This window comes from Gouania willdenowi, chromosome 15 (assembly GCF_900634775.1).
Source record: "Gouania willdenowi chromosome 15, fGouWil2.1, whole genome shotgun sequence".
NCBI lineage: Eukaryota > Metazoa > Chordata > Actinopteri > Blenniiformes > Gobiesocidae > Gouania > Gouania willdenowi.
The window spans coordinates 36,038,771-36,110,859 of NC_041058.1; the positions used below are offsets into that span (position 1 = coordinate 36,038,771).

Here is a 72,089-nt window from a genome sequence, read left to right on the forward strand (position 1 = left end):
GATCGATAGCACTGAGAGACCAACTAATTAATTCCATTATTCCGGTTTTGGATGAGTTACAGAGAGAGGCTCTTGTTAGGCTCACAAGACCAGACAAAGCAGCAGCTGGGAGAGAGATAAGAAAGGAAGGGAGGGAGAAACAGAGAGTGCGACTGACCTTGTAGTGTATTATTTCTTGCAGTTTTAGGTATTTGGCCTTTTCAAATAGTTCATTTGTGTGTGTGTTGTGTGGTGCTTTATATAAAATCCTAATTGCTTTTTTTTGTAGTTTAAATAAAGGTTCAAGATACGTTTGGTAGGTGTTTCCCCAGATTTCTGAGCAGTAATTTAAATGTGACCCAACAAGGGAAGAATAGATTGTCTTCAGTGATGTGGTTTGTAGTATTTGTTGTCATTTCCATAGGATGAAGCTGCTTTTAGCAACTTTGTTTTTAACTACTTGTATGTGTTTTTTCCAGGTCAGTTTCTCATCTATCCACACTCCTAGTGCTCTATATTCTTTTACTTGTTCTATTATATCCATGTCTAGTTTCAGTCTAATGTTTTCTATTTTTTTATTTCCAAAGATTCCTCTCCCAGTCTCTATTCCAATATTTATGAAGAAATTATTAAGTTGTTCTGCAATTTTTTTCTTATTGTATTCCTTTAAGTTGTTTATTATAAAGTGATCTGTGGCTTCTTCTTTGCTTTTACGCATAGTTATGGAATTTATAATTTCCCAAAGTTTTTGGTTTTTGTTTTTATTCTCTTTTAATTGTTTTTCATAATATTCTCTTTTCTTTTCTCTTAGGAGAGTGTTGACTTTGTTTCTGTATTTTTTGTATCGTAGTTCTGTTTTCAATGTTTTATCTTTAAGATATTTTTTATATAATGTATTTTTTTTTGCATGCGTTTGCTAATTTTTTATCAATCCTAGGTATTTTGTTTGTCTTACGTTTGATTATTATTTGTTTCAAAGGGCAGCATTTATCATATATTGTAGTTATTATGTCTGTGAATGTGTCATATGCAATGTTCACATCTTGTTTTGTGTAAACCTCCTTCTACGTTTCTTTTCTTATCTTATTGAATCATCTCTAAATGAATGATGGACATAAATAATAGGGTTAGGGTTATTATTTAAATAAAGTCCAACCAACACTGCAGTTTAAATTAACAGGATGTCAACTTTTCAATCATCAATACATTTTCAATATAAATCCATATTAGGTTTACCTGACTTTACTGCTTGTTTTTATTCTTCAAAATAAAATAAAATTAATATCAATAATGATGTGTTGACGTTAAATGAGTTATTAAGTCTGTGATTCTCAACATGTGGCTCTTAGTTATTATTCACCTAGAAAACCTTAAAAGGTGGAAACTTTTAAACCCTTTTTACCTTTTTTCTTTGTCCAATTTTTGCCCCTTTTCAAAAAATGTTGCCACTTTTTTTAGATTTTAGCTCCTTTTAGCAAAAAATACCCCTTTTTCCTTGTTTTTTGTCCATTTTTTGCAAATTTTTTTAGACACACTCTTTATTTTTTTTGGCCACTTTTAATCCCAATAAACTACCTTTTGCCCAATAAATACCACTCGTTTCCTTTTTCCCTTCATTGTGTCTCTTTTTGTTCCACATTTTGCTCTTTTTCACTATTGTTGCCACATTTCGCCCATTAAAACTACCCTTTGCCACTATATACCACCTTTTTGGCCACCTCTGACCATGTCCATGACTACCTCCACTCGCTCGTAAAAAACGTAGCGGACCGGACCACTTTAGGTCAACGACCCACAGAGCTAATGCTAACGGGCTACTGCGAACAAGATAACGCTACATGGTGGTGGATGGTGGACACAGTGAACCACAGCTTTAGAATATTGAAGTGTTTCACACACTGGACCCAAAGGTGGTTCCATCCATTTCTCCTCCATCACATGTTTAGTTGTCTACTGGGGGCGTGGCCATGATGTCACACACACTAACGTCTTTATTATTAAAAGAGCTTTAAAACAAATCCATCACGTTTGATATGATTTCAGAAGTTTATCAGCCTTATTCATTTTTTAAATGGAATAAGGAACAAGCACTCATTATCAATACATTTTGATATTCAAAAACACAATTAAGCTTTTTCTTTAGTTACAACAGTAATTCAGAGAAAAATGTTTAGAATTCTTCTAAATGCTCATGTGCCACTATCATAATATCATTTTAAAGCCATAACTGTTTTTTTTTGTTCTTTAATATAATGTGGTCAGTGATTCCATTTCTACATAACTGTACGTTAGCTTAGACTAGACTTACATAATGAATGAAACACTGAGTGTCTTGTTGAGTAACGATGTGTATTTCTACTTAAAGGCAACTTTTGGTAAAACACAAAAGGTGTTTGTGTCATAATAATACTTCTTATTGTACACAACCATCTCCTTTTCACCTAAAACCATTTTCTACACTTGTTCTGAAAACACATTTTAGAGACACTCGTCCAGCTTTGTTTTGCACTAATTGTAACTTTTTCACATTTTTTAATGAAGTGTTCGACCAAACGACTGAACAATAGTTTAAATGAGACAGAACAAGATTCTGAATGACATATGGAATTAACTGTTTAGGTCAATATTTGGAACATCTTTTAATAACCACAAGGCTGTGACCTATTTTAGAGACAACACTATTAGTTTGATGTTTCCAGAACAGTTCATGTCAATAAAAACTCCTCATAGCTTCACCTTCTCTGACTCTTTGATAGTAACATGTTTTATTTCTAGATCAAGCTGAGGTTTAGCTCCTAGTGAATTAGTTCCAATCACAATACTTGTAGTTTTTTAACATTTAAAATGAGTTTGTTTCTTTCAACCCAGCTAATAATTCTGAGGATGTTCAAGGTTAGTTTTTATCTCACTAATTGATTATTCGCTAAATATACTGTTGTGTCTGTGGTAGATCATTAGTGAACATTGTATACAAAAGTGTCCTGTGGCACACCATGTTTAACATTTTTAATATCCCAGTAACACACATTATAATAAACCATTTGTTTCATGTAAATAACTTCCAATAAACTGCACCGTAGTTACCGTAAATCCATAGCATTCAATTTTATGATCAATTAGCTCAAAAGTCTCATAGTACCACAACAATCTTCTGTTGTTTGGGTCAGTACAGTCACAGCTGAATGTTTCTATCTGTATGCGTGCTGATAGTTTAACAACTTATCTTTAAAGTAAACATTTATCTGTTCAAAAATACATTTCTCCATTAGTTTATTAAGAATTGGAAGTAAACTATTTTAGTCAGTAAGACGTCAACTTTTTTAAAAGCTTCCTCAGCATCTTTTTCTTCCAGGACTTTTGACCAATCAGCACTTTTCACTTCATGCACATATTCAGTTAGATTAAAATATTTGAAAGTCCTTTTTCTCATAAACTTGTGTCCAGTTCTAGGAACCTTTGTTTGTCTTTTTATAGCAATAAGATGGTGAACGCTGAAACCTCCTGGAATGAGTGAAGATCCAGAACAGAGATTAGACATGATAGTAAACACATGGTCAATGCAGGTAGACACTAATTCTGATTGGTTCATTTATCATTTGAGATAAACCATATACAGTCAGAAGTTTAGATTTCAGTGCACAGTTTGAGCTCGAGTCAATGTTCATGTCACCCAATAAATATACTTCAAAATGTGTAATTGTGACTAAATCCATCATTTTACATTTTCAAGGTAATCATTGGTGGCCAATAACAGCACCCAGTGAGTATCTGATTTATTCCTGTTCAATGCACTTAAATCCAGATAAATTCAATAGAATGTATCATCACATCCTGCTTTATTTTCTCCTCTGTCTTTGACCAAGTTTCCATTGGCAATTCCTTTATTCCATCAATGTGATTTCTTCTTGACTGTCCTAGATATTCCATCTTATTAGTGACAGCAGGCTGTCACACACTTTGTATGTGTGCTGAGCTATGTTAGCCTTGATATCGTCAACTTCCTTTTGCGTGTGTTCCAGGCTTATTTTAATGCTCAGCAAGTCCTTTGTAAGCTCATCCATTCTTGTGTTTGAAGAATCAACTAGCATCTTTACAAAGCCTTGGAAGATGCCTTGTTATTGCTGCAACAACGCCGTGAAAGTTTCCCGTTGCTGGCTCAGTTGCTCTTTTACCTCACTTAGCAGCACATACTCCTCCTCTGGCTTCTGATTGGTCCTCCTGTGTGGCATTTCCACTGTCTATTCACCAGTAGTGATAAGTTAGATGCCTCCTTCTCAATCGCTAGCTAATGTTGTCCGCCCTTCAGCAGTTGCCCGGCATCAGTTGTTAGCCACAAAACAGCTGATAGCAGAGTTAGCCACGGCGTACTCCATAGTTGTCCGCCTCAATTCTGATTAATCCTCAGTGGTCTTGGCCAAAAATGCCCCGATCAATGTTGGCCTCGTAATTTGTCCAAAAATAGCGTTAAAAACACGATACCAACGGCAGAGCGACACCATGAGCTACTTCCATGTTCAGCAATGACACATGGCATTTCTGACTTTTCAGAGGCTAAAACTCTGGAAAACAGGCAAGTTTGGGAAAAAAAACCTCAAATACTATGTTTTTGAGGTTCTTGGAACAAATGGTGAAAAATAGCACGACATGGAACCTTTAAAGCAGGGTGTCTAACTTAATGTTCCCTGGTTTACATGTCCATGTATAAATGATAAAGAAATGTGAGTATATTAGTCCCTGCAGGAATTTCACTTTAATTTCCCTGATTTTGGAAATTTTGTAGAATAATTTGAGGAAAATTCACCAGATTTTGGAAAAATTGACAGTTCTTTCAACAATTTGAGATTAAAAATGAGTGCCGTCATGTGATATAAGAAGTGGTCATTTACACAGTGTTTCATGTTTTTTTCTGTCTTTCTGGAGCGGACTGACTTTGATGCTCTAAAGCATTGGTTCTCAAACTTTTTTGGTTCTAGTCTTATGTCCGACTACAACATTTGCTCAGAATTCTGTAAAACAACAACTATAGATCATAATGATGTAATGAATGAGTGACAACACACATTTTAAAGAATCTCATTCAATAAATAAGTGAATAAAACAGTATTTAATGGTTCCTGAATAGTTCTATTTCAATCTTCCTGACCGCCAGAAGCAGTGCATAATTATGTATTTTATCCTCTGTGGATGCGTAGGTTGAGTATGTATACAAACAAAGTCACATGTGACCCAGGATAACCCTCCCTCTCCTATAAAGGAGCGGTGTCATCCTGTCATCATTGCTTTTTCCTCTTCTCGTAAGGTTAGTTTGTGTTTCGGGTCAAGAGACTATGTTATATTTGTGCACACATACTTACAGGAGCCTATGACACACCGGGTTTTGAGTCTCGTAACTGTGGTTGGAGCTGTGTTCCAAGGAAACGTCCTCCAGAGGCTGCGGCTGGTTGTCAGTTAGTGGTTGTCAGTTAGTGGTTGTCAGTTAGTTGGAGCAGCGTGTAGCTTCCAGCTGATCGGGTTGGCTGCCTTAAAGCAAAGGTTTGCCTCGGGACGAGAAACAATCGTGCACAAAGTGGACTTTGAATGGTGGTATAAACACAATTAGGTAATATACTGTAGTGTGGAGTGACCGTGCTCCTGTAGCGGTTTGTTTTTTGTTTTTTCTAGAGGCGGTACTGGGTTGTTTGACTCCTGGCCCTTTTTTCTGTTACTTGTATGGAGTGAACTCACTGTTTAGGTAAGGGTAAGTGACCATCATCCTTAAACGGCAGATCTACATAGTGAAGAGTGAACCCGCTCCGAACCTGTTCAGTGTGTTGGTTTGGTGTGAATCGTATTACAGCCTGCCTTTAAAGGAAGTAGGCATATTATTATTTACCTTTGTTGGATTTATCTCACAAAATCCTTGCCCCTGAGCCAAGAGATGTCCAGCCTCCTCACTAAAGAGGCAATCAAGGCTGTAAGTCCTACTACACAGCTAAAGGGTTTTTTTGAAGTTATTTTCTGATTCCAAAATGATATGGCTGACTATGTCCAATACTAGACTTAAAGAAGTTACCATTTCACATGCTACGCACTGTCAAGGTGCTACAGGCTGTCAGGGAGCGGGACTGGTTCACGTGTATCGACCTGAAAGATGCAAACTTTCATGTGCCGATTGCACCACAGCACAGACGATACCTGCACTTTGCATTCAGGGGTCAAGCCTACAAGTTCAAAGTGCTGCCTTTTGGTCTGTCATTGGCGCCACAAATATTCACAAGGTGTATCAGTGCAGCCCTGTCCCCCCTACAGGCCAGGGGATGCAGATCCTACCGTATATTGACGACTGGTTAAAAGGTGCCCGAACAAGGGACCAATCGACCAGGGATACAGCTGCTCTCATAACTCATGTGGCCAGTTTGGGGCTAACTGTGAACTACAAGAAAAGTTCCCTCACACCTACACAGTAGATGTCTTTCATTGGGATGATTGTGGACTCGCAACAGATGAGGACCTCACTCTCTCCGAGGTGAGTGGAGGACATTTTGTGTCTCCTCAATTAATTTCAGCAAGGCCGCTCTGTGCGGTATGGCCTCAGCAGTAGTTCCTTTGGGGCTTCGATCTTCGCATCCCCTCCAAAGGCTTTTCCAGTCCTACACGGGCTCCTAGACGGGGTCCCATGAAGATGCAGGGCCAAGGGCCTTCCTGTACCTCTAAAAGTCAAGGGTCATTCAACCAGGGGGGTTGCTGCATCCTGGGCTTTATTGAGAGGAGTGCCTCATAATGAGATATGTGCTGCAGCTACCTGGGCTTCACCATGCACCATCACCCGGTTCTACAGGGTCAATGTAGCAGCACCACAGGCCTTTGCTGCAGCAGTGCTAACACCTATTGGTCCACAGTGAGGTGAGTGCAGATACGTCATGACAAGGTTGGCATAAGTCATCCAAAATTATGCACTGCCTCTGGCGGTCAGGAAGAATAAAATAGAACAAAAGTTATGCATGTAACTACGGTTCTATGAATTCTAGATGACCGCCAGAGCTTCTCAGTCACTCAGAATCAGGAGGGGCGAGAATATTTTCACAGGAATGATGACAGCATGTCCTTTATAGGAGAGGTAGGGTTATCCTGGGTCACGTGACTTTGTTTGTATACACAATCAACCTACGCGTTCGCGGAGGATATAATCCATAATTATGCACTGCCTCTGGCGGTCAGGAAGAATTCATAGAACCATCGTTGCACAACTTTCAATTTATTTCTATAGTTTTTAATCATTTATGGTGATCTCTCTTGTATTTTCAATTTATGTTCTAATCAACATCATTTGTATCATCATTTGTGTGTTTTTGGTATTAAACTATTCTGTGTGTGTGTTTTTGGTGTCGTTTTGTATGTTTCTCTGTTATTGTTGTGTATTTTGTAGTAATCTTGTGTATTTTTCTCTCATTTTGTGTGTTTTTGGTTTTTGGTTTTAATAATAATAACGCATCAATTTTATATAGCGCTTTCTCATGAGTGACACTCAAAGTCTTTCACTCCACACTTAGTGGTGGTAAACTACGACTGTAGCCACAGCTGCCCTGGGGCAGACTGACGGAAGCGAGGCTGCCATAGTGAACCATCGGCCCCTACGACCACCACCAACACTCACTCACACACTACATTCATACTAGGCAATGTAGGTGAAGTGCCTTGCCCAAGGACACAATGACAGATACCACTGGGGTGACTGCCACCCCACTGTGGCCCCTGGAATTCTCAGTGGTCTCCCATCCAACTACTAACCAGGCCCAGACCTGCTTAGCTTCCGAGATCTAACGGGATCAGGCAATGACAGGCTGGTATTGTTGTCTGTTCTTTCTTCTCTCTCTCTAGTACCCCCTGTAGTGCCATTATGTAATCCTATGAGTACATGTACCCCTATTTGAGAAACACTGCTCTAAAGGGCTGGATTTGGCCCTCAAGTTTGACACACGCACTTTCAAGCAAACATAGAAGCAAGCATGCGCACACGCACACACACAGCTCTGACCCTTCACCTCCATGTAGGAAGAATGTATCAACACTTGGTTTTGGGGATGAAGGTTTAAACTGAGAAATCTGGGGGAATGTTTTGACATGATGTAAACATCAGATATGTGAAACACAACCTGAAATACAGTCTGAGGCTCTTGAGCAATAGGCATTAGAGGAATGTCAGGAATCTGTCCTGCACCTCTGGTGACGAATGACATAAAGAATGACGTTCATTAAGAGCTCATCCACCATCTTTGGTTTATTATCATAAACAGGAACAGGAAGTAGAGCCTGTGGGTGGAAACCATCACAACCTCATCAATAATTATCATCTGATTTAGATTCAATACGGAGACTAAACTAATCCAGCTGTAGGAACACCACAGAGGATGAAACACTGGAGTCCCCCCCCCCCGGAGAATCAAACACTTTCAGTACATCAAGATCTATAACCAATCAGTCACAAACTGAAAGAGAATAACTGCTTTTCTGGAGATGTTTCAGATTAGATGAAGTTAGTTTTAATAAGACAAAGTCATGAGTCCATAATGTTCCACCGCTAGAACCATTTTACACAAGTTTATTCAACTGATGATTACTAATAATAGTGATAAAATGCTTTTATAAGATAAGCAGTGATGTGTAGTCAAGGTAGGCAAGGTAGGCAGTGCCTACCCAAGGGTGAATTGATATTTAGATTAATTGTTTTAATTATAATATAATTATAAATTATTCATTTTTGAATTTCCTACAGCACCTATAAGTTTGAAAGTGTCAGCATTTTGTTTTCATAGCCCAATTGACTAAACATCGCTATTTCCTGGTATGGCAGGAAATAGTGTTTTTATGTGTTTGCGCATGCAGTCAGTTCCCCAAGATGAAAACCATTTACGTAAAAAGGCAGCTCTCTACGCTGCTTTTGGACGTAACCGCGCTATGCAAAATGCTATACATACCTTGAGAATACATGATCTATGCATGAACGGTGCTACGTTCTCGAGCTAGTGGGAGGGATAACACTACAGGCAGGATGACAGCGCTAGAGAAACTTTCTTTTGAGGAAAAACGACAGCTTTTAAAAGATGGAGACCAACACCTGAGCTACCAGACCTTCAGCAAAGGTAAGGTCAGAACATTGTTGGTACTTTCTACAGTGAATGGAACAAAAGGAAGGATTGACTTTGTGGATGCTCCTCACTGAGGATGTTCTGAGTTGTTGTTATTGTTATTTTCTCCATGTTTCTGTGTTTCCAACACAAACAACAGATGTGCTGTCGTGTCATTAGATATATGTTGTTGGAGAGTATGGAGGCTATATTAAATAATTGTTAATGTTTCTTTAATGGTGTTTATGATGTTGATTTTGTTAGATGGATAAACACTTGTTCATATGGATCTTGTTGGGTTTTTTCTTTCTTATTATGAATTTTATATTTTGATTAGCGCATTGAGATGACTTTGTTGTAAATTGTGCTATACAAATAAAGTTTAATTAACACTTGGGCGACCGTGGCTCAGGTGGTAGCGGGTCGTCTTCTGATCGAGAGGTTGGGGGTTCGATCCCAGTACCTGACTATGTGTCGAAGTGTCCTTGGGCAAGACACTGAACCCTAAGTTGCTCCCAGTGGTCGACTAGCACCTTGCATGGCAGTCCTGTCCCACTGGTGTGTGAATGTGAGAGTGATTGGGTGAATGAGCTGATATGTAAAGCGCTTTGAGACTGTTTCAGTGGTGATAAAGCTCTATATAAATCAAGTCCATTTACCATTTACCATTTACTTGCCAGCCGAAACATATGGAATTGTCATTGGAGGTCTCGATTTGCAACACCCTGCCTACCCAACCCTAGTGCTCACGGCACATCACTGAAGATAAGCTAAATCTTTATTGATCCCTTAATGGGGGAAATTTAAATGTTGCAGAAGCTCCAAAAAATAAACAAAACAGGTAAAATAACAAAAAATAATTAAATAAGAAGCCTTCACTGATCTATCTCCCTCTCCCACATCCCTCCGAATTGTGGAGCAGCTGGAGGATTAAACCGGAAATTGATCTTCTGCTTTGTAAGCTGTTCCTGAAGTTGTGGACTCATAGCTTGAAAGGCTTCTTGTAACTCACGACAACCACAGGTGAAATTTGTACCATTGTCGCAAAGTATCTCGAATGGTTTGCCTTGACGTACTATGAGTCGACAAAGACTGAGCAGGAAGGTGTCGGATTCCAGACTTTTGACAAGGTCAATGTGCAAGCATCTTGTCTTCATGTGTTTGAATAGAATGCCCCAACTGTTCTCTTGGCAACAACCTATCGTCACCAGGAATGGGCTGAAACAGTCCACTCCAGCAGAGTAAAATGGAGGTTTGTAGAGCCGTAATAGAGCAGGAGGGAAGTCTGCCATCCTTAGATTTTGAGGCTTAGCACGCCAAAACTGGCACTCACGGCAGCTGTACTGGTGTTTGCGAATCGCCTCGCGCCCCCTCCGGATCCAATACTGACGTTGTAATTCTGCAAGGATACGCTCTGTGCCTGGATGATGGAGCCTTTTGTCACATTCCCTAATAAGCAGTTTAGTGGTAGGATGTCTAGAATCAAGAACGATTAGGTGAATGGTTTTAACTTCCAGATCAACTGCTCGCCGAAGCCTACCCCCTACATGGATCAGGCCAGTTGCTGCCAGAAGGTTGGTGCCAGAAGACTGAGTGTCTTTAATGCTTTAAATTCTGCAGGAAAGGATGCATCCTGGGCTTGAACTAGCACAGCTCTTTCAGCAACGATGAAGTCTGAAGCATCAGGGGTAGCCACCGCGTGATGGGACTGCATAGTGGCTCGAACAAGTTCTGTCCATGTATGGAACTGACTGGCTTCAGGTAGTTGGGAGGCAGATGGTGTTTGAACAACTCCTATCAAGGCACTCTTTTTTAACTCACTTTTATCAGGTTCTGCAGCAGCACTGGGCATAGTCGGCCACCGGTCTGGAGTTTCAGATAGGAAGGAAGGACCAGATCTCCACTGTCGATGACTCTGCAACTCGTTAAGTGTAAGGCCCCTGGTAATATGGTCTGCAAGGTGAGTCAACGTATCTCCAGCTTGTGGAGTTGGTCAGTGTCTGAATTTCTGCTACCCGCGTACCAAGGCAAGGCAAATTTATTTGTATTTCATACACAAGGCAACTCAATGTGCTTTACATGAAAAAACACTAAATTGTTTAAAATCAATAAGAACATTTAAAATCATCAGTAAAATTAATTCAAATCATCAACAAACACATTACATCAACAACATGACCATAAATCTCTCTCTCAATCATACACAGTATAGAAAAAAAGTTCCTTTAACTTTGATTTAAAAATGTTCATATGTGATGCTGACTTCAGCTCTGCTGCAGTTTGTTCCACTTCTTTGCAGCATAACAACTAAACACAGCATCACCATGGTTACTGTGAGCTCTGGGCTCCACTATCTGACCTGTGTCCATAGATCTCAGAGACCTGCTGGGTTCATACCTGACTAACATCTCACTGATGTATTCTGGACCAAACCCATTCACACATTTATAACCAGCAGCAGAACTTAACAGTCTCCTCTGAGGCTGACTGGGAGCCAGTGTAATGTGTTCTGACCTCTTTGTTCTGGTTCAGACCTGAGCTGCAGCGTTCTGAACCAGCTGTAGATGTTTGATGAAGACCATTCCAATAGTCCAGTCTGCTGGAGATAAAAGCATGGACCAGTTTCTCCTGATCTTTCTGAGTCATTAAACCTTTCACTCTGGAGATGTTCTTTAGGTGGTAGAAGATGTTTTTGTGATAGATTTGATCTGATGCTGAATGTCAGATCTGAGTCAATCAGAACATCAAGGTTTTTGACTTGGTCTTTATCTTCTAAAGATCCAGACTCAGATACTTGCTGACAGCAGTCCTCTTTTCCTTGTCACCAAAGACAATCACCTCCATCTTGTCATGGTTTAGTTGAAGGAAGTTTTCACTCATCCATCAGTTTACTTTTTCTAAGCAGTCACACAACACCTCAATGGGACCATAGTCATCTGGGTTCAGTGATAGATATAGTTGTGTGTCATCTGCGTAGCTCTGATAATCAACCTTACAGTTGTGTAAAATGTGTCCTAAAGGAAGCATATGAAGGCTAAACAGAAGAGGTCCAAGAACAGAGCCCTGAGGAACCCCACAGGACATTGGTAATCTGTCAGATTCAAAGTTTACAATGCTTACAAAATAACTTTGATCCTCCAAGTAGAACTAATGCTGCGTTCACACCAAACGCGGTTTCTGCGGCACAAGCGAACAGATTACATGCAAAGTCAATGGTTTAGACGCGCTGGGAGGCGAATTATTCGCCGGTGGGGCGGCGCGGACTGTTTCGCGCGTGGAACGCGAAGGCTGCGGCAAGCGCGCTCCCGATTTTCGCGTTATTCGCCGTTCGCTTGAGTTGAAAATATTGAACTCCAGTGGCTGTTTCGCGTGACGCGCAGCGCGAAAGCCGATCAGAGTCCTTGTTGGCAATGACGTCAGGCAGGCAACACGGAAACCAGTATTTTCACCCGTTCAACCATTGAGGAAAAGCTAATCGTAGCGGTGTGTGACCACCGGGAGCTGTATGACACGGCCTGTTATTTTAACCGGGACCAGGACAAGGAAGGATTTGGTGTGGAGGAGAATCAGCGAGGAGGTGGAGCAGCAGGTAAATGTTCTCTCTGTAGTTTTCATCTTTGAAAGTCGGCAGTGAGTGAGGATAGCATTAGCTAATGATAGCATTAGCCGCTAACACCAGCTATTTTCACTTATGGGTTATGAGAGGAAAAAAAAGTCAGGAGAACCGTAGTGGGTCAGCTGCAGGAACATCTAAACTGTGGAAATACCCTGTGGTCATGTCCTTCATAGACCCCTTTGTTTCACCGTGAGAGACAAGCAGCAACATGGGGCAGAGGGTTGAGGAAGACAGGACCGCAGAGTATGGTCAACCATCAGAGACTGGAGGTTTGTTTATCAGTGCAGACATATAGAAATATATACCAGGTTAATATTCAGGCCTTTATGCATCACAGGGCTTCTTCTAGTGGGGGATCTAAATCTAGTATAGTGATTTAACATGTACAGTAATGTGTTTATATATTGTGTTTGCTGTCACTCAGAGGTAAACAATCAGATGAGTGATGGAGAAGGACAGGGAGGGGGAACAGATAGTGCTCAGGGAGCAGGAGAAGATGGTGATGATGGTGATGGTGCTACAGCAGCATCTCCTGCAGAAACAAGTGCAGCCAAACCATCTGATATGAACATGACAGAAGTTGTTTTGCATTCTGTTATAAATAAAATGTATCTATAAATGCTTGGTATATCAGTGATGACAATGTTGATCATTACCTCATTTAATGTTTAATTAAAATATATCTATGATCTTATTTAAGTAACAGTGACTTGATAAGCTATTTTATATATATATATATATATATATAATGTTTGTTTATTTTTAAGGAAAAAGAGCAAAGAAGAGGTCCAGCCAAGGCTCTCCAACAGAGGTGGAGCAGCTTATCCTACAGACCTTCAGGAGACCACCTCCTCACCACCGGCTCTGACTGAGGATGAGATGTTTTTCAGAGACCTGCTTCCTATCCTGCAAAAAGTGTCACCAGAATTTAGGGACCGTTAAATTTCAAAGTTTTAAACTTCTTGATTATCATCCGGTAACACTAAATTTGGAACATTTTAATGAGGTTTTTGATTGGTCTGGATGGGCTGGGGTGGGCGGGACTCTTTGCATGGCAGGAACCACATTGTGAATAGTTGTTTATACTAGTTTGTTTATTATGTAAGTATTATAATATTGAAGTAAATAGTTTGTTTAAAATTGAGGTATTATGTTAATGTACATGGTGTTCTTTCAGAATTGTTGATTAAAAACACATTTTAAAGTGTACTTTTGCTTTCTTTTTAATTTCTATCAATGCATCTTAACAGCAATGTGTACACCACATCAAGGTTATATATTTTGTTCATACAAGAATATATAGTTTCCTCATATTGATTCTCTGTGAGACCTTTAATGCCTTTAATTAATTTCAGAGGTGAGGTTTCTGTGATTATTTCTTTCTGGTTAAAAATGAAGCTGACAGACGTTTCTCTCCCCATTCTTCCATATTTATTATACACATGTTAATACAGTAGGAAGTTTGCTCTATAGAAGTATGTGGTTGGCTCTTTAAATAGTCGTTTTGGGTGTTCTGGTGGAATATGTCTAGCCATGGAACGGCTCCTGCAGAGAAGTACGATGTGAAGACCTCTCATCCATAGCTGTTAGCTGTGGTCCTGAAGGAGTCACCTGTGGTCAGATACCTGCACAGTGAACAACATAGAAAAGCTCAGATCATTGATAATCAGATATATATAATGTGGGTGTGTACGTGTGCATAAAAGGTGGAGAGATTAGAGAGAGAACAGGCCTTATCTCCCAGAATGTGTTACCATGACAATAATTAACAGTAGTAAATAAATAATGATTTATTAATAAGAGTTAAAAACAATAAATATTAATGAAACAAGCCTCATCTTCCAGAATAGGTCTCCAGAGGACAAAAAATAACAATAGTAAATAATTTATTATAATGATTAACTTTTATTTTAGTTGTAATATATTTATGATAAAGACAATAATAAAGCAGGCCTTTTCTCCAGAAAACAATAATTTTAATAATTCTGCTTTTAAATTCCCTTGGGATTAATATAGTATTTATCTTTATTGTGTATTTAAGAGATGTGTCTGATGAATCATGGCATCTTCGGTTGCTTATGAAACTTACCGGAGACAGACAGACAGTTGTTCGCCTGCAGAGATGGAACTCCGGTAGTTGGTATCCTGCCGGGACATCCGTGGGCCAATCCGACCCAGCAGGTCGTCTAATCGGGCGCTGGTCATCCACAGGTACCGCTGGAAGCAGTCATCATCCAGGTGTAGCTTCTGAAGCAGTCAGTGAAGCTCACCTAGTTGGATGTGGCGCTGGTTAACCTGGTGAAGCCAGGAAAGCCGACGTTTCTTCCCCTTCCGAGGTTAGGAGCAGTGAATTGACGGAGGTCCTCCATAGTTGATGGTGGAAACAAACAGAGCCTGGTTGTCGCCGTTTGGGAGTCTGGTGGGCGGAGCTTCGCTTCAGACGCGAATATGAAGCGAATAGGGAAACATTTTTTGATCCCGCGAATCCTGCGGAAGGTTTCGCGCGACAGACGCGAACGGTCCTGCAGAAACCGCGTTTGGTGTGAACGTAGCATTAAACCATTACTTTAACATTTAGTTCAACCCATGTTTACAATCTGTGCAACAACATTGTATGATCTACAGTGTCAAATGCAGACTTAGATCCAACAGAATGAGAACAGATACTTTTCCTGAATCAGTGTTCAACCTTATGTCATTGATCACTTTGATCAGATCAGTTTCTGTGCTGTGATGAGAACCAAAACCTGACTGAAATTTATCAAATATTTTGTTGAATGTTAAGAATTGACTCAGTTGGTTGAAGACCACCTTCTCAATGATCTTGGCCATGAATGGAAGGTTCTGATTGGTCTATAGTTAGCCAGTATAGAGACATCCAGTGTTCTCTTTTTAACAGAGGTTTAACAGCAGCTACTTTCAGGGATTTTGGTACGGTGCCTGATTGGAATGATCAGTTAATTATCTGATACTAATCAGTGATAAATGACTTTACAGCAGTTTTAAACAACAAAAACCTTGTATCGGGATGACTCAGATTACAGCCAATGAAGGACAGTGATGAATCGGACCAACATATGACTTGATGGATCGAGATGGTGAGTTCTGACTTTATCAGTTTTACGAGTTGTACTCCAGTTAGTGCTGCGCTGAGCTCAAGCCGAGGCATAGAGAGGCATTTCTTGGGGCTTACGCTTGAACGGGCTAGAAGGAATGCAATGTGAGTGTTACCATGCTCGTCAGTTGTACGCAGGTAGGCGACGGAGCCTTAGGCTCTTTCTGAAGCATCACCGAACACATGGAGCTGTCTGGTTGCCGTCGAAATATCTGCGTTTGGATGTTGGATGTGCATAGGCTCTGAGAAACTGCACAGCAACTCTGTGTTGGTGGCAACTGTAACGGCATTGGGTTGCACTGTATGGGTTCTGGATAGAAGTCAAAGGTCCTTGGAGACACCAACCAAGGCATGTACGAACAGCAACTGTACCTTATAGGGGGCCTTGGATAATTGGCTGGAATGGAATGATGAGGTGGCACTTGGCATTTGGTCCTAACCAATGAGGATCAGTGGATGCATATGGTCGACTGCTTGAAGTGCGATGCCTTGTAGGTGTCAATGAGCCTGCGTTGGAGGTGTCACGAATGGAGTCGTGAAGAACGGTGGGATGCTGTTCCTTGCACACCTTACAGGACCTCTTCAGATTACAACTTTCTACAGCATGACTGCAGCCACATTTCCAGCAGCGACTTCCATCCTTGATCTACTTGACATTTTTGGCTGGGTGTGAGCTTCTTGAAGTTGTCACAGATGTTCAGGTAGTGGTCTTTATTGTTGCAATGCAGGCAGTAGGGCTGACACTTTGACCCTGACTTGGACTGATAAGACTTTGTGAAAGGTGATTCTTGCCCAACGGTGAAAAGCACAGGAGTGGACCGTACTCTGTAGGTGCTTGAGCTGAAACTCCTACTAGGTTTTGCTGGTTTACTTGGCTCGGGCTGGTACAGGGATGCAGCATGACTTGAAATGTGTTTGACTTGTGCCTTGATTTGGAGCCAAGCAGCTAGGTCTGGGAGCATGTAGGTGTGGTTGGAGGCTGACTACAGAATACCACTGTTGAGACATTACTCAAAACTGTCACAGTAAGAATGGTAGTGTTGTGTTCAAGACCGCACTATCCGAGACCAAGACTTGCCCGAGACCAGAATGCACCGAGACCAAGACAAGACCAAGACTTTCGGGAGCCGAGACCGAGTCAAGACCAAGACCGAGACAAACCGAGACCAAGACCATAAACATTTTTTTTTCAATTTAAAAAAATAAATAAATAAATAAAATTATGGCAAGGTTCAACAGTTAAATAACATCTCTCTTTAATTTTAGTTTATTTTAAATACATTTGACAGACAAAAAAAAAAGGTGCCTGCAAAAAATTAACTAAAATATTAAAACTACTACTGCTACTGATAAATTCACAATTATTCTACATATTTGAAAACAATATTTTTATGTCAGCTGAATGTACAGCAAGTGTTTAAAAGTATTTCTGCCAAGAAATAATGATTCTTGATTCTGATTCTTTCAGTTGTTCAGGTTTAACAGGTCACAGATTTCACAAGATAATTTTTTAGTTTGAAAAAGCCTTTAACAGGTTATTTTATTAATTCACTGAGTTGATATAGTTTAATTTGGTTGCTGTAATGTAACTAGAATATTCAATTAACAAAGGTTTCCAACTGTAACTGTAAAAGTGAAACTTTCTGAAATAAAACTACAAACAAGTTGTCATCAGTGTAAAAAACATAGAGCTACAGGTAGATGTGAAACTAAATAAAACAAACAAACCCTGAAACAGTCATGTGACAAATTAATCAATTGTTCTTGTTGAGAATTATTATTATTATTCTGGAAACAGAAACTATAAAATTAATTATATTGTGAACCTGTTTATATTGTGGGGAACATATTGTATACATACATGTAATTGGAGTCTAAAGCCACAAAAAAAAACACCACTTTAAAAGATAATAGACTAATATAAGACCTCTTTACAGTTATTTGACTCATTCTGTGATGCGCGGCGATGACGCGCTGGTGACGACATAATCCAAGATGGCGGCGGCCCGGACTACAGCCGATATTATGTAATAAAGCCTTAAAAGACATGAATATAATGAAAAGAGTGGATGGACAGAGGCATAAACATGCAGACTTTCACACGGACACACAAGGACTTATTAAACACACACACGGACTTATTAAACACACACAGACTTATTAAACACACACGGACTTATTAAACACACACAGACTTATTAAACACACACAGACTTATTAAACACACACAGACTTATTAAACACACACGGACTTATTAAACACACACGGACTTATTAAACACACACGGACTTATTAAACACACACGGACTTATTAAACACACACGGACTTATTAAACACACACGGACTTATTAAACACACACGGACTTATTAAACACACACAGACTTATTAAACACACACAGACTTATTAAACACACACAGACTTATTAAACACACACAGACTTATTAAACACACACAGACTTATTAAACACACACAGACTTATTAAACACACACAGACTTATTAAACACACACAGACTTATTAAACACACACAGACTTATTAAACACACACGGACTTATTAAACACACACGGACTTATTAAACACACACGGACTTATTAAACACACACAGACTTATTAAACACACACAGACTTATTAAACACACACAGACTTATTAAACACACACAGACTTATTAAACACACACAGACTTATTAAACACACACAGACTTATTAAACACACACAGACTTATTAAACACACACTGACTTATTAAACACACACAGACTTATTAAACACACACAGACCTCAGTAAACACGGTAAACGGAACAGGCTTTACCGCTCGGCTGGCACTAGGACCCAGAAGCAGAGTAAGTGCGTCCCCTATCCAGCCTTCACAGGCTGTAATATCATCAGTTTATCATTTTACCAGTTATTAGAGCTACTGTCTTTACCAGGGAGATAATATTTATTACTGGTGATTGTTTTCTGGAGTTTTACTGGGATTTTTACCGGTGATTAGTTCATATCTCCCTTCTGCTCCGCGGTCCAAACTGACACCGCAGCCACGCACACACACACACACACACACACACACACACACACACATTAAGGAAGGTTGTGGTCATTATAACAGGGTGGATTAAATAATGAATAAAGGATTGTTTTATCCCGTTCTTCTCCGTGTTATTATCACATTATAAAAAAGTTTAAAAATAACAGGAATTAGTGCTGGTCTCCAACGGTCTTGACGGAAAATCCCGAGTCCGGGCAGCCCGAGTCCAAGACAAGACCGAGTCAAAATGCTTCAGAGACCGAGACAAGACCAAGACCTTTAAAATTTGGTCTCGAGAGCAAGACCGGTCTTGACCACCCCAACACTAAAGAATGGGGTAACTTACTAAGTAGTTGGTTGAGATGGGACCCGCACAAGAGCTCAATACCATTGTGTCCCTCCAGGGTTCTCAGCATGCCCACAAGGGACTGGACAGACAAGGCAAAGGAGTCAAAACTGTTGGCATCACTTAAACGCAGGTGAGTTTAAAATAGCACTAAGCTCAGACTGGATAAAATGCCTTGGTTGTCCATATTTATCTTGCAGTGCATTGAGGGCAGCAGTATATGGACTTGGATGGTGCATATACACCTTTGTGAGTTGGAGGGCGCTGGGCAGCTTTAGATGGCTTAACAACACTTGGTATTTGTGTTTTTCACTGATGTGGCTGTGGTTAAACTGTCTAATGCCATCCTCAGGAGGGCAAAGTCGCTCTCACATCCACTGTCAAACACTGGCCATGTGGGCTTTGGGATGCCAAAGGCAGAGGTGATTAGCATGTCTACTCAGAGTTGTGGCTGTAAACCAGGATAGGGGGCAGGTGCTGATGAAGGTGCTTGTATGGGATAGGAGGTGACCGGAGTCCGCTCCCATCCACGGTCTGCTATTGGCACAAGTAGCTGTACTGCATTGGTGCTGGATAGAGATGGGTGAGATGCAGGAAATTTGAAGAATTTAGGTATTGATTTGTGGCAGCCTGGACACTGCAGCGGTTAACTCGGTCGCCTGTTGTGCATAACTTTCCTGCTGGTACTGCAATGCTTGTTGCCTTGTAGAAGGTGGCGTTGTATCAACTGGTGGGGCAATTGCTACAGCATTGTCGTCCATCGTTGCTGTGACAGGTAAGGGAGGCTGGCCTGCTGAGCAAAGGCCGAAGCGGAGTCAAGCTGGAGTAGTGCAGGGCTAAGGTGGGCAGCGTGAGCCATGACTCTCATTGGCGTATTTGAAGCTGTAGATGTTGGTTGTGGCTGATAAGAGGAGATGCTGTTAGTACTGAGCTTTGATGCAACCAGTTTAGCTAGTTCAACATCTGCCGGTATGTGCTGGAGTTCGTGCTCAGCTTGTGCGTCTTCATCTATTTGCCTCCGGAGATTATCGAGTTCTAGTTGTTAAGCATTCTGATCCAGTATTGCAGCCTGCATGGGAGAGAGTTCCATATGTGGATAGTAGCCGAGAGAGTGAGCTGTGTGTCTCCAAGATTGTGAACTGAAGCCAGATACAGAGCTGTGAGCTCTCCTCGAAGTACTATTATGTTTGCTTAGGGGGCGAGATGGAGTGATTGGAGGATGTGAGCTGTGCATTGAGTAGCTAACTTCATATTCCAACAGGTGTGAGGGTTGACAAGTTTCTCTATGAGGCCTGGTGTGTGGCTCTTCCATAGGTGCTGCTTGGTCCATACTGCATAATGTGCTCCAATCCGGCTCAAAGGACCAATATTGAATGTAGCATTTCCCATATTAATTAAATAACACTGGTTGGAGCGGCCAGGATGGACTGGAGATTCCGGTCAGAGAATCAGGAAGACTGGATGATTTAAGAATGCTTCTTTAATGATTACAGCGTACATACTTGTAGGTGCATATGTATTTGTGTGTGTGGTCTGGAAATACAATAAAAATAAAACATAAGAACACAACATTTATCCAGCAGAAACTGAGCTACATTAGCAGCCTATACATTCACATATGCCCAGCAGAAACTAAGCAATATCAACAACCTGCACAAGCACTACAGCAGTCCTATGCTAATTTAGCATTAGCTCAGATGACAGCAGTCAGGCCTGAATAAACCACTAATTAAAGCAATAAGTCTGTCCAAAGAGCAGTCAGTGTCAGCATAATATACATAAACATCAGCAATACATGTTCAAAGATAAATTAAGAACATTTAAACAGTAAATTAACTTACTTTAGAACAGATGACACACGGTAGCACAATGTGCAACACTCAAAGCAGAACATGTAGAAACACAGAACAAAAACATTAGTTGCCCCCAGTCTTCCCAACAGACGTCTATCACCATTTCTTTTGTCCTGCTGGCGTTGAGCTGAAGGTCATTGAGCTCGCTCCAGCTGCCTGTAGACCTGGTCGCTCCCCTTAGACGCACACACCATGATGACTGTCATCGGAGAACCTTTGTAGGTGGCAGCTCCCAGAGTTCTAGCAGAAGTCAGATATGTACAGAGTGAAGATTAAAAAAAAACCAAATAAACAGATCAATTCAGCATCATTTTTGTCACGTGCGGGTGTAGATGCAGACCCAACTGCAGGGATGGAGGCAGGATCCAGGAATTACTGGCATGAAACCGAGACCAGATCACAGGTGAGAACGTAGTCGAAAATATCCCAGCACTGAACTGAAGCAAAGCCTCCTCATTTATACACAACCGTTAATTGCAGCTGGTGTCCAATCACCAGCCGCTGGTGTCCAATCACCAGCCGCTGGGAGGGGCATCAAGAGTTCCTGCCTGCCCTCCAAAATAAAACCTCATCCTCGCAATTTTAGATTTCAAATGTTGATATTCCTCTGTTAAACAAACTAATCACACTGGGAAGTAGAACCAGGGAGATTTACTGATGTATTCTTTTTAGCTCATTGACTGTTATGCTGACTGAAGCTAGCATCTGCTAATAAATAATGTTAGCTAGCTTCTGATTATACTAATGTCTTCACTCACTGATCTTTACAAAGTTGGACAATGTGCTGTTGTAAGCCCATGCTTTGCATACGGCTACTATTGTTTTATAAATCACAGTATATCTTTAAATCTATAGGATTTCAATCTTGGGATAATTTTCTCTGCTAGCGCAGCACGTCTCAGCCTAGCTTAATGTTTTCAGCTTTTATTTTGAAAAGGGGATGTTTGATTTTTAGCTTGAAGCCGATGCCAGTGCATCATGGGACGATGAGTATGACTAGTGTGCCCACCGTGCATACCTAATAAATGTCCCCTTAATATACCTCCTGGTATTTCTCACATACTTAATCTGTTCGTACAATCTAATGTCTACATATTTATTTATACGTCTCAGCATAAGTGGAGTTGAGTCTAAAGTCATGTGACTCCAGTCCACATCAGTGGTTAGAACAAACAGAGCACAGAGGGGTATGTGATCAATCCCAGCTCAGGGTTAAGTCCAGGTTTAACCTGAGAGTCTGGCTCCGTTAAGCTGGGTTCATCAACGAGAAAACCCCTTGGTTACCGTAGTAACACAGTCCGTGGGTCAAACCTGCTCCTGACCAGGTTTAATCTGCTGACTCACTCTGATCATTATTAAAGAAGTCATTTAGTGATTCTTTAAAACACTCAATAATAACTTCTGTTATACTTTAAATACCACTTTAATACAGTATCTTAAAACGAAATTAAACAGAATCATGTAAATGTTTTAATGATTTTAAATCCATACAAATTATATAGTCATTATTACATGTTTAATGTGTAGCATATTGTTATTAATATCACAGTCTCCATGTGTTTAAACCATCAGTAATAATAATATATACGTGTGTATCATCACCTCTGTTTACCACACGGTATAAATGTTTATTTATTGATCAGAGATTAATAATGAGAAAGCTGTGGATATACAGAGAGGGAGGGGCTTCAGGGACAGTCACAGGGCGGAGCACTAAGGCTCCCAATGACAAAGATACACTATCACTTTAAGAGATGTGCACACCTGCAGCATCTACAGTGTTGGATGTGACATCCAACAGTATCCAACAGCATCACTGCTGCTCCTGCTGTTCATTTAGTGCTGAGGTCATCAAACACTCAGTAGTCTCATTAATTATATATTATTTAATTATGAGTTACATCATCTTTTATTAAACGCTGACAGGTGTTAAACACTTATCAAACACACATGATCAGTGTGATCACATGATCAGTTTTTTTTTTTTTAACTAACATGTCTGTCATTTATTTTCACTGCTCAGTAACAGATGATGTCACATCCTGTTGGTCTCAGCATTGGTTCTTATTGGCTTCTCATTCATCATAAAAGCTGCAGCACATGCTGCGTCACTCTCTAATCATTAAATCTGTGATCGATCTCGTGGGTCTGATGAGGACGTTCACTTAATCTAAACACTGTCAGCTGATTGGCTGAGCTAGAGAGATTGAAGGGAAGAAGAGTTTGATGATGAAATGGTAAAAGGGGGCGTGGTCATGGACAGCTTAGCTGAACCAGGTTTAAACCATAAGGTTCTACTGAGAACAATGATCAAATACACCCCAGGCCTGAATCACAGAGTGCCTTTATTCAATGATAATAACTGATATAAGCATAGATATACAGATATAGAGCATGTTTAAAAGCTCAGCCCTGCTCAGGTGCTGGTGAGGGTTCACGGTGACGTTATCTGGCAGTGACGCCGTCTTTCACAGGAGACACGAGCTCTGCTTTCTGACAGGAAGTCATCTTTGTGTTCACTCTGAGAAGGAGAAGAAGAAGATCACAGACACGTTACAAACGTCTCATTCTTTGTCTTTAAGGCAGAATAAATAGGAGTGAAGATCAGTGTGGGTTGACTAGCGTCTGGGAGGAGCCGTTAAGACACGCCCACTCTATACTATAAAACTATCTATGCTAATGCTAACTAGTTACTCAATACACACTATAGCTCTCTATTCGCTCAGTCCAACTTGCTCACACTGATTGTTGAGTCCACGGGTGATCGTTTTTATGGAGGGGGGCGGAGCTAACAGTAACGTATGAAGACACAAAAACGTCACAAAGATAAATTAGATTATAATATCCTGGTTTCAACAAGGGTTGGGGTTAATTATAATTGATAATTAATTACAATTATGGCATAATTATAATTGTAATGTTAAAAATCTGTTGCTGTCAATCATAATTAAATGTTAATTGAATTTAGATCATTGACTTTGTAAATGTAATTGCAAATTAAAATTCTATAAAATTGTCAATTATAATGTGACCCATGTTCCAGTTCCACACATGTTAATATATAAATATGTTAATTATGTTTCATATCAAGCTTTCACACATTTTATAGTTTAAAAATATATAAAACTAGGGGTACACTGACACACAAAAGACTCAGACGCCCCCACACTAAGAATATTAAAACCTCTATTTTCATTGATTAGGAAGCCTAACAAGGTCATCAATAGAGAGGAAAGACATTAGATGATATAAGAGATGCTAACAGAAAGCTAACACAAGATGAAGGTTAACTTTAAAATAATTATAATTTAATTCTAATTAGAAAAAATGCTAGTCACGGTAATCGTAATTAAACGTGGGTAATTGTGACTGAATAATGTAATTAACCCCAACCCTGGTTTCAACCATAGAGGGCAGTTAGGGTTCTTCTCTCACACCTGGTAGTCCAGTAGAATGGTTCCATAGTTGTGGTTCTCATCACACCAGTGTTTTTGCAAAGGTTCTCAACAGTTGAGCACTAATGTGCTAATCTGCCCATATGTCTATGAAGCACTGTACCGCCTCTTTCAAACACGTTTGTCACCAATTCATCTCTCGTTAGCTCCAAACCAAAGTCGTGTGAAGAAATGAAGTTAGCACTTCCTAAAACACACCGCAGCGTGCTACGGAAGCCTCCGTAGACCAAATAGGCTGCTACAGAACAGCGCTGGGCCGAACCGAGGCCGGTCAGCGTTCTCACCACACTGAACTACGCTTAGAACTGGTTCTTTAGCTCCAACCAAATCAAATTCTTCCTGATTTCAGTAGAGGCTGTATTCTCAGGCTTTCCCACAGCGTGACAGTCAGACGGTTTCCTTCTTCTGATTTACTTTATTCTACCTGCTGCTGTAATGATGTGATAATGGTTTAATGGGACTCATCCAATGTCCTGGTGTGTTTTCTAAAGCTAATGATGATGATAATTAGCACAGATTAGTGTGTTTGCTTCATTATTCAAAGCTATAATCTGCTCTCAATCAGACTCATTATGGTTCAATCAGCTGAGGAAGAGGAGCAGGAAGAGGAGGGTTCTTCCTCATGTCTGAGCCATAAAGGTTGACGTACTTGTTGAAGCTGAAGTTCTTCCACAGGCTGCTGATGGTGGCCTGGACCCCAGGGTTGTTCTCATTATTAGAGGAGGAGGGCCTCTTCCTCAGCCCACTGACCCGGGCTGGACCCAGCCTCTGGACCCTGGACAGTGACCCACTCTGAGACAAACACACACACAGTCACAATATCACTGAACAAACAGGATTATTAAATTATTCATTACAATTATTAAAAGAAACAGAAACAGCTGAACAGTGTGTGTGTGTGTGTGTGTGTGTGTGTGTGTGTGTGTGTGTGTGTGTGCGTGCGTCTGAAGCTCCATGGATGTCGCTACGAATCATAGACTGTAAAATGGACAGGACAACCTCCCGGAGGAGTGAAGCTGTTATTCTTAGAGCTCCCCCTGCTGACTGGCTGCAGTATAGGTCATAAGCCCCGCCTCCTCAATGATAACAGATAAGTTGGTCAAACTGTAAAGTTAAAATACTCGTCACATATTTTTTCCAAACCTAAACTCTGCTGTGATCATTAGTTATTATCACCTATGTTGTGTTCAAGTGATCATTTTTCTGTGAACTTTGTTTTAAATAAGTTATTTGAGGTTGAAAAACGGGATTTGACGTCATATATGATGATTGACAGCTGAGGATTTTGCGTATCTCACTTAGTGAATATCAGTTACATCGTGAAGAAAAGCTGAGACGCTATTAAACTTTTCTGTTGAGTTTTTTGAGCTCCTAGTTCTAGTTCTAACCTCTATGATCTGATCATCTCAACAAGACATTGGCAGAATTTCCAGTGGGAAAGATATTTATGTTCGTAGCCTAGGGCAGTATGCTAAATGGGCGGGGCGTGTCACCAGTGCTCCTCCCACCGGACCCCACTGCGTGGACTCTGGCTCCAAATGACGTCAAATTGGCCAGATGGAAACGCCCCTAAACGCTGTATTTCTGTTTGAAGAACGTTGAGTGGGAGGAGCTACAGTGCACGCCCACTGCTACAGACGCACCGCTCCAATGAGCTCCTGTGTCTTTCTTTTCATGTTTTGACCGTAAAACTCTGGTGTCGTGTTGATGTTAAGGAGCGTTAGACCAGAACCAGCTGAATAATTTACACAGTGATGGAACAATGTGAGAGTGTGCTGACTCAGCACTATTCAGGAGGTCAGACCTGCTGGATGATGGTCAGTAGATCATCATCAAATGATGCTGATCCACTGATTTACAGACTGTGTTGCTGTATTAACTCAGATCAATGACGTCAACAGATCAATAGGACGGTTTCTGTTTTCCATGAACTGAGTGGTGCAATCATAGTGAACCAAAGGATTGAGGGACGTACCTGGTTTACCTTTATTGACCTTATATCTTAGTGAATCCATCCCATAATAGACATTTCATGGACTTTTTCACCAGAGGTGATGGAGAACAAATACGTTGTTACTGTACTAAGGTAGTTTTTTCTGGTATCTGTTCTTTATTTGTGTATTTATTTTTTTGGCGACTTCTTAATTTTTAAACAAATATCAGTAGTTTCTACTCCTTACATTTTATAAATGAGCTCTTTACTTTTCAGACCTTTGAATATGACGCCACAACGTAAAAAGACTTCTTTCTGTTAGAAAGGTCTCTTAGTTTTATGGTTAATATTTTCAAGTTTTAAAAATTGTTAAATTGAGCAATTTCTTTTTTTTTTTCTTCTTAAAAACATTTTATTTAGTGCTAAATTCTCCAGGTGGTCAAAGGAAACAGATTTAATTTATTTCCATGTAACAGTTTTCTACAAGTTCTTAAAAATGTAAAAGAATATGAAATTTGCTGATTAAAAAACTTTTATTATTGAAGGGACATTTGATTTACTTTTACTCAAGTAAGGGAGTAACTTCAATACACAGTCATTTTTATTCATGTATCTATACTTTTACTTCAGGACTAAAGACTAGTATTTTTTCCACCTCTGATAGTCACGTACAAAAGGACTGACTGTCCTAATAGTCCCTCCTATCTCCTTTCCTATCCACTTTTCCTTAACCCTGTGGATGAGGTTACAGGGTTAAGGAAAGGTGTTAGGAGATTTCCTAAAGGAGTTAGGGGAAGGACATCACGTTGCTTAGACAATCAGACGCACTTACACTAGGTGACGTAATAATAATAATAATAATAATAACTAGAACTGCAAGCAGTTATGAAAGGGGGCCAAGCCTTCCCGTGCAACTCCACCTCCATGTTTTGCGGAGCCCATGGAAGTACATCACAAAGGATGACGGCTTGTGGTGAGCGTCAGGACACAGGCCAACGTGTCATTTGCTGTGAACAGATGGATATGAAGTTTATGAAGATGTGATTTAAAATATGAAATTTACAGGCCAAAATGTGTTTGCACCCATTATAGCGCCACCTAGTGGAACACATTTAGGTATGGGTGATCTGTGTGCTCTTACATACAGTATGTACCCTGTACATTTCACAGCCCTCTTCATAATAATTCAGCTGAAATAAATGTTTATTTATATGTTATGTTGTAATAAGCCACACCCACTTTGACCAATCACGATTAACTTCAAGTTATGACCTCAGGAGTGACCCAAGGTCATACCCACCAAATTTGGTAAAAATTGGTGGTGCTATTTAAGAGATATAAATATAGTGTGATTCCACAACATAATAAGCACAAAATATTCTACAACTTCACATCTCACCCTCACTGTAAAACAATCTATTCTTCCCACCTTTTCTATTTCCTACCTTGAGTCTCTCCTCCCTGCTCCCTTTCCCCTCCCCTTAGGTGTAACACTGCTCTCCCTTTTTATATCCTCCCTATATTAAAAGATTTCTTACCCTTCCTTAGGGAGGGCTGGTGATGGTCACAATTAAGCAATAAAATAAATCAATTTATTTTATTGCAATAACAAAACATGCATTGCTGTCTCATAATGATTGCACTTCTTGTAGTGTTGACCTTTGACAGCATGTGCAGACAAGAGAAAAAAAGATATAAATATCCCATATTTGCAGCGCCCCCTAGTGGCGTACATTATCCACTCCCACAGTCACATGTCAACCAAGGATCTCAGATTTGCTGTTAGCATTTATTTTGAGCGAGATTTGTACCAGTTTGTGTTTTTATAGCGAGCTAGAAAACTTTACTCGTTAATATTTTTGAAGACGAGATACAGTAAAGGTTAACATTCCTTAGAACTCTGCATTCCTTTGTTGTTTCACGTCTAACGTGGCACCAATAATAATAATAATAATTTTAAAGTATAATGGTAAGAAATGGTTGGACCAGGTACGTCACGTTCTGTTTACATGTATTTGCTGAAAAAGGTTTTCCACAGCAGTTCTGCAACACATTTCAATATTGAAACATATAAAATTCCTCCTCATGAAAGAATGAAACCGTTTTAGTAAAATTTGATAGTTTTTTTTTTTAATTCTGGTGTTTCCATTACCAGTTTTTATTGTTTGATTTAGATTTTGCTCATTTCCAAGGGAAATGGAAACGTAGCTCTTGTCTGTCACAAGTAACAATGCTAAGCTAATTAGCACATGCAAATGTCACCTGTAGCTTCACTAATTCAATGATCAGCTGTGTGCAGACAGCAGTCGTTAGCGTTTACAGCAGCTTTACTGACTGTTTGTGAACACCATGTTATTAATATGAATGATTGTGTTTGTGTGAGACTCACTAATGTTTATTCAGTGTTGAAAACAGACACACCTACCTTTGAGCCAACAGGACGTTCACCACGTGCTCCATGTGAGAGAGAAGTCCTGTCCTCACCTTTAGTTTCCTAAAGAAACACAGCTAGTGTTTATGTGTACATGAGATAAACAAACAATACACAATATATACACTAGAATATTTTACAATTGAATGAACAAAAATATATATATATATTATCAGGGATTTTAGATCACACGTGTCAAACTCGAGGCTCGGGGCCCAAATCCGGACCTTTAGATCATTAAATCAGAAAGCAAAAAAAAAAAAAAAAAAACAGAGAAATCATGAATTACCAACTAATTCATTTATACATATCTACACAATAATACACAAATTCAAAGAAACTCTACAATATTGGCAGGGATCATATTTCTCAATAATTATATCACATGATAGCAGTTTTTTTTTTTTTTTATCTCAAATTGTTAAAAGAACTCAATTTTTTTCAAATCCTGCAATTTTCTTCAAATTATTCCACAAAAGTTCCCCAAATGACAAAATCAAATAATGTAGTGTCGATCCTGCAGGGACGGATATCTACATATTTGACCATTTATTTATACGTGGAAGTGTAAACTACAGCACAATAATGATGAAATTATTTGTTTCCATGCCTAAAATCTGTGGCCCACTGAAAATGAATAATTGAATACTTTACTTTATTTAAATGAGGAGGGCGTAGGGATATGAAGCTGCTCTGCCACATAACTCACTGTAGCGGTGACTCATCACCACTGTGTACAGTCAGAGCACAATGTAAAGTGTCCAAAGAAGCACTTTAAGAAGCCAAAGCATTATTATTATTATCATTCAAAGGGTGTATTCATTCATTTTCATTACAAGCCAATAGTGTACCAAGAACAATACAAAAGTCAATAATATTCACATATACACTATATCACATATATACATGAAGAGAAGTAAAACTTATTGAACCACACTGATCTATCAAATAATAAATATAAACAAAATAGCTGCTAACTATTCAATTTACTCAGTAACACCTCATTAAGAAACAGTATTATAGTTGCACATGTGCAAAACCACACATACTGTACATAGAAACTCATATTATACAGGTAACAATGATTTTCAAATACCAACAATGTGGGATTACCACAGAGGTGTTAACATCTAATCCAACTGTTCACACAACATGAATACAATCAAACATACTGATACCAGACATTTTAGTAGGCGGGGCTAATGGACTCTACACGCCCTCACTTTATTCTTCTTCTTGTTGTTATTGTGTACACTAGTTAAAATCACTACTCCTCTGTTATTCATGAACAGATCAGGCTGAAATATGGTAGCTATAATCTATGGATGTGGACGCATCAACGCTCGGAGCCCAAGAGAAAAATAAAAAAAAAACAAAAGTTGATTTCTCATTTATTTGTGAGTCAAATATTGTGACAGTTGGTGGTCCCAAATCATTAAAACATACCAATATATAAATGAGGCCCATTACTCCGTATGTGCCACGGGGCCGCCAGGGGGCCCCATTTTTCAAACAACTACTCCTCCGTTAATGCTCGTTGAATCAGGCTGTGATCTGACATGGATGTTCTATGAACAAATGTCTAGAGCCTTCTGAGACTTTTTTAACTCTGTGGAATCGAGTCATTTGACTGAATTCTCAGAAACGTGGTACGTGAGACGTTCCGCGGGCCCGACCGTAGTTCATCAGAACGTGTTTGTAAAAACATTTGAAATGATGAATTCTTTGACATTGTTTTAGTTGGAGCCCCAGAATGTTCCACTACTTAAAGGAGTTCATCACAAACACGTCCAAGGTACAAAGTCCGCTTATGATTGAGTGAAAAACAGGTCGTAAGTTTTGTGCATTGCATTGTGGGATTTGGAGTCCTGTAGAAGAATGCAAAGACTGTGCCCAAGCCTTGTTTTCTGAAGCGGTTTTACTTATTTTTACTGTAACGTCTTGTTTCTTCACCAGACGAGGAGAACAGGAACGTCTTTTTTGTTCTGGTTTGATTCCTGCTAGTTTCGCTGTTTTCTGTTTATGACGTCACTCTGATTCCGGTCGTATTCGTGCGTCACGTTAATAACCTCCACCTTAGTCTCATGAACAACTTTCATTCCATTAAAACAACAGAAATGTGTTGGGAAGTCACTTTGACAGATGACAACACATGTTAGTTATGTGGTTAAGCAGCTTTAATCTCATTTCCATCGTTGAGTCAGTCTCAGGGGTTCAGTAACAACGTGTCACACAAAATACATGTGCACTATTAACTACATCATTAAAAGATTAATTATAATAACATTACATTTTATATTCATTTATAAAAATTCCAGGTCTGAAAAAAATGAATGTATTTAAAAAAAAATCAACAAAGCAAAAAATTGGGCATATATGTATAAATAACATATACTTGAGTTTTAAAGACATTATATTTTATTTTTCTAATTAATGAAGGGTTGAGTGCAGGCCCTGATGAAGCCTGTAGGGTTCAGGTGAAGAACTACTGTTTTAGTCCCAAAGCAACAGGACAAAGACCCCAAAAAGAAAGATTAGCTTAGCTTGTCGTTAGCGATAGTCTGATGTGTAGAATCTAAAAACCAGACACTGGGTTTGGTTCCTGTTGATGCTCTGCCAGCTTTCTGCAGTTTTGGCTCAACTTGAGTTTATCACTTTAATCTTTAGCTGCTGACGTTTGTGTTTGACTGAAACCAGGATGAGAAAGTAACCATAGGTCATTGTAGAACATTTTTACATTTGGCCTAAAGAGCCTTTCTGGTATCTGGGCTGTACACTAACTTTCTCAGTGGTGGCACTGGTGGCTGAAATAACAGGTCATTTATTTTATATCATAACAACAGGTTACATGTATCGTGTTTTTTATTTTACAGAAATGCTGTACATGAATTAAGTTAACAGTAACATAACTAACTTAGCATCTGCATTGTTTCAACTCACGAATTAAATTCAGAGGGTCCAGCTCTGATGCTAAGCTTATGCTAACATTAGGCTAATGCTTACGATAAATTAAAGCGATTGCTAGGTTAATGCTAAAGCTACGTTAATGTAATTTCTAGGCTATTGCTAATGGTAGGCTAATGCTAGGCTACTGCTAACATTAGGCTAATGCTAAGCTAATGCAGTGCGACGTGGGCCAGCACCTGCATCCTCACTGGCATTTTCTTCAGGAAATGCAAATATTCTAGTGACTGTTAATGTTGTTACTTGGTTATTTATAAAGCACAAAATGCACAAATTGCAAAAAATAAAAAATCCACTTCCACTGCTTATGATTCATGTTAAGTTTGGTGTTACTTTCTGTATGGAGTCACACTGGAACTGAAACCTCCCAAAGTGCATTTCGACCAAATTAACGAAAGCTTCAGAACATGATCATACACTACGATCGGATGTACGTCAGGTCTGAGCTCGTGTACGCAAATGAGCTCGCGCTCGCCAGCCTGACTCATCTACTTTTTCTTGACCCTAACATTTCCTTTAAACCATCAATAGGTATTGGTTAAGTTAGTTATTGATAATTGAATTCAACCCTCAGTCTGAGTCTGTTGCAACAAAAACTCTGTTCACTTCCTCCGTTCTTCTCTTCCACAGGAAATAAATCAGTTCCTTTAATTTTAGTTTTCACACCACACAAAGATCATCTTTGTTTTTCTTCACCTCAGCTGTAAAGATGATGATTTTCATCTCACAAATGTTTATTTTCTTGCCAATGTTTGTTTGCCCTCAGTGGGCGGGGCCTCTGAACCAGGAATATTTAAGGGTGGAACATGTTAATGACGATCAAAATCAGCTATCTATCATCACCTGATCATTGGTGCGCTGTGATTGGTCAGATACCAATGTTTGATAGATCACACGTAGGTCCTGTCATACGACACAATGTGACCTCAGATTTACACGTTTACACTAGGGGTGTCACTTTAACGCAATAATTGCGATTAATTAATTACCAGAAAAAATAATGCGTTAAAAAGAATGAAACGCTTGTTTTTTTGCACCCCAAACAGCGTGGAAGCTTTCTCATTGTACAAGTTTCTAGTGTACAAAAATACTGATGCACCGGCTACAACGGTAGAACCTGAGAAGTCTTTGTGGGCTTTAATTTTAGTTAAAAAAACACACTGGATGGAAAATTAAAGCTCAGTTGTGTGCAAGAAAGAGATCAGCGGAGCTCTCCCACCTTAATGCTAACTTTGTAGCAGCTAACACCTCAATGCTAACTTTGTAGCAGCTAGCACCTCAATGCTAACATGTAGCAGCTAACACCTTAATGCTAACATGTAGCAGCTAATACCTCAATGCTAACATGTAGCAGCTAACACCTCAATGCTAACATGTAGCAGCTAACATCTCAATGCTAACATGTAGCAGCTAGCACCTCAATGCTAACATGTAACAGCTAGTACCTCCATGTTAACATGTAGCAGCTAACACCTCAATGCTAACATGTAGCAGCTAGCATCTCAATGCAAACATGTAGCAGCTAACATCTCAATGCAAACATGTAGCAGCTAGCATCTCAATGCTAACATGTAGCAGCTAACATCTCAATGCTAACATGTAGCAGCTAACACCTCAATGCTAACATGTAACAGCTAGCATCTCAATGCAAACATGTAGCAGCTAGCACCTCAATGCTAACATGTAGCAGCTAGCACCTCCATGCTAACATGTAGCAGCTAGCACCTCAATGCTAACATGTAGCAGCTAGCACCTCCATGCTAACAGGTAGCAGCTAGCACCTCAATGCTAACATGTAGCAGCTAGCAGGGACAATGGTCCTAGTGGAGCAGACAGTGTCTCTAATCCACACTGACACTCAGACAGGGTTCAGAACCAATAATAAATCCATGAGTGACAAATGAACAAAGTCAGTGATAAATGATTGATGGGTCTGTTTTATTTATTTTATATTATCTGAAGAAGAGAAAAAGCAACAAGTTTGGTGTTCAATAATTGTGTTGATCATAAAATTGTTCTTAGTGTTTATGATGTACTAACTTATAGCACTACATACTGTATGGACCTGATGTTTAATTCATTTATTTATTTGTATTTTCTATTATTTCTATATTTCCCTGATGGTCTAAACTAAAGGTGTTAGCAGCTCTTTCTAGTCTCACATACAGTGGAATGGAAATGTCTACAAGTCTGTTAAAAACTATAAATGACTTTATAAAGACACTGTTATACATAAATGTTTTGATACGCCACAATAATGTATATTAAATTAAAATACCAAAATTTTTAGGTGAAATTAAAGAGATTAATTAGATTAATTAATCACAGAGCATAATTAATTAATTGCACAATATTTTTAATCTATTGACGGCACTAGTTTACGCACGGTTGATAAATGAGTAAAGTTATCTAACAGTTTCTGGTTATCCATGGTTGTGCGCGCGCGCGCGCACACACACACACACACACACACACACACACACACACACACACACACACACACACACACACACACACACACACACACACACACACACACACACACACACACACACACACACACACACACACACACACACACACACACACACACACACACACACACACGAAGAACATGTTGAAGGAAACACTTTAAAGCAGATAAACGTTTTAAACACTCCCAGTTGTCTTGTTGTGATGTTTGCATTAATTACAGCAGACATCATTTAACATGATTTCTTCATTAAGTTATAATTACAGCCTTGTTTATCTCATTGAGACACAACTACCCTTAAATTAAAGCTTATAACACAATATGCATCTGTTTGTTTCATTTAAAATCTTCTGCAGAGGTTTGAGTTAAACTGTGAGAACTGTGTGGATGAGTTGTAACTTACGTGGTTGTGGTTAGTGAATGTGCGGGGGGAGGAGCTAATGGGGGCTTCCTCTGCAGGACAGGACAAACTGTTGACTTGTAACTTTGTGAGAGGGGGTGAACTCTCAGGGGAGAGAACACTTGGCGTCTTGTACTGAAACCGCCTCAGTGCAGCCAGGCCTGCACACGTCGCTGCTGCAGGGTGCACGGAGGGGGAGGAGCCATCCGACCAGTGGAAGAGCCTGAGGCCTGGACTGGGGGGTGGAGGAGGGCTGGGAGTGTCTACTGAGGGGACCTCAGGTTCATCACTGTCCTGGGACTTTGTGGGGGGGGAGGACGGAGCAGCGCCCCCTGCTGTGAGCTCCACAGGTTGACCTGAGGCTGACTGACAGACTATGGATGAACTGGATTGGCTGAAAAATCTGAAAAAAAAAATCAACTATTACCTTAAGACAGGAGATAGAAAATGATCACATAGAAGTGTGGTCACGTGTGGGCAGCCAATCAGGTTGTTTATTTGAAGCAAAGCCAACATTCACACAAGGTTTTTTTTAAACCAGTGATTCTCAACCTTATTCAGCCCACAACCCTTCAAAATAAAGGTCCCAGAGAGTGGGGACCCTCCAAAATAAAGGTTCCAGAGAGTGGGGACCCTCCAAAATAAAGGTTCCATAGAGCAGGGACCCCCACTGTAGCTGAAGGTGGTTGAACACAGACATGAACATTGAAGAACAGTCATGTGGAGACAGGACCATCTATAAGGGGGAATAAAGGAGAGATTTTTGGGGTCCATCCATAAAGTCAGTAAAATGATGGTCCATTGTTCTATGAATCTGTGATAACCACATTTATTTATTCATCTGAATAATATCCACTGTTATCCAGGAACGTTTATTATTATTATTATTATTATAGTCATCTTAAAGATGGAAATCCTGGTTTTAATCACTAATAAAATGGTTCAAAGTGACCAAAAATGGTGGAAAAGGTGGAGAAATGAGATTTTAAAAACTACATAAATTGGTTAAAAGCTGCTAATTAGAGTGGATAAAAACAGACAGAAAAAGTGGTTAAAAAAAAAAAAAAGTGTTTGTTTGAACTGGCAAATAATGAACATGACAAATGGTGAATGTGGTTAAATTAAAATAATCACAAAATATGTTGAAAAGTGACAATAATGGGTCGACATATGTGACATCAGGTGTAAAAGTGGTAGAAATGGTTTATAAGTGCTGAACATGTCTGGAAAGTGGAAAAAATGTGCAGAAAAATCATTAAAATGTGATGTAGAAGTGTCAGAAATGGGAGAAATGTAGCAAAAACACATGAAAAACAGCAAAAATATGGTAAGAAAAAGTGATGAAAATAGGTTAAAATATGGTGAGTTTTGTGGAGTTGCAAAGAACGGACAAAAATAAGCAAAAATGAGCTCAAATTGTTCAAAAATATTCTTAGTTTCTTAAAAGTCACTGGTGACCCCCTCCCAGTGTCTTGCAACCCCAAATGGGGTCCTGACCCCAAGGTTGAGAACTCCTGATTTAATGACACTTTACTAAAACAAACACTATTCTGATTATATGATTAAATTTTTCTTCTTCTAAACTTTACTGTGATAATGATCCTTTTCTTTAATCATATGTAATGATATTTAAAATAAAAACGTGTTCCTTGGTTCAGGAGATGAGGTCACCTGCTGCGTGTGGCGTGGCCCTCTTCCTCTTCTTCCTGGTTCCTCCTCTGCAGTAAAGTGGCAAAGTGGTTGCGTGGCCTGGCCTGGCTCTTCAGTGTGGGCGTGGCTACTGGACGCTCCGCCCTGCTGCGCTTTGGGCTGGTTGTGGACGAGTACTGCTGCAGCAGCTCCTGCTCTACTACAGCCGAGTCTACACCAGCACAATGAAAATGTGTGGTGTTCACAAAGTGTGTAGCATCTCTAAAGCTAACGGCCCATGTCTATAATCAGCTGTAAAATACATTAATAAATATTATCTATCATCTAATCAGGTTCTCATCTATTGATTACCTTGTTAGGATTCATAATCAATGAATATATTGGTATTAATATTTATGGTGTGGGTGTCATTATACCCATAGATTTTAATTAATTAAATTGTATTTGACAGTTTTATTTACGATTTCCATGCCAATTACAATTACAATTTCATCTTTTCTTCCTTATCTATGAAAATACAGGTTTCAATGTTTTTGGTGTAAGTGTCATTAAAGCCTCATATTTAATTTATTTTTTTAAATAGTCAAATTATCCTCAAGAGAAGTGACAAGTAAACTTTGACTATATTGAGATTCAAGATATATCGAGTTTTCTATTTTGATGATACAGAAATCTACAGTATCGCCCATATCAATGTATGTATGTATGTATAAACATATTTAATTTTTTTATATAGCTTATAATGTATTGAAATACTTCTTTTAGGAGTCTCTACTTTCACTACTTCTCAGAACAACATGTAAAGCTCAGTGAGATGATCTCTGAGTGTGTTCTAACCCAGACCTTTCCCTAAACAAGTCACACTACAAACTCACTCACACGTGCTGTCCTTTATAGGAGGAAAAGCCAAAAGTTGCACATATTGATCAGCTGTTTGTTAATAAATGTGAGAGGTATTTTACATTGGCAAATTTAACCCATAATTTTCTTTCTGGTCAGACTTAATTTGACTTAAAAAAAAATAGATTTTTATTGTATATCTGCATTTAGAAAAACAAATATTGAGATAAGAGTTTTGGTCCATATCACCCAGCCCTAATATCAAACATATATTATTGATTGTTAACACATATATGTACGTCATAGAACTTTAACATAGTTCTCAAATTATAATTCACAATTTTCATAGGGTTTCAATGCCAATTACAATTACAAAGTCAATTTCAATGAAACTACTATTACAACAGCATCAGTTTTTTCAATTAAGATTGCAATTATAATTACGCCATGATTGTAATTAATTACGCCATTCCACTTCTAATTGAGTCCAGCCCATGCAGTCTGTGGTTACAGTAGTAAAGAGGGGCTCACCCTGTCGGGGCCGTTTCACCTGCAGCTCTTTGCAGGCTCTCCGTTCCTGCAGCAGGCTGGTGACTCTCTGCTGCCCCCTGCTGGGCAGGGATGTGTGTGCAGGAGCAGCTGGCTGTGGAACATCTGCACAGGACCATGACAACCCTTTGGTCCACACACTGGGACCAGTGGAGAGTGGAGAGTCGCTCCAGCTGTGACTACGAGCTTTACCTGTCTGAAAAACACAACAGGGCAGAATACTAGTAATAATTCATTATGATAATTAATTACAATTATGACTTCATTGTAATTGAAGAAAGCTTTTGCTTTGTAACTGAGTTCAGATGATTGACTTTGTAATTGTAATTGGCATGAAAATTATTTTTTTTTTTAAACTGTCAATTACACTTGAATGAAACACAAACCTGGTGAACCATGTTACAGTTCTATGTGGTTAAAGAGCAAGTAAAACCACAAAGCAACTTTTTCCTGCTCAACTGTATGTGTATTTGTTTTATGAAGTAGTGCTGCTGATTGATCCTAGTCCCACTCTTCACATATTAGTAATAGTATTATCATACGATCAGACATTTTGTCTGTTCTAAAGACTCAAACATGTATAACTCTGGACCACCGTGGTTATGACTGGTGGGAGGAGACTCTGGAGGTCAAGTCTTACAGTTTAAAAATAATGTGTATAGCAACAGAAAAAAGGTTCAGACAAAAATATTAATACCAATATTATTCATTGATTATGAATCCTAACAAGGTAATCAATAGATGAGAAACTAATTAGATGATAGATAATATTTATTAGTGTATTTTACAGCTGATTATAGACTTGGGTCAAACTGACACGTTAGCATTAGAGATGCTAACAGAAAGCTAACACAAGAGGAATGTTACATTTAATAAGGTTATTTATTAAAGGTTCAGTAATTGGGATTAATTGAATTTGAACTTTAGTAATTGAGTACGTAATTGACTTTCAGGTGAATATTAATATTGTAATTTTAATTGTTATTGGAAAAAATGCTGGTTTCCGTAATCATAATTGAGTTGTAATTGAACATGGATAATTGAAGATGTAATTGTAATTGACCATAACCCAGGTGTGAACAGAGTGAAATGTAGCACCTTTGGATGAGGTTTGTCAGGGTTAAAGTCATCAATCCTCTGCAGGGTGTTGATGTCCAGGTTTCCTAAAGCCATCTGGAAGCCCACAGCGTCTCCTAGGTTACTGCATCAAGTTCCATCAAGGAGAACATTCTGAAGGAGTAAATCAGTTCAAACCTGGACTAAAACCAGTTAAAGAGGATACAGGCCAGCGTAGGGGAGAGCGTCTGTGTCCAGGTGGTCCGGGTATGGGTTGAGAGGGACCACCTTCTTTAGAACAGGATCAAACACCAGCTGATAGAGGAAGGTGTTGTCGGCTCTGATGAATCCCTCGACGTAGGATTCAGGAACAATCAGGTTCATCTTCAGGTACTGACCCATCTTCCTGATCACCTGACAGACACGTAGACGCAGCACCGTAGACACTGTTAGATCTATACCTTTACCTGCTCTTCTATGAGACATTAGAAATGATCAAAAACTAGAGTTATTGACAGAAAAAGCTTCCAACAGAAACAGTGGAAAGACCTGGAATATTTTACATTTAATTTAGTAATTGTAACTATGTAACTAACCAAGTAACAACTACGTAATAGTAACTAAGTGATTAACTAAGTAACTGTAACTAAGTGGTTGTAACTATATAACTAACCAAGTAACAACTACGCAACTGTAACTATGTAACTGTAATTAAAAAACTGTAACCAAGGAACTGTAACTATGTAACTAAGTAACAGTAACTAAGTGACTATGTAACTAAATATGTAACTGAGTAACTGTGACTAAGTAACTGATGGTGACAAACATCAAAGATGAGCATTTCCCTCTGCTGGCTCCTGATTGGCTCCTGACCAACATCAAAGGACAATCATTAATGGATTTTCCATCCATTTTCAGTGATGAAATGGATGTAAAAAATTAAAACAAAAAGGTGGAATAACTTAAAAAGTTGAAAAATAAAAAAAAGCCCAATAAATAGCATAATGTCTACAAATTATCCATGTTTTAATATCTTACTGGTCCAAATCAGCTGGACGGGTTAAAGTAAGATGGAATAATAATAATAATAAAGTTTTTTTTGAAAACTGCAATACATCCTGACTAATTAGAGTGTAGCCGATATTAGAGCTGATAAATGATTCTACAGTAGTAACTAATCAGGCTACTTCCACACACGTTAACATTTCTAAGGCCTGCTTGACTCATTCTATTGGCCACGCCCACCTTCAGGATGTCGGGGTCCTTAGCCAGCTTCAGCAGCTTACAGGCTTTACCCAGGCCGATGCCGTGGAGGGAGGACAGATAGTCACAGCCTGAGAGGATGCACATGTGACGGAACTTCTCCTCAGTGAAGACGTTCCCCAGGGAGCGACACCTGCCCAGGTTGGACTGGTCTATCTCCAGACCGTTCCCCTGCTTGTCCATCTTCAGGATCACCTGTGACATCATTAATGGATGATGATACTGATACACTCACACAGTCCAGAGGGGTGTTCCAGAAAGCAGGTTATGTTTATACTTCGAGTATGTTGGGGATCAAATATGGGAAACTCTGACAGATTCCATTCCTGAAAGCGAGGCAAGTTGTTCTCTGAGTATGTTACCATGGTAACATTCTCCATGAACTGAACCTGCTCACTGGCAGATTTTATCTAAGAAACCCTGGGTTTCTACCTGGCTCCGCCCACCTGAACACTGCTGTACGGAGAGGACGTGTGTTGTCCCAGGATTAACAATAAACACCATTACTATTTCTATTATTATTACCACGCTCCATGATCAATATTTGGGTAAATAATGGTGAAATGTGAGTTGGTGTTTATTTTTTTATTTGACAGGGAAAGTGTACATTCATTAACATTACAGTAAACTAGTACAGTGCCAGTCGGAAGTATGTATTCATATAGTGGGAGGAGCTCAAGTAGAGTTATCAATTATGACCAAATGAGTATGTGTTTGAAGGATGGATGTACATAGAGGTGTACATACTGTACTCTGTAGTGTTATAAAGGGTTTACGTGTGGGTGTAAAATAAAATAGTGTGTGTGATTTATCTGGTTTAATTCTATGAGACATGAATATGATAAATGTGTTTGTTTTTTACTCATTTATGTATTTTTTTCCTTTGGTGTATTTTCTGTAATGTATATTTTTTGGAGTCATTGTGCATTTTTGCATCTTTCTGTCGTCTTTTTGTGCATTTTTTGTATAATTATGATTTTTTTGTTGCCATTGTAGTGTGATTCTGGAGTCATTTTGTGTATTTTTTTGTGTAGTTTAATTTTGTACAATTGTGTTGTCATTTTTTGTATTTTTGTATAAATATTTATGTGTATTTTGAGTCATTTTCATATTTTTGCTGTCATTTGGTGTATTTTTCTGTAATTTATGTTTTTTGGAGTCATTTTGTATATTTTTGTGCATTTGTGTTGTTGTTTTGTGTACTTTTTGTATATATATTTAGTTTTTTGTTTTATTTTACTAATTCCGTAGATTTTTATTATAAATACCGGTGTGTGTGTGTGTGTGTGTGTGTGTGTGGGTGTGTGTGTGTGTGTGGGTGTGTGTGTGTGTAATGCGCGTGTAGAGAAAAAGAAACAAAGCCGCAAAAATAATTTGAAACTTCCGGGAACTCTTCCATAGTTGCAACTCTCTCTCTAAACAGCTGTGTGTGCGTTCAGCATGTACATCCAAGGTCATATAGCACGTAGTGAAAATATCAGCGTTTATAATGCCGTATTACTACTTCAGGTCTTCAGCAAGCGATTGGTTCTGGCACGCACGACAGAGCTGTGCAGTGAAATACATATAGATGGTGCACTAGCGCCCCCGCACATTGAGGTCAAAAGCTGAATAGGTTTCACTTCTGGGTGAACATGAATGTGCCGTCCAAGCGAAATAAAACAAACGTTTTGAAAGAACCAAATTACTCCAAAATAACGGATGCACACACTTGTGGTATTTGGAAGCTGTTGATAAAGTTTCAGGTCGAACAGATACCATGTCGGGGAGATATTTGCTCCACACACACGCACGCACACACACACACAGACCTTTCTTGCATTATAGTATAGAATTATAGTTTATAGGGATGTAACGATTAATTGTAAGGCAGTTAAAAATCGATTCATAGGTATCACGGTTCACATCAATTTTCTGAAAATTGAATCACAGTACTTTTTTTAAACAGCAGAGGGCGCTATATATTTATCTGTCTCTTGCCCAGAAGTGTTGGCGGCGGGCGGAGTCTGCTACTACTTTCTTTCTGGCTGCATTGTACTCTTAAACATGTTCATAAATGATTCCTTACCCCTTTAGCACCAAAAAAATCTGTAATATTACGTGAATATCTGTAAAAGTCACATTTTTCTATTAGCTTTGTCTGCTAGCATAGCATTTCTTTTTCACTGCATGAATATCTGCATCCCAACCGACCACTGGGTTACCGGTGCCCTCTGCTGGTCCAAACCAATATCTGACATAAATACAGTGCAGACTGTTTTTTTTTTTTTAAAGCCCACTTGTTAAGGCACAAAATACATTTTCAGTTGCACTTTTAAAAAGAAAAAGAACAATTATGTAGTTTTGCATTGTTTACTATAGAACCAGAATTTAAATTAATAGGCTTCTTCATTTGTATTATTCCTTTATTTATTTCATTCAAGATTTATTTTTAGTTAAATTGCATTGATTTGAATAGTTTATCAAGGGATTCTTTTGACAATGAAAAATAAAAGGAAATAGTACAGTATTTTCTAAAAAATAAAGGAATATTTTTCAGTCATCATTTGTCTACAGTCCCATTTTGTAATATAAATCGTGAGAGAATCGTATCGCGAACCCAGTATCGTGTATCGAATCGTATCGGGAGTTGAGTGAATCGTTACATCGCTAATAGATAGATGTACCAGAGTTAGCCTAATGTATTTTGTGGGCATGCGCGTGTGTATTTTGTGTGTGCCTGTGAGTAAGTGCGTGTATGCATTTGTGTTTTTTGTGTATGTACGTTTTTGTGTGTGTATGTGCATGTATGTATGTGTACTGTTTTTTCTGCGTGTGTTTTTTCTGTGTCTGTGGTTTGTTTTGTTTTCATGTCTGTGTTTATTATGTGTATGTATGAGTGTGTTTTGTGTTTCTTGTTTGTGATTGCGTGTGTTTTTTTGTGTACATGTGTTTTTTTTTGTGTACGTGTGTGAAAGTAAAGTAAAGAAGTGAACTGGACCTTATGCTGAGCTCTCATTGGCCCGTGGGCGACACATGCTGTTGATGTGTGTTATAAAGCTCAGACAGCGTTGTGCAGTGGGTTTGGTCTAATCAGAGATGGTAGATGATTACCACTCACGCACTCCCACGCATTCCCTGTGACTGATGAGTGAAATGGTCCTGATGTAGAAGGTGTGACGTACTTTTCTGCATCCAAAGGCCAAAAGGTCTGAGTCCTCTGTAATGACGGCCTGGGCCAATCCGGACTTGTTGAGGTAGGCTAACTGGGCGTCGGCCTCGTACGGAGCAACCACACAGTCCACGCCCCTTGCCCTCGCCGCCTGCTTCCACAAAACACCCAGTAAACCTCCATAAAACACCCACAAAACACAAAGTAAACATTCAGTAAAAACCGGGGGGGTATTTGATCAATCACAGCTCAGGGTTAAGTCCAGGTTTAATCTGAGAGTCTGGCTCCGTTAAGCCGTTTTCTTACTGGAACAGCAGTTTCATCAACGAGAAAACACCTTGGTTACCATAGTAACACAGTCCGTGGGTCAAAACTGCGCCTGACCAGGTTTAAGCAGCAGGATTGGTTTAATCTGCTGAGTCACTGTCATGAAACCACATCATCATTATTAAAGAAGACATTTAGTGATGCTTTAAAACACTCAACAAAGCATTCCTCACTTTGATAATCATTCTAATGTATTGCAGCGATGTAAAAATGTAGAAAGTAGCCAAATACAGCACACAGAAAAAACAGTAGTAAACATCCATGCGTGTTAGAATGAGTACTGTTCATGGGCATGTCAGACAAGCTTTGAGTTTCGCTTTGATTTTGCCCCGGTAAGTTGCAGCTACGTGCAGCTGTGTCACTGTAGCTGTCACAGGCTGCTGTCTCAGCTTACTCTACACACAGTGGACAGGGCAGGGAAAAGGGTAGGTCTATGCAAATCCAGGGACACACCCCCCAAAACAGACCGTTTTTACAAAACTCATTTTTACAGGGTATTAAACCTCTTCTGTTCCTTAATTCATCTTGTGTTTTGACCAAACACCAGAACAGATATGTCATTAAGACCACAAGGAACTGTTTTAAAAGGCAACATTTTTTCAGGTGGAGTGCACGCACCTCCCATGCACAGCTCACCTGCAGCATCTACAGTGTTTGGATGTGACATCCAACAGCACCACTGCTGCTCTCGCTGTTCCTTTAGTGTTTAACAAATTATTCATCAAACACTCACTAGTCTCATAAACTTTTGGTTATGTATATAACCCCGGTTCTATGAGTAATATGAGTGAGATGTCTCACTGTGGTATGAAACCACTCACTGTGGTTATTACTATCTGCCTATCCTGATTGGCCGGTGAAGCGCGTCCGTCCCCTAGAAGGTGACCCACCTATAAAAGGAGGATGCGGACAAGCGCGCACCATTCAAAATAAGCATCTCTTCTCCTTGTTCGAGCAAGAAGGGTAGTCTGGTGAGACATCTTACTCATATTACTCATAGAACCAGGGTTATATACATAACCAAAAGTTCTATTTCATAATATTTCGTGAGATGTCTCACTATGGGATATGGAAACTCCCGTAGTGCAGACATGCTTATCGAGCGGTACAAGCTCCAGGGCAGAAGTCTGAACACATCAGGGCAGTAAAACCTCCCCGAAACGTCCAGCATGTAAAAACGGACAAACGTGAGAGGCGAGGTCCAACTCACCGACACAGATGTCCTGTACAGACACTTCCATATAAGTGCGGATCGCACGAACTGGACATAACACATTTGGCCGCTGCTCACCCTGTGAGGCAGAAAAGGCCAAAAGGTCAATGGGAGAACACGAGCCCACAACCTTCAGCACAAAGGCTGGGTTGGGTCTCAGGATGATCCTTGCATCACCTGGGAAAAGCTGAGCGCACAACGGATGAACCGAGAGCACATGGATGTCACCGACATCCATGTGCTCTTGGCCGAAGCCAGAGCCAGCAACAAGACAGCCTTAAGAGAGGCAAACTTCAGGAAGATGTTTAAGTCCCTCCAAAACCACCGCCAGATACCACGATGGCACCAGTGATCTGGACACGGGGAGGAGCCTACGCGTCCCCTTCATAAACTGGCAGATTAGCGGGTGCTGACTGGCCGATTTATCCCCAAAGCCAAACGTGACATGGAGCGATCGCCACCAAATACACCTTCACAGTGGAAAAGGCTTTGTGTTTCTCAATCAGGTCTTGTAGAAATGACAAAATCACTCCCACCGGACACTGAAAAGGGATGTGGTTCCTCTGGAGGCACCACCCCTCAAACAGCCTACACCTAGAGTCATAAAGAGACCTAGTGGAGGGGGCTCGGGCACTCTGTATGGTGGAAATCACACTCTGTGACAATCCCACGGCTGACAGATTGAGCCACTCAGGGGCCAAGCCCACAGCGCCAGACGGACTGGACGCGGGAGGAAAACTGTGCCCCTTCCCTGTGACAACAGGTCCCCTGTGCAGCCGGTAAATCTCCGCCAGCCAATGCAATGGCCGGCCACAGTGGAGCCACTAGGATCAGTGTGTGTCCGCATTCCCTCACCCTGGACAGGTTGGAGGGAATCAGAGCCAGCGGGGGGAAATGCGCAAAGAAGCACGAGCGGCCAAACGTGCTAGTGCGTCTACACCCGTGGTGGGGCTGACCGGGGAAACTGCGGACCGTGGAGAGGAGTCTGGGGAAAAACCCTTCATTGCGGCGGTGGAGGCGTGAGCGGGGGTTTCCTGTGGAGACAGAGGCAGAGAGCCTCGTAGTCTCTCTTTTTCTCCTCACAGCGCCGCTGCATGGAGGACAAAGCGGAACCGAAAATCCCCTGGGGAATAATGGGGGCATCCAGGATGTAGCTCATTTCTGCGTCAGACAGGTTAGCGAGGTCTCGCGGGCTCGCTCCTGAACAATCATGTTGCTCATCACTTTCCTCATAGCCTGCACTGAGCAGCGTTGGGTGCAGAGACACACGTCAGCAACCGTGGATATTTCCTCCATCGTCGCAGGGTCCTGAGACAGTGCAAAATCCTCAGAGTTCAGCCTGATAAGCAATGAGGAGAGAGAGGACATTCAGCGCCCTGACTGAGAGGGCAGCGGCCGCATACGTCATAACGGAGAGGTCCGACTGGAGACGGTCCTCTCTAGACGGTAACACGGTTCTCCGAGTGGACACAGCGGGCTGTCGCGGGAGCAGGTGAGCCGCAACGAGAGGTTCCACCGGCGGCATACGAAGCAGTCCGAGGCTCTCCATCGCCTCACAGTCGAGGGATGAGGCACCCGACATGGGGGTTTTCCCGGTGAACGGACGGTCCTTGCAGGGATAAGCTACTTCTACGAGCAGCTCAGGAAAGACGGGAAGGATTTGTCTCACAGCGCCCTTCAAAAGGGGGAGTTTCTTCCCTTCGTAGCGAGACCTGGTGGTTTTAGTTGCTACGGCGGGCCACAAAATGGCAAGCAGAGACATGGCGCGTTTACACACTTCCACCGTGTCCAGGCTGGGAGGATAGGAAACGGGCATGTAGCCCTCCAATTTCTCCTGTGAGACAACAGAGGCAGCATGAAGTCCACCCCGAGCCGGGGTGATGAAGGTCCGTCCTCCTCATCCAGACCCGATCCGAAAGGGTCAGAGTAGTCTACATCAAACTCTCCACAGTCAATCACGAGGACATCCTTGTGCAGGGGGGCAAGAGATGCCAGGTCGAGCTGGGAACCCCAGCTAGAACCCTGAGCAGCCGCAGCTTCCATAAACTGAGTCTCTACACCACCCGCCTCCACGAGGACACCGTACGGGAGGAAGGAGTCCTGCTCAGACAGGCGTGCCAGTCTCCTGTAGAGGCTTCGTGTGTTAAACATGGCGCAGTGCTTAGACTTCCGCCGTGTTTAACAGACTTTGTGCCTGTCCTTAGTGGAGATTTTACCCCCACATGGACAGAGGCGAGCCCCATAGCATCCAGCTCCCTCGGTGAGAGAGGCCCTAGCTTCCATCACCGCGAGACGCAGTTAGGAGAGCAGGTAGCTAGCTTTGCTACCACGAGGCAGCGAGCACAGGTGCTAGCAGGGATGCAGGCCAACGTGTGCTGAAATGTCTGAGACGTCAAGGACAGCGTTGGATTTTCCAGAGACGGCAGCTTTCGCTTTCGTCCGAAGCTCGGATACCGTAGTATCTGGAACTGGAGCCAGGCTACACACTGTCGTGAGAGCCCAGAGGAAGGAACAAGTGCGCACGGGCCCGTAGGCGCCGAGGGCAGTGGGACCAAGATGACAGCAAGGTGTGCTGAGGTCAACGCACCGGCCTTCCGGCAAGGAGCGCGCAGCGAGGCTAACACCGCAGTGAAAGAGACGCTGGGGACCAACAGTGTTGGAATTAGCGGTCAGCCGGAGCCAAGGCTCAGAGGTTCACTACCTTTCGGCAGCGAAGGACAGCACCTACCAAGCAAAGCAAGGTAAGAGCTGTATTTTACCCACTTTTCAACCAGTTGTGGTCCAGAGCAGGCGCTAGTTCTGCTAGCGTCCGGTGACTGGAATAAAGAGAATCCGCCTGTGGACAGTTAAGCTGGCAAAAAAAAAACGCGAGCTAGTTGAGAGGAGAAGAGGTGTTTGAATGGTGCGCGCCTGTCCGCGTCCTTTTATAGGAGGTGAGTCTCCCCCAAGCGGATAGACGCGCTTCACCGGCCAATCAGGATTGGCAGATTGTCTGTATTCCTCAGAAGCATTTATTTCAGAGGTTGTATTCCATAGTGAGACTTCTCACAAAATATTATGAAATAGAACTACATATTATTGAATTATGAGTTACATCATCTCTTTTATTAAACGTTGACAGGTGTCAAAAAACATATCAAACGCACATGATCAGTGTGTGTTTGCTATGATAAGTTGACTAAATAACACCTTCTTTAACCCTTTATTACTTTTAAAATGTTCAAACCACAGTCAGTCCTTTTTTTTTTTTTTTTTTTTAAACGTGTTCGTCATTTATTTTCACTGCTCAGTAACAGATGACGTCACATCCTGTTGGTCACAGCATTGGTTCCTATTGGCTTCTCATTCATTGTAAAAGCTGCAGCGCATGCGCCGTCACTCTCTAATCATTAAATCTGTGATTGATCTTGTGGGTCTGATGAGGAGGTGCACTTAAGCTAAACACTGTCAGCTGATTGGCTGATCTGGGGAGCTCCAAGCTGAGAAGAGTTTGATAGAATGGTAAAAGGGGGCATGGTCACGGACTAAACCAGGTTTAAACCATAAGCCTGGTTCTACTGAGAACACTTTAATCAAATACCCCCCTGTAAACACCTAGTAAACATCTGTGAGTGCAGCACCTTTATGAGCTTGTGGGCCATGGGGGGGGTGATGTTAACACAGCGAGTGAAACAGTCTCTGGCCTCTGACACTTTGCCCTCACGAAGCAGCCGTCGACCTTTCTGAAGGTTTGCTTCTCTGCGTCTGAAAGGAGTGACATCACCAACTACATCACTCACTGTTACACTTTGATCTTTATCATGAGGAGTAGCTCAACTTTAGTGTGTGTGGGGGGGGTTAAAGGTTTTAACACACATACACACTAAATATATTCCCAACCACATTCACACCACTCCTGCATGTGTATCCCAACACATCCAGACCATTAGTTTCAGGTTTCCATGCATTTTATAGGGTAAGAATAACTGTCCTCCATTGAAGCTCTGCTGGCCCTGGTGGGTGGGTGGGTGGGGGGGGGGGGGTCATCCCACCTAAATCCTGTTTTCCCTGTATGTTGATGCTTAGATTTATCAGGTATTTATCAATATATCAAATATGTGGTTATAATGGGAGTCAATGGGACCAAATGGTCAGTGTGGGTACATTTTATATCTCTGTTCTATACATGTTGCAATAAAAGTGATCATGGAATTATGAACATGACAATAAAAGAAAACTCTGAGATAATATGAGATAATAAGAGTTCAAAACACAAGGAACGCATTTGGACCCCAAAGGGGTCCCGAGAGTTAAACATACTCACTCTCTACGAGATTTTTCCACTTCCTGTTTTGAAGGCAGATTGCGTCCATCAAAGACCAGGATGGGTTTGACTCTAAAGTTTAGCAGCATGTCTACAAACTTCATGCAGTACCACACATACCTGGGATGGAGAAAAATGAACAATAATCACCAAGTCATTCTGCTAAATTAATGTTGCATATATATATATACACACACAGTGTGTACAGAAAGTATTCAGACCCCTTTAAATATTTCACTCTTTGTTTCATTGCAGCCATTTGCTAAAATCAAAAAAGTTCATTTTATTTCTCATTAATATAAACTCAGCACCACATCTGGACAGAAAAAAACCCAGAAATGTAGAAATGTTTGTAAATTTATTAAAAAAGAAAAAGTCAAATATCACATGGTCATAAGTATTCAGACCCTTTGCTCAGCATTGAGTAGAAACACCTTCTGAGCTCGTACAGACATGAGTCTTCTTGGGACTGATGTAACAAGTTTTTCACATCTGGATTTGGGGATCCTCTGCCATTATTCCTTGTAGATCTTCTCCAGTTCTGTCAGGTTAGATGGTGAACGTTGGTGGACAGACATTTTCAGGTCTCACCAGAGATGCTCAGTTGGGTTTAGGTCAGGACTCTGGTTGGACCAGTCAACAATGGTCACAGAGTTGTTCTGAAGCCACTCCTTTGTTATTGTAGCTGTGTGCTTAGGGTCATTGTCTTGTTGGAAGGTGAACCTTCAGCCCAGTCTGAGGTCCTGAGAACTCTGGAAGAGGTTTTCTTCTAGGATATCTCTGTACTTGGCCGCATTCATCTTTCCTTCAATTGCAACCAGTCGTCCTGTCCCTGTAGCTGAAAAACACCCTCATAGCATGATGCTGCCACCACCATGTTTCACTGTTGGGATTGTATTGGGCAGGTGATGAGCAGTGCCTGGTTTTCTCCACACATACCACTTAGAATTAACACCAAAAAGTTCAATCTTGGTCTGATCAGAGAATCTTATTTCTCATAGTCTGGGAGTCTTTCATGTGTTTTTTGGACAAACTCTATGCAGGCTTTCATATGTCTTGATCTGAGGAGAAGCTTCCATTGGGCCACTCTACCATAAAGCTCCGACTGGTGGAGGGCTGCAGTGATAGTTGACTTTGTGGAACTTTCTTCTATCTTCATACTGCATCTCTGGAGCTCAGCCACAGTGATCTTTGGGTTCATTCAGTTTCATTAAACACAGCTGGACTCTAATGAAGGAGCAGAACCATCTCAAGGAGGATCAGAAGAAATGTAGAGTATGTGAGTTAAATATGAGTCTCAGCAAAGGGTCTGAATACTTATGACCATGTGATATTTCACTTTTTCTTTTTTAATACATTTGCAAAAAAAATCTACATTTCTGTTTTTTTCTGTCCAGATGTGGTGCTGAGTGTACATTAATGAGAAATAAAATGAACTTTTTTGATTTTAGCAAATGGCTGCAATGAAACAAAGAGTGAAATATTTAAAGGGGTCTGAATACTTTCCGTACCCACTGTGTGTGCGTGTGTCTATATATATATATATATATATTCTAAGACCTTACTGGTCAGTTTCTTCTCCTTTAGCCAGTTTCTCAGCACATGAAAAAGCTCCTTTATGCAGCCAACAGTAGGTGTCCACAGCCACCGTCTGACCTCGGTATTTCTTCACGTTAATGGGCTCTGCTGCATCTTTGATGAACTGAAGAAGTCCAGGGATTCCCATCTTCAGCCGCTCTTTAGAACTGGATCAAATAACCTGGGAAAGAACAGCAGACTGTAGCTGAGATATGGTACAGTAGGAGAACATCTGGAGCTACAACTAAAGCAGCTCATATGATTATTAACATTCTAAACTTGGCGAAGCGAGGATGTGTCGCTCCCTGGTTCAGTCTTTACACACAATAACAACATTCCTGTTATATTACTTTATGTTATACTTAATGTGATATGTCTATTAGTGTACATTCATTAACATTACAGTAAACTAGTACAGTGCCAGTCGGAAGTATGTATTCATATAGTGGGAGGAGCTCAAGTAGAGTTATCAATTATGACCAAATGAGTATGTGTGAAGGTTGGATGTACATAGAGGTGTACATACTGTACTCTGTAGTGTTATAAAGGGTTTATGTGTGGGTGTAAAATAAAATAGTGTGTGTGATTTATCTGGTTTAATTCTATGAGACATGAATATGATAAATGTGTTTGTTTTTTACTCATTTATGTATTTTTTTTCCTTTGGTGTATTTTCTGTAATGTATATTTTTTGGAGTCATTGTGTATTTTTGTATCTTTCTGTCGTCTTTTTGTGCATTTTTTGTATAATTATGGTTTTTTTTGTTGCCATTGTAGTGTGATTCTGGAGTCATTTTGTGTATTTTTGTGTCTTTTTTAGTGTAGTTTAATTTTGTGCAATTGTGTTGTCATTTTTTTTATTTTTTGTATAAATAGTTATGTGTATTTTGAGTTATTTTCATATTTTTGCTGTCATTTGGTGTATTTTTCTGTAATTTATGTTTTTTGGAGTCATTTTGTATATTTTTGTGCATTTGTGTTGTCGTTTTGTGTACTTTTTGTATATATATTTAGTTTTTTGTTTTATTTTACTAATTCCGTATATTTTTATTATAAATACCTGTGTGTGTGTGTGTGTGTGTGTGTGTGTGTGTGTGTGTGTGTGTGTGTGTGTGTGTGTGTGTGTGTGTGTGTGTAAATATTGTCTATACATGCACATTAGAGGTGGTTAATCAGCCACATTTCCTGATGGATTCAATTCCAAAGCTGCTGAATTAATTGGATCTGGATTTTGTTACAGTTTGATAAATTGATACATTTAATAACCATTTTTGGAAATGTAAGAATTGATTATTCACAGCCATCAATAATAAAATCATGATTAATTCATTTTATTTCCACCACCACTATATTTTGTTGCCAGGGCTGGGTACCGCCAGGTATCTCCCAATACAATATATCGCGATATTTTCCCCCACACTAACGACATTATCGCACACACACACACACCTATTGTCTCATTGTACTGTGTACGTACTGCATTATCTCTGAATATCATGTATATATGTACTGTATATTGTTTTTGTCATGTCCTGTGTATTGCAATAAAAAAATAAATTAAAGAAAATCGATATTTGACGCCAGTGAATCGATAACATATTGCAAGACGAAACCTCGCAATATATCGTCATATCGGTATTTTGGCACACCCCAGTTGTTGCTGTTATTTTTGGTCAATAATTATTAGGATTACTATAGTATTAGTTATTGTTCTTGAATAAAGTTTTCTATTCTCATCATAACAGGTAAAAACACAGAGAAATGTATATACATATGCAAGTGTTTGAGTACATATATGTATGTACTTGTATAACTGGACACGTGTATATATATATATATAACATATATATACATAACATAACATAACATATATACATAACAATATATATTTATATATAACCCTGTACATAACATTTTCCCCTTTTATAACTTAATTGTACATTTTATTTTACATATATATAGTGAAACCCTATTTTCATTTTATACTTCTGCAAATCAAAAATGTTATTTTTGATATTTATTCTTTTTGTGTCTAAACGTGTTTCTCATGTGAATAAAGCAGTTTTGATTTGATAGTTTTATATAGAGATATAGACATAGAGAGGTGAGTATAGATCTACAGGTCTGTACTTACCAGTAGTGATGTTACACGGTATTGGTTCTTTACCCGGACTTCACCTGAGTGTGTCCGTCATGTGTGTCACTGTCAGCGGGTTAGAAAGTTGGCGCTAGCGGTGCTAATGGCAATGCTAATGATGGTGCTAACGGCTCTTCCAGGGGACGGAGTGCGGTCTGAACAGAACAGTCTGTCCGGGACCAACAGCACCTAAGCGGGTTCAGCTTTAGCGGCAAAACGAGAGTCTTCTAACAAGACCGGCTGCTATTGGCTGATAGAACACAGAGCCTTAAGAGACCGGCTGCTATTGGCTGATAGAATACAGAGCCTTAAGAGACCGGCTGCTATTGGCTGATAGAATACAGAGCTGAAAGAGACCGGCTGCTATTGGCTGATAGAATACAGAGCTGAAAGAGACCGGCTGCTATTGGCTGAGGGGATGACAACGCGTCTGTGTGTCATCGTTTTATTGTTTTATTGTTGTTGTTTTGTTTTTTCATTATATTATGCTGTATTAATACATATACATTTTAAATCATGGTACATAGGCACAATAACACAGTCTGGTACTTGTTGAAGAAATGAACATTTGCAATAAGTTATTAAAAAAGCGAAAACAAAGAAAGTGTATAAGCTACAGACAGAACTGAAAAAGGCCCATAGAAGGCAGTGACAACTTTAAAAAAAACACAAGGACAATTCTTTATAAATTTTAGAACCTTGTCTGATAAATTGAAGACACTTGAAGTAATAGTGAATGCACACATTACACAAAGAAATAGTCTTTCCATTTAGAAGTAAGAAAACAATATTTACCCATTAGAAAAACAAGATTCATGACATCAGAGATACTTGAGTCCAGATTGTCCATGAAATAAATCATGTCTTTAGAAGAAAAATGTGGTATATTGTTGTTATTTTTAGAGACTGTGAATGTCAGTCACATTTGTCTTCACACAACTAAAAAACAAATGTTCAATAGTTTATGTGTGTCATTGATTCTTTACTGGTGTTTGTTTGTAATACAATACAATACAATATAAGATACAAAATGTGATACATAAAAGAAAATCCAGGGGAAAGAAAGAACACATTACAAAAAATAGTATACATACAGAGAATAATAAGACTAAATAATACCAGGCAAATGAATACATTGTCTAAGTTTAGGGTCATTATGGAGTTTTAACAAGATTCCATATTTTTCACTAAGGCAGAGGGGATAATAGATTGTATAAACATCTAGAAATATTTGAGAAAAACAGAAAATAATGTCTTGTGACTGGAGAATTTTCATTTATGAACAAAGTATTTGTTATGAAACATAAGCATAACTACAGTACATATGCATATGTCAAATTAACACTCAAATATCATTTTAGAATTTATCTATATATATATAAACTCTTGCTCACCCACTGTGGGTGGTCTCTCTCTCTTTGTCCTCCAAGCTCAGGTCCTCTACCTGAGGCCTGGGATCTTGAGGGTTCTTCAGTATCTTTGCTGTTCCTAGAACTGCACTTTTCTGGACTGAGATGTCTGATGTATTTCCTGGGATCTGCTGGAGCCACTCTTCTAGTTTGGGGGTCACTGCCCCGAGTGCCCCAATGACCACGGGCACCACTGATGTCTTCACCCTCCAGGTTTTCTCCAACTCTTCTCTGAGCCCCTGGTATTTCTCTAGTTTCTCATGTTCCTTTTTCCTGATGTTGAAGTCGCTCGGTGTTGCTATGACAACCACAACGGCTTTCCTCTGCTCTTTGTCCACCACCACAATGTCTGGTTGGTTCTCCATTACCATTCTGTCCGTCTGTATCTGGAAGTCTGCACTCATCAAGGCCTGCTCCTGTGCAGCCATGATGAGTGTCTCTGTGCTGTCCTTTAGTCCAGCTCTGTCTAGACATTGGTACCATTTCCTGATATTCACCACTTCAGTTATGTTTCGGTGGTACATCCCATGTAGGGGCTTGTCCTCCCATGATGGAACCTCCAGCACCTCATCTTCTGTTCCCCATTGTCTGAGACATTCACTGAGCACGTCATCTGTTGGAGCCTTGTCCTTGATGTACTTATGGATCTTAGATGTTTCATCCTGGATAGTGGCTCTCACACTCACTAGTCCTCATCCTTCTTCCTTACGGCTAGCGTACAGTCTCAGAGTGCTGGATTTGGGGTGGAACCCTCTGTGCATTGTTAAGAGCTTTCGTGCAGGCACGTGCAGTCAAGGTAGGCAGTGCCTACCCAGGGTGAATTTAAATGAATGACATATTCATCTTTTATTTATTTTTTTTAAATTTATCTATTTATTTATTTATTTTTAATCCTAATTTATTTTTTTTATTTTTCAATTTCCGATAGCCTACAGTACCTATAAGTTTGAAGGTGTCAGCATTTTTGTGCTTTTCATAGCACAAATGAGTGACTAAACATCGCTATGCACCTATTTCCTGGAACAGCAGAGATGCTGCACACTCCTGTATAACGGGGAGGAGGACACACCTCTCCTGAAGGCACACTGCTGCTCTGCCTTTAGCGGCTAAAGTTTAGCCCCATATCACGTGAACAGATGTTTGCGCATGCGCAGTCAGTTCCCCATGGACCCACTATGAAAAACTATTTATGCAAAAAGGCAAATTGCTACGCTGCATTTGGACGTAACCGTGCTATGTTAATTCCTATACATACTGTACGTTCACAGTGCATAGTGAATACAAAATAGATATCACATGGCCGCATCTAGTGGGCGGGATACTGCCCGGGATTACACTACAGGTTGGATGACAGCGATGGAGAGGATAAATAACATTTCACAACTTTCTTCAAAGTGAATGGTACAGATGGAAGGAATGGCTTTGTGGATGCGCCTCACGTGTTTGCTGTTTGGCGGTCGTGGCATCACCGACATGGTATAGACCAGTGGCGGATGCTTTAAGACTACAAGGGAACCTCAGCTTCCCCTAAAATCAGTGGTCAAATATGTAGTGTTGTGTGTACATTTCATTGACTAAATATATGACAGAACACATGTATGTTTAGTTCAGAATCAGCTTCTTATAACAGGAAACTGACAGTGACAGCGTGACGTTCTTCATTCATTACCGCAGCGTCACAGTGTTAATAAACAGTGGTGAAGTTCAGCTTCAATTGACTTCAATGGGAGAGGATTTAGGGGTTGATCCACTGCAGTCAAACTAGACGCTCATTGGATAAATGCTCGGTTATGACGCACTTAGTCCCGCCCATCGGACGCCGGGCTTCACAGGAGGTCTATGGAGCAGTGGGCTGGATCTGTCTGTTCCGGACGCTGGAATAATGGATGATGATTGGATAATCTGTCTCAGGCTAATTCAATTTTGATTGACAGCGAAATGAGCCAATCAGAGAGTATGACGTTGTAAGCACACAGGCGGGTTTTTCAAATATTTCAGTCCGTTGCTCTGTGTTGACACGGAGACTTTGCTGATCCTCTCATAGCGAATTAACTTCTGACAAACCTAGTGTCTGTTTTTGGTGTTTGTGGAGACTGTTACTGCTTGTGTTGTGAGACTTTTCACCAAACACTCACACTCCAGCGCGCAGCAGCTACGCGCGTGCGTGTGTGATAATCTACAAATAGTTGTTGACAACAAAATGTGAATTCTACTAGAATTCACATTTAAATAAACAGATACATTTTCTGAAGTAGGCAGAAAATGAGCTTCCCCTGCATGAAAGACCAGCAGCCGCCACTGGTATGGACATACTGCGATTTGAACAACTTGCTCTGTGCCATAGCCAAGCATGAAAAATCAGTGATCCACATACAGAGCCAGACTACTCTGAAAACATTTGGCCAGAGCAGAATTGACCTGGCTTTGGATGAGCAGCGACGGCTGGGCGTTAGCATGCACAATGAGAAAGTTAAAAAAAAGTCTCATTGATGTTGTGTGTTTCCTCGGTAAACAAGAGCTTGCTTTCCGTAAAAACTATGAGATTGAAAGTTCTTCGAACCGGGGAAATGACATTGAGCTGCTGCACCTGCTAGCCACTAAGGATGGAGTTTAGCTTCCCACTTGGCGTCATCGACAGTGTTTTCCGGCACCTGAAACAGAATTCGGAATGACTTGATTGAGGCCATTACACATGTTCTGATGGATGACATTAAAGACGAAGTGAGTGCTGCTCAGTTTGTTGCCGTGGAAGTAGATGAAACTACAGACATCACAAACAAGGCTCAACTCTCAGTCATTTTAAGGTACGTCTCTGGCAGTGAGGTGAAGGAGGCTTTTCTGGGCTTCGATGATGTTAGTGATGACAGGAATCAGTAACTACGTGTTTGGTGTACTGGACAAGTTTAACTGTGCACACAAGTTAGTAGCGCAAACCTATGATGGCGCAGCAGTTATGGCATCCCAGCTAAATGGTGTGCAGGCAAAAATCAGAGAAAAGGTCCCGGAAGCAATGTTTACTCACTGCTATGGTCATAAACTGAACCTCGTTCTTTCACAGTCTGCACAGATGATCCCTGAGTGTAAAGTATTTTTTAAGACTGTGGAGGGCCTCGCTGCTTATTTTACTAAGTCTACAAAACGCAGCAAACTGCTGGATGAAGTGGTGAAACGGCGCATTCCACGCGCAGCAGCTACAAGATGGAACTCAAACTCCAGGCTTGTTCAAACCATCATTTTTCACCGCGCAGAGCTTCGTGATGTGTTCAATCTTATTCAGGAAAACCCTGACGAATGGGATGGACAAGCTCTAGCTATGGCCTCTGGATTCAGTCTCTGGCTCTCTAAAGCTTCCACCTGCTTTCTTCTTATGGTTTACAGCGTGATATTCACAGAGACGGATGCATTGTTCTGTGTTCTCCATGATGGACAAAGGATTCTGCTCCCTTCGTGTCAGCGAAACCATGAAAGCCTTTAACAACCAGCGCGACTCATTTGACTCATTTCATGATCATTTTCAGGAGCGGTGTATAGCTCTGAACTTGATTGACAGCCACACACGCAGCAATCAGCCAATCCCAGAGGAGACACGAAAGTTGTTTCACAGCATCCTGACAACACCAGCCTGCAAATGGAGGCGAGATTTAAGAATTTTGGAGAGCTTGATTTTCTGGCTTTAGTTGACTGTAAAAAGTTTGATGATCTGTCAGTCCACTTTGATGATGCAAAACTGCACAGCCTCGCTAAATATGGCAAGCATTTTGATTTTGTGAGGCTAAAAGCCGACCTCATTGGACTATATAGCTCACAGGTGATCAAAAACAAATCAACTCAACAACTGCTGGCTTTCCTGATTGAAAATGACCTTGAAAAGACTGTTCCAGAGGCAACGAAACTGCTGAAGTTGGTGTTGACCATTCCAGCCACCACAGCATCGGTGGAGAAGGTCATTTTCTGCTTTAAAACGCATCAAAACCTACAGTCGCAACAGATCAGAGCAAGGAAAACTTTCATCACTGGCTCTCATATCCATTGAGAAAGACAGACTCATAAAGCTGAAGGACAAGACAGTGGACTTTACACTGACATCTTTGTCCAGAAAGACAGACACATGGACTTCATCTTCAAATAAAGTAAGTCTAAAGTTTAATATATATCTCTCTCCCTCTCTGTTATGTGATTACAGCGGTGGTCATTGTGTGAGCTAAATGGTTTGTATATATGGTAAAATATGGTGTTTAATAACAATGTGAATAGCATGACTTAAGAGGAAGAGGTGCTGCACATTTTGAATACGTGCATAAACTTATTGTTGTAAAGGTTTTGGCTGTTACGTGAATTTGGGGTGCAGACGTGATTTCAGCACCGCAGACAGCTACGCCGTCCGAGTCGTTGTTGTCATTTTTTCCGTGTTTCCCACACAAACAACGGATGCACTGCTGTGTCATGAAATATATCTTGTTGGGAGAGGAGGCTATAGTGAAAATTGTCATTGCTGTCTCATAATGATTGCACTTCTTGTAGTGTTGACCTTTGACAGCATGTGCAGACAAAGGGAAAAAAAAGAGAGAAAAAAAAAAGAAAAGTCATTTGTGGTCTTGATTTGCAACAGTGTGCCTACCCAACCCTAGTGGTCACGGCACGTCACTGCTTTCGTGTCTTAACATCTGTGGTTTGTATCCATCCTTTGGCCAGCTTATTATTCCTGCAGGGTATCTGATTACTGGCAGGGCGTAGCTGTTTATTGCCCGGGACTTGTTCTTGCCATTGAGCTGGCTTCTTAGCACCTGCCTTACTTGTTGGAGGTATTTGGCCGTAGCCGCTTTCCTTGTCACCTCTTCGAGGTTGCCATTTGCTTGTGGGATTCCGAGGTACTTGTAACTGTCCTCAATGTCTGCTATTGTTCCTTCTGGGGGTGAGACCCCTTCTGTGTGGACTACATTCCCTCTCTTAGTTACCATCCGACCACACTTCTCTAGTCCGAATGACATCCCAATGTCTGCGCTGTATATCTGGGTGGTATGGATCAGTGAGTCGATGTCTCGCTCATTCTTAGCGTACAACTTGATGTCATCCATGTAGAGGAGGTGACTGATGGTGGCCCCTTTCCTGAGTTGGTATCCATAGCCTTGTTGATTATTTGGCTGAGGGGGTTCAGACCTATGCAGAACAGCAGTGGGGATAGGGCGTCTCCTTGGTATATGCCACATTTGATGGAGACTTGTGCAAGTGGCTTGTCATTGGCTTCAAGGGTGGTTTTCCACAGTCTCATCGAGTTTGCAATGAAGGCTCTTACAGTCCTGTTTATGTTGTATAGCTCCAAGCATTCAATGATCCAAGTATGTGGCAATGAGTCGTAGGCTTCGGTTACCTTTGGTTAGCCCTTCAGGGTGATTCCAGTCTCTCAGCATCTGGTTCATTTGTGCTGCCAAGCGCTCATGGAGTGCCGTGGGTTTCTTTAGCCAGTAGGCGTGTATCATGTCAGGGCCTGGTGCTGTCCAGTGCTTCATACCTGAGACTCTTTCTTGGATGTCTGCCACTGTGACTGGATTCTGTTCAGGGAGGTGAACAGTGGCTCTGAGAGAAGACCACGGCCACTGTGCATCACTATTGTGTGTTGCCTCCTTCTCCCATATGCCTTTCCAGTACTGTTCAGTTTCCAGCCTTGGTGGGTCTGCTCTGCTATTGCTCCCCTGCCATTGAGCGTACACTTTCACTGGTTGAGTTGCGAACAGCCGGTTTATTCGTCTGGATTCATTGTCTCTCGTGTATCTCTTTAGGCGGCTGGCCAAGGCTTGGAACCTTTGTTTGGCAGTTTCCAATGCTTCAGGTATGGGCATCTGGGTGTACCTCTTGGGGACTTGTTTTTTCATTGCACCTTTCAGGGCCTCTGCCAATTGACTCACTTCTCTCCGTGCTGCCTTGATGCTAGCTTCCAGCCTTCTTTTCCATGGTGGGTATTTCATCTCATGGTTGCTCTTACGATAGCCAAGTGTCTCTAGGATCATTGCTGCTGTGGAGTATATCAGTCTCTCAAAATCCAACAGTTTCCATATTTCCTTTAACAACTCTTCTCTCCTTCCTTCCCCTCAGGTTAAGAGTCTGGGTGTCATCCTCGGCAGTTCACTTTCCTTCCATTCACACATAAACAGCATCACCCGGTCCGCTTATTTCCACCTACGGAACATTTCTCGTCTCCGCCCCTCTCTCACCCCCCACACCACCGCCATCCTTGTCCACAGCCTCGTCACCTCCCGCATTGATTATTGCAATTCACTTCTCTTCGGCCTCCCCAACAAATCCCTCCAGAAACTGCAGCTCCTCCAGAACTCTGCAGCACGACTCATCACACGGACCCCCTCCACTCACCACATCACCCCCGTCCTACAACAACTTCACTGGCTTCCCATAAAACAAAGGATCAACTTCAAAATTCTCCTCATCACCTTCAAAGCACTTCATAACCTGGCCCTACTTATCTGACCTCCTCCACATCGCCACCTCTGCCCCACACTCCGCTCTTCCTCCACTCTCCAGCTCTCTGCACCTCCGGCCAAACTCATCACCATGGGGCACAGAGCCTTCAGCTACTGTGCCCCCCAGCTCTGGAACTGTCTCCCCCCTGACCTCCGTACCATAGACTCCCTCCCACTCTTCAAATCAAAACTCAAAACTTCAGACAATCCTACTCCATCTAAACACACATTCACCACATCAATACTGTACTCTGTTTTATTCTGCTGTTTTTATTGTGTTTATTTTAATGACTGCCCTGTACAGTGTCCTTGGGTGTTTTGAAAGGCACTTTTAAATAAAATGTATTATTATGATTATTAGTATTATTATCAGGTCATTGGTTTCAGTGATGGTTGATGTAGGTATCGCTCTCAGAGCTACATTCACATCTTCTACGAGACTTTCTGATGGTACTTCACTTAGCCTCTGTAGTTGGCTTCGTGGTTGCCTCGTGGACATTTTTTCCATGATCTTATTCTTCAGGTCAGTCGCTGCCTTGTTCAACGTGATTGTGGTTATTGGGGTTTCGTACCCAATCTCTGGAGGGTTTATATGTTGTTTTATATATATATAAATATATATATATATATATATATATATATAAAGCTTGGTTCTTCCCCTTCTCAAACATTGCTGGAGGTCTTTTTATTGTTTGAGATAAATGAATACATCCAAACTTAAATAACACAAATCTGGAACTAAACATGTTCACATTCCTGCCACACGGAGCGCTGGCCCTCTATGGATGCATTTTACACAGCAAGCTTACAAAGAGGGGAGAAGAATTGCTCAATTTGCACTTTTGTCTGTAGAATGTACCATAAATATTGGGTTTTTTATGTTAATTAATTCTGCGCTGTAAGTAATTTTCCATTTGAGCCCAAAAATCAAATGAGTGAATACAGTAATAGAATAAATGTGTAAGATATTCGAGTTCATTACTGCAAAAACTGCATTTATTGCCTGTGTCTAAATTTCCTATATCTATCGACGGCCCGTGAACGCCTCAGATGACGTGTCACCTGTGACTTCCTGTTCACTTCCGGGTTGTCCCTGGGCTCTGAGTGCTGTTGTGTTCTGTCCCGGATGAGCGGGGCTCGAGGACATAGTCCGTCCCGCGGCTGGACGCTCTTACCGTTACCGTGAAGAGGACTTTAGGATCATTATGAACTTCTCCCCCAATAACGGAGACTTCACCTTCGTCTCTTCCACAGAAGCTGAAGGTACGCTAACGCAACTAACGCTACGACGACAGGGCCCTGAACGCATCACTGTTGTGGTTGTTTAGTTCTGCTGTTCTTCAAACTTAAATCTCACAATATAACATGTTAGCATTGTTAGCGGAACTGCTACGTCATGTGGCAGCTTTAAATCAAACCACATCATTGAGGTCTCTCCTCTGTCATTAAAGTTTTACTCTGTGTCTATAGCTCTAGTCTGTGTCTATAGCTCTATTCTGTGTCTATAGTTCTATTCTGTGTCTATAGCTCTAGTCTGTGTAATAGCTCTAGTCTGTGTCTATAGCTCTAGTCTGTGTCTATAGCTCTATTCTGTGTCTATAGTTCTATTCTGTGTCTATAGCTCTAGTCTGTGTAATAGCTCTAGTCTGTGTCTATAGCTCTAGTCTGTCTATAGCTCTATTCTGTGTCTATAGCTCTAGTCTGTGTCTATAGTTCTAGTCTGTCTATAGCTCTATTCTGTGTCTATAGCTCTAGTCTGTGTCTATAGTTCTAGTCTGTCTATAGCTCTATTCTGTGTCTATAGCTCTAGTCTGTGTCTGTAGCTCTAGTCTGTGTCTGTAGCTCTAGTCTGTCTATAGCTCTATTCTGTGTCTATAGTTCTAGTCTGTGTCTATAGCTCTAGTCTGTGTCTATAGCTCTATTCTGTGTCTATAGCTCTATTCTGTGTCTATAGCTCTATTCTGTGTCTATAGTTCTAGTCTGTGTCTATAGCTCTAGTCTGTGTCTATAGCTCTATTCTGTGTCTATAGCTCTAGTCTGTGTCTATAGTTCTAGTCTGTGTCTATAGTTCTAGTCTGTGTCTATAGCTCTAGTCTGTGTCTCCAACAACAACAGTCAGTGCTTTAAAACACTACAGACAAATCAAAATGACGATATATACGTTAATCTCAATGTTTTTAACTCAGTCTGAACAAAAAACTATTTCTGTTAAATTTTTTGATGAAAAATCAAAAATGTCACAGACATTTATTAACAAACATCTGATCAATATGTTCCACTTTAGTCCGTTTCTCCTCTAATGGACAGCACGTGTGAGTGAGTTCTGTAGTGTGGCTTGTTTAGATTAAGGTCAGGGTTAGTGCTCCCACTGATGTAGTAAATGTTAATAATAATCATAACTAATATTATTAGTAGTATCATTATCATCCTACTGATGTAGTAATTATTATTATTAATAATCATAATTAGTATTATTATCCTACTGATGTAGTAATTATTATTATTAATAATAATAATCCTAATTATTATTAATATTAATAATCATAATTAGTATTATTATCCGACTGATGTAGTAATTATTATTATTAATAATAATAATCCTAATTATTATTAATATTAATAATCATAATTAGTATTATTATCCGACTGATGTAGTAATTATTATTATTATTAATAATAATCCTAATTATTATTAATTATATTAATAATCATAATTAGTATTATTATCCGACTGATGTAGTAATTATTAATATTAATAATAATAATTAGTATCATTATGATGCTAACCTGTTGCCCAGTATCAAACAATGAACTGATGAAACAGCAGCTACAACATTATTAATAGTTGCACTATTTTAGTGTCTTCTTCTTCTTCTATTTGGTATTTATAGTAGGAATCAAAATGAAAAAATGTGAACGATTCTGAGATAATCTGACTGTGTGTGTGTGTGTGTGTGTGTGTGTGTGTGTGTGTGTGTGTGTGTGTGTGTGTTTCAGAGCTCAGTGGAACCATCAGCTCTCCTGATGTTAAAGTGACCCTGGGGGGCGAGGCCGTCAGAGACCCCTACGCCTCAGCCTTCCTGAGGCAGCGTGGCTATGGGTGGCTGCTGGAGGTGGAGGACGACGACGACAGTGAAGAGAGGAAACCTCTGCTGTGAGTCACAGGTGATTCAGGGAGGACCTCTGACACCTATTGACCATGTGGATCCTCCATGTGAACAGGGAGGAGCTGGACATCGACCTGAAGGACATCTACTATAAGATCCGCTGTGTTCTGATGCCCATGCCCTCGTTAGGGTTCAACCGTCAGGTGGTCAGAGACAATCCTGACTTCTGGGGTCCTCTGGCTGTGGTGCTGCTGTTCTCCATGATCTCCATCTACGGACAGTTCAAGGTCAGGACCTCACATGGACATGTTGGAGATCCACACCAGAACACTTTAGGAACATTCAAACCTCAGGATCATCTTTGTTTCACACACAGCCTGTTATTGATCACCATTATTGTGTGTGTGTGTGTTCCTCATGTTGCTAATGCTAATGTTCTGCGTGTACAGGTGGTGTCATGGATCATCACCATCTGGATCTTTGGTTCTCTGACCATCTTCTTGTTGGCTCGTGTCCTGGGTGGTGAGGTGAGTGTCTGACCCCCTACCCCCCCTTGACCCTCAGATACATTGATCAGCTGATCCTCTGACCCCTCCTCCTCCCCCCACAGGTCTCATATGGACAAGTCCTTGGAGTTATTGGATATTCTCTGCTTCCTCTCATCGTTATTTCTCCTCTGCTGCTGGTGATTGGAGGATTCCAGCTGGTTTCTACTCTCATCAAAGTCAGTGGAAAAACAATACACACACACCTACACACACACACGACATGAAACTAGAAAAAATAAAATGACCAGACAACAATCAGATGTATTACATCATAGCCGACCAATCAGATTAAACATAAAGCACATTTGATTTTATACAGGTGTCTTTGTGTAAAATAAATTAGTTCCAATAATTCACTAATGGTTCTGTGTTTACAGCTGTGTGGTGTGTTCTGGGCTGCATACAGCGCTGCGTCGCTACTGGTTGGAGACGAGTTCAAAACCAAGAAGCCTCTGCTCATATATCCCATCTTTCTTTTGTATATTTACTTCCTGTCGTTGTATACTGGTGTGTAAGTGGTGGGTTTCCTTTTAATCTGTGTTCATCTCCTAAAGGTCGGGACGTTGGGAATATCTGATCATGTACATAGTTATATCATGTGACTGTTGGATCAATAAAATGTGATTTTGCATTTTACACTTCACTGCTGTGCTCATATGAGAATGATCTCATTAGACTGTTTATGATCTGTCTTTTTACATCTACTACTAAATATACCGTTGTCTCATTGATTGTACTTCTAAAAGTACTTCAACTTGATATTTTTATAATTACAATAAATCATCTCATAGCACTCGTTACAAAACAACCCCCCCCCCCCCCCCCATAAACATTTTTTTTGGTAACATATTAGGGGTTATTCTCTATAAAGTCCTCAGACACATTTTCCTCTACATCACTTTCACTGTGAAAGAGCTGTTCCAAAACCTCATTGACAGTAAACTCAATCGTTTCAACTCAAAAGTATCAACTCTACACCTGCAGGTGTGGGGGTGTAAGGTCACACACACACACACACACACGTTTCACAGCTAAAACAGAGGAACACCAATGTCTGCAATATGTGTTCAGCACATAGAAAAAAAAATCATTGTGATGATTTTATGCTTAAATTAGGAAAAGTCATGAAATACAGTCAACTATTACTAGTTGAATGATAAACATTAAATGGGCTCAAATTGATCCAAAGATAATAGGAAGAGCAGCAAATCAGTGGTGAGGGATCTTTAAGGCTACGTTCACACTGCAGGACTTAATGCTCCAAACCGATGTTTTTGCCCGTTTGATCTGTATCTGATCTTTTTATGGCGTCTGAATGACATGAATCCATTTTTTCAAATATATAGTCCTAAATCAAAATCAAAGTACAACTAAATTGCAAATGCCCCCAACACAACATTCAAGTACAATTACAGATTCAAGCCAGGACAGTTATCATAAAAAACAACATAAGATATGGTAAAAGTCTGTCAGTAAAAAGGTTGATCAGTATAAAAGTTAATCACAATAAAAGTGCATGGTATAAAATATACACACATACGTTCATAAAGAGACAGTATTTCATTTCTTATTATATCAGTAGTGATGCTGGTGTCTATGGTGTGTGATCTGATCCTCTATCGCCCCCTGAGGGCAGGAGGTGAACATGTGATGACGGGGTGAGAAGTGTCTGTGACGATGGCAGCCAATGATGTTTCCTGCTGTTCTTCTGCAGTGATGATGTGTCTGCAGCTGAACATGTTGTGATGTTACATGTTAAGATGCTCTCGATGGCAGAGCGGTAAAAAGCTACCAACAGGTTCTTACAGATGTTTCCGTTAAGGATCCAGAGGAAATGGAGGTGTTGCTGAGCCTTTTTGACAGTGGATGTAGTGTTTGTGGTCCAGGAGAGGGTGTCCATGATGTGTGTGCCTAGGAGTGTGTAGCTGTGCACTATTTCAACACAGTTTATGGAGATGATCTGCTCTTCCTAAAATCTATAATGAGTTCTTTGGTTTTGTTTGTGTTGAGAGTCAGATTGTTTGTAGAACACCATAGAGTCAGATGTTGGATCTCATCCTGTAGGCAGACTGACCACCACTGTTGTGTCATCTGCAAACTTTATGCTGGAGTTGGAGGATGGGTTGGTGTACAGTCAGAGGTATAGAGACAGTACAGGAGGGGGCTCAGCACACAACCCTGGGGGAGCCAGTGCCGAGAGTGACGGTAGAGGAGATGTGGGGGCCAAATCTGACAGATAATCCAGAAGCAGAGTTGTGTGTTGAAAACCGAGGTGGAGCAGTTTCCTGGTACGATGGTGATGAATGCAGAGCTGTAGTCTATGGAGAGCATCCTAACGTACGAGACCCTGTATTCTAGATGTTCCAGTGCTGTGTGCAGGGCTATGGTGATGTCATCCTCTGCAGTTTTTGATGTGTCAGTACCAGTTTCTCCAAGAATTTAGTAACAATAGGGGTGATGGGTCTGAAATCATTTAAACAATCCACAGCAAGCTGTTTTGGGACAGGAATGATGACAGCTGATCTGAGGTAAACCCTCCTCCTGTTCTATAGATGTACTGCTGTTTAAACTCTTTGTGAATGCCTTTAACACAATTAGACCATGGGTGACCAAAATCTTTAATTTGTCGCTCTCATCAGGCAAGTTTTCTAGTTTGTTCAAGAACACTATTGTGGAACCGAGACTCGAAAAACCCAATCTGGACCAATCAGACCTCAGGAATTTCAGACCAATTTCTAAACTTTCCTTTTTGGGCAAATTGTTGGAAAAAGTGGTTTCATTGCAATTCTCGTCATTTTTGGAGTCACATCTATGATACATTTCAATCAGGGTTCTATAAACCCCTTTCTACAGAGACTGCACTTTGAAAGTGTCCAGTGACATCCTGATGTCTGCAGACTCAGGGAGATGCTCAGTGTTGGTCCTACTGGACCTCTCCTCAGCCTTTGACACGGTAGACCATCTGATTCTGATAAACAGGTTACACAACCTAATTGGAATGTCGGGTCCAGTGCTTAAATGGTTCTCCTTATACCTGAACTTTCAGTGTGTCTGTCAACCATATAATGTCTGAGTTTAACAATCTGCTGTGCGGTGTGCCCCAAGGCTGTGTCTTGGGGCCTCTCCTCTTTTTGCTGCATGTTCTTCCTCTTGGTCAAATAATCCAGAAGTTCAGTGATGTATCCTATCATCTATTTGCTGATGATCTCTAGTTGTACTGTTCATCTAAGACCTCCAAGCTCCACAAACAGAGTTCGTTAATCAACTTTCTCACACAAGTGAAGCAGTGGTTAAGTGATAATGGTCTTCAACTGAACTCTGCTAACACTGAGACACTCGTTATCACCCCAGATAGTCAGTGCTCCTCCCACTATCAAACAGCACTTGGTGATCTTTGAAGAGTCCTTGTCACTGGAGCAACACTGTAGACCAGTGGTTAAGAGCTGCTTTTTTCAGTTGTGTAACATCGCCAAGCTCAGGTCCATGATGTCCAGAGAAGAGCTCAAAATTATTATTCATGCGTTTGTGTCCTCGCGCCTTTACTGCAACAGCCTCTTCACATGTCTCAACAAAAAACAACTGGCTCGTTTGCAGTCAGTCCAAAACTCAGCCACGAGACTTCTGACGAGCACCAACAGGAGGGTCCACATGACCCCTGTGGCTCCCTGTTGGATTTCATGTCCAATTTAAAATCTTGTTGCTAACCTTTCGAGCCCTACATGGTCAGGCTCCTCTTTCAATGCTGACCTCATTAAACATACAACTCGACTCGGAGCTGAAGGTCATTGGGGCAGAACTTGTTGATGGTTCCATGTACCTGTTTTAAAACCCAGGGAGATCAATCAATCAAAGCTGCCACACTGACTTTGGAATGAACTCCTACTTGATCTACGCTCTCTGGACTCTGTGGATATCTTCAAAAAATGTCTAAAAACACATTTTTTTTGCAAAAACATTTTTGTCGAACTGACTCACGCTGTCATTGACTGTATTTGTTGTGTTCCTTCTTTTTTATGATGTTTTCCTATTTGTTTTATTACTGTGAAGCACTTTGTGACTCTGTCTGTGAAAACTATACTATACAAATTACAGACAGTACCTGGGTGTCAGTGTCAGGAGGAGAAGTGTGTAGCACAAAGAAGCAGTTTAGCTCCTCTGTTAGCGAGACCTTAGTGTTGGAGACGGGGGAAGAGCTGCCTTTGAAGATGGTGATTTGATTCTTGTGTTTTTGTCTGAGATGTTCCTCAATCCGATATGTATCCGATCTAGCCATGCGACTGCAATGTGAACGGCCAGGTCGCATTAATCCACGCCTAAGGCAGATTTAATGTGCGTTTGATACGTCAATACGTCATTATTAACAGCTGTAGCTACTGCTGTGAACTGTCCTCTGGTCACTATGGAGCACAGAGGGACAGGCTTTAAGCATCCACTGTTAATACAATACTTTTTCTGCACAAGAACATGGATTATCCTTATATTTTATATGTGGATTATGTAAATAGATCCACTGTCTCTTGCGTGCACTGTGCACCTGTGTGTGTTTGACGTGCACTGATCTGGTGTTGATATTAACAGTTTATTAATAAAAACAGGTTTACCACTAAAACAATCGTAAATATGTCATTTGTATGAAAAAAATAGGTTTTAATAGATGGTTTCAGGTCAGGCTCTGATATAAATACTGTACATAATGTCTGTCACACTTTTGCTTTGTCGGGTTCTGGTCAAAGCTTGAATAAGGTTCATATCATAAATGGTCTGTGTTTAAAAGTAAATCTACACCACAAAACTAAAATATTTGTCTTTTTCTTTCTCCTGATCATTTATTCTCAGCTCCGCTGCACAACAACTCTGAGACAAACGTGTAAACACACATACGGGTCAGATTAGAGCCATAAAGCGTTCACACTGGAGTCTGATACTTTTTAAATAGTTCACATGTGAACGGACAAATCAAAGATCAGATGTGAGCATTAAGGCTAGCAGTGTGAACGTAGCCTTAGATTCTGTCACTGACCTCATCACTTACAGACAAACCAGTGTTTCCATTAGAAGATCCTCTTCCTCTTCCTCTTCCTCTTCCTCCCACACTGCAGAGCCTGATCAGATCATCATCAGAGACAGAAACGTCACAAACATCATAACAATATTTATTTAGTACGCTCAGTGTTGGAGTTAAAGTGAACAAGTGTTCTAGTCCCAGCGGGAGGTTGTTGGTTCTATTCCTACAGTCCCAGCGGGAGGTTGTTGGTTCTATTCCTCCAGTAGAGGAGGAGGAGAGAGCTTGAGCTGGAACCCATCCCCTGCTGCCTGAGCTGCTGCTGGAGCTCCAGACCTGTCACTGCTGTGGTAGAGCTCAGAGAGGATGGACAACTGTAGAAGAACAAGGAAGTCATCAGTGTGGAGGAGATGCTTCATCACTTCCTCCACCATTTTAATCAGGATATGACACGTTGGTTGATCATAACAGCCTGTGTCTTTAAATAACTGGTGCATTGTGGGAGGTAAAGGCGTAACAGGAAGTGTAGTTTTTCAGCAGTTGTGTGTAACCCCTCCCTCAGTGATAAAGGTTGTATGTTAGAGAGATTAAATATCACTTTTTTCACCAACTTCCTGCTTCTTGTGAATCTCCCTGCACCCACTCAGCATCACAATTAGCCTAACGGGCTAACAGAGCTGTTGCTAGCAGCAGAAACGAGCCATGGCTGAGTAGTTAGATGTTGGAAGTGCACAAATATGGTTAGAAACTGTGATGAAAGGATACGTGTTCATTGATTGGATGATGCCCCGAGGACCAGAGCCGTAAAGAAAAGGTAGAAACTCAACATGTAGACATGAGGAAATAAGAGGGAACAATGTGGTGGGGGTGTGGTTAGTGCCATGACACCCCCATAGTATCCCGTTAGCAGAAACGTAGTAGTGCTCTGTACAAGTACGTTTACAAACTGCATTCAACCACTTTCTGGGAAGAAATTCTGTCCATTAGCTTAGCCTGTTAGCTTAGCCCATTAGCTTAGCCCACAGATCCCTCACATACCACCCAATGTGGTGTGAACGTAAATGTTCAAGGGTGTGTCCCGTACACATGACAATATACTTAATATATGACAAAATACTTAATTAATAATTACCCATATTATGGAGCCAGTGTCTGGATAACTCTGACTTAGTGTCGTTATTTGGCTCTGGGACTAAAGTGGAGTGGTAGCCTAGTGGTTAAGGACACTGGGCTTGTAATCGGAGGGTTGCCGGTTCAAGCCTCACCTGGGCCATCACTGTGGGATGTTGAGCAAGTCCCTTAACCCAGAACTGCTCCTCAGGGATGGGTTAAATGCAGAAGACAAATTCCATGTATGTAATAACATTACATGGCCAATTAAAGGCGATTTAATTTTTTAATATTTCTGTTGTCATAGCAAACATTAGCTTTACCCTCCACCAATGTTCAGAAACTGTAGACCAACAGAACACGTTTAGTTATATAAATAAATACTACAGGTAGCCTTAAAGCAGGATAAGGAGTGTAATCTATTACCCTGGACGGTCCTCGGTACAGAGAGCGGATCTGATCCCAGGACTGCTCCTGCTGAGGGTCCAACGTGGTCTCCACAAACACCTTCACAACCACAGAACATGTTCCAGTCACTAACAGCATGGATCAGTTTTACATCTGAACATTAAAATATCTTTACACTCCAACTCTTACCTTCCTCCCATGAGCCACTGCTGCTGAGTCATGATGCATCGAAGTTACACAAGTCTGAGGCACAGCAACATAAATATATTATTAACAGCTAGCAAACGCTCAGAAAGGACTACCTAAGGCAGGGGTCTCAAACTCATTTTAATCATGGGTTAAATACAGAGCAGTTCAATGATATTTACAGTATGGAGGCAACGATCCCAGCAGGACCTTCTGTTGTAAATTTCATTGATTTTGTGAAAATGTTTTATTTAATTTGGAGAAATTGTTAAATATTCAAATAAAAAAGTGCTGGATTTTTGAAAAAAAAAAAAAAAAAAATTAAGAGTTTTTTTTTAACTAATTGAGATATAAAATGCAGTCAGATAATAATGTTTATTTCTGTCATTTTAATTTCTCTTTAGGGCTGAAATGGATACTGTAAAGGGCCGGATTTGGTCCCTGGACCTTGAGTTTGACACGTGTTCTAAGGAGTGTGTTCATCCCAACACAAGCAACACATACACGTTAGCAACATAATATAGTCACACACACACACACACACACACACACACACACACACACACACACACACACACACACACACACACACACACACACACACACACACACACACACACACACACACACACACACACACACACACCTGTGCTAGGGATGTGCTTCGGCCTCTCTTAGCTTCAGATGAAGCTCCGCCCCTTCCGCCATGGCTGGATGAACACTTGTAACATCTCCACTGATGTTTGTGTTGTGGAACGAATCCATCGGCTCCGTCTTTCTGCTGCAGGCACTGGAGGTGGTACAGGTGACCACAGCTACACACACACACACACACAGTTAGTAGTAGTACTGTCCTCCTAAACCTCCACTGACTCCTCGTTCAAACATCCAATTTAAACTCCTCCCTCTGGAACTCCCTCCCAACTAGGGATAGGAACTGAATTCTCTACTTTTTTAGGTACTGATTGAATGTGAAGTGTTCATTATATCCAGGAGTGAAGACTTTGTCCACATCCGTTGTAACAAACTAAAATTTAATGAAGCACCTCACAACAACAGCAAATTATTATTGTTTTT

The 72,089-nt window shown here is 40.7% G+C and overlaps 3 protein-coding genes across 4 annotated transcripts in view; 1 reads left to right on the top strand and 2 right to left on the bottom strand.

Moving 5' to 3' along the window:
• Positions 1-23,296: 23,296 nt before the first annotated feature.
• On the bottom strand, positions 23,297-52,972 carry exo1 (exonuclease 1). The gene is made up of 14 exons (XM_028469258.1): positions 52,767-52,972; positions 50,620-50,813; positions 49,055-49,174; positions 48,372-48,495; positions 43,225-43,362; positions 40,043-40,255; positions 39,024-39,211; positions 38,840-38,942; positions 37,724-37,937; positions 36,374-36,563; positions 34,706-35,105; positions 28,860-28,928; positions 25,151-25,293; positions 23,297-23,567 (listed from the first exon to the last, which is right to left on the bottom strand). The coding sequence occupies exons 2-14, from the start codon at positions 50,778-50,780 to the stop codon at positions 23,492-23,494; spliced, it is 2,139 nt and encodes a 712-aa protein (XP_028325059.1). The 5' UTR covers positions 50,781-50,813; positions 52,767-52,972; the 3' UTR covers positions 23,297-23,491.
• Positions 52,973-61,712: 8,740 nt separating this feature from the next.
• yipf4 (Yip1 domain family, member 4) lies at positions 61,713-64,942 on the top strand. The gene is made up of 6 exons (XM_028469279.1): positions 61,713-61,914; positions 63,649-63,805; positions 63,874-64,045; positions 64,208-64,285; positions 64,369-64,482; positions 64,684-64,942. Exons 1-6 carry the CDS (start codon positions 61,857-61,859, stop codon positions 64,819-64,821), a joined length of 717 nt encoding a protein of 238 aa, XP_028325080.1. The 5' UTR covers positions 61,713-61,856; the 3' UTR covers positions 64,822-64,942.
• A 4,500-nt stretch (positions 64,943-69,442) lies between these two features.
• Positions 69,443-72,089, bottom strand: part of vps8 (VPS8 subunit of CORVET complex) — a 78,335-nt gene continuing 75,688 nt past the window's right edge. For both annotated transcript variants that reach the window (XM_028469249.1, XM_028469248.1), the window contains 4 exons: positions 71,659-71,827; positions 71,016-71,069; positions 70,845-70,925; positions 69,443-69,682 (listed from right to left, as the gene is read on the bottom strand). In XM_028469249.1, coding sequence (XP_028325050.1) covers positions 69,563-69,682; positions 70,845-70,925; positions 71,016-71,069; positions 71,659-71,827 — 424 coding nt within the window. In that variant the 3' untranslated portion in view covers positions 69,443-69,562. The remainder of the gene's footprint in view (positions 69,683-70,844; positions 70,926-71,015; positions 71,070-71,658; positions 71,828-72,089) is intronic.

Coding starts and splice junctions, on each gene's coding strand:
- exo1 (XM_028469258.1), bottom strand. CDS start 50,780: ATGGGAATCCCTGGACTTCTTCAGTTCATCAAAGATGCAGCAGAGCCC. Junction 40,256..43,224: donor TGGCCTTTGGATGCAGAAAA/GTACGTCACACC, acceptor ATGATGTCACAG/GTGATCCTGAAGATGGACAA. Junction 38,943..39,023: donor GCTCTCCCCTACGCTGGCCT/GTATCCTCTTTA, acceptor AACTTGATGCAG/TAACCTAGGAGACGCTGTGG.
- yipf4 (XM_028469279.1), top strand. CDS start 61,857: ATGAACTTCTCCCCCAATAACGGAGACTTCACCTTCGTCTCTTCCACA. Junction 61,915..63,648: donor CTCTTCCACAGAAGCTGAAG/GTACGCTAACGC, acceptor TGTGTGTTTCAG/AGCTCAGTGGAACCATCAGC. Junction 64,286..64,368: donor CTCGTGTCCTGGGTGGTGAG/GTGAGTGTCTGA, acceptor CTCCCCCCACAG/GTCTCATATGGACAAGTCCT.